Source organism: Cajanus cajan, chromosome 7, assembly GCF_000230855.2.
Source record: "Cajanus cajan strain Asha chromosome 7, NIPB_CcT2T_4, whole genome shotgun sequence".
NCBI classification, from domain to species: domain Eukaryota; kingdom Viridiplantae; phylum Streptophyta; class Magnoliopsida; order Fabales; family Fabaceae; genus Cajanus; species Cajanus cajan.
This window is the reverse complement of record NC_138523.1, coordinates 37569193-37641281: the sequence shown is the minus strand read 5'-3', so window position 1 is coordinate 37641281 and position 72089 is coordinate 37569193. Positions and strand designations below refer to the sequence as shown.

Genomic DNA, 72089 nt, shown 5'->3' with positions numbered 1-72089 from the left:
TAATGCCAAGAATGCACCATATTTATTATGACTTCATTCTCAATTCGTTAATTCTTTCTACATATTGGTTTAACTTGATCTAAATAAAATCAAGTAGCATGCGTTGCTTACCAGTACTCACCACTAATCATATAAACCAAGAATTTGAACATGATGTCGTTTTCTAAGTGACACGTGCAGGTTAATTTGGTTTCATTATTAGTGGCGAACCCTGCATGATGAATCTATGTTTTAATCAATTAAGAAAGAAAAAGATGGTTTCAATGACTTGATTAGAAAGCAGAGTGGAAGGCTTATTTTTTAAAACTCAACATGGATCTTCATGATGGGAAAAATCATGGAAGGCGTTTCGACATGACTAATTCATCATATATATAATGTAAGATGCTTAACAAATCAAAACCCTGGGTATCATTATTACCAGTCATATTGATTTCAAAGTTTTAAATATGCCCCAATCATATACCACGAACGTACCAAGGTTTTAAAGCATGATGAGTTGAAGACGGAAACTTTTTTAACTAAAGCAATTTTGGAATTTCCTTGCAATAATATGGGTCTTGGCTTCTCGGTTGGACCAGATATAATGATAAGCCAAACAATTATTTCAATTATGCGAATCACCATCGAGGCCATCAAATAGTAACCTGCTTTATATATATATGCAAGCACTTGCACGAAAGTTGGGTGATAATAATCCTTTTCTTTGCTTAAAAAAATCCCAATGTGCATGCTTACTTAGGAATCATAAACCTCACTACATAAGGGCATAAGGCCAGTTTGAGAATTATAAAGTTGTTCTTCTTCCATTATATAATAGTAGCTTATTTATAAACTATAAAGTACTCGTGGATATTATTGTTGAAGGATCAATTTCTCGTGATAGATTTCGTTACAAGAAGCACCCAATTATTTTGTGCATGCGCAATTAAGGATTGAAAGTAAAAGAGCAACATTATAAATGCTTGTTAATAATTAGCCATTGCAAAGGTCATCCATGGCGTAAGTTCGAAAGCAAGTGTTTTCGTCTTTTATTTTATTTCCATGCAGCAGTGACATATAGGCTGCGTAGTCAGTAACTATATATATATATATATTATTTTTTTTTCAACAAAAAAAATTCATATATTAATGATTTGACATACAGGTCGATCTCAATTGGCATAACTTTTGGAATTAACGAAATTGTTAGGATAAACAATATTGCATCATATTAACATGCTCAGGTGGAAAAGTTTATAAATACAATTGATTTTGTTTTTATCAATATTACAGTGAACACTTTTAAAATTGATTATTTATAACCAATTTTATGTATGACATGGCTCTGGCCAATCAAGCATGTCTAGATTATGCCTGTGTTGCTCGACCAAAGAATAAGGCCAGTTCAAGCCACGAGTAAGTAAAGAAAGAACTGAATCATTTATAATATACATCTGCACACATCAAATAATTGAATGCTAACCCACACGAACATCTTCGAAACCCATTTATATATATTCCATATCTCATACAAATTGCAAAAACGGCAAACAAGAAACAACACATCATGTTGATCCATAAGTGTTAATATAATGTATCATATTATGTTTTTGCGCACTAGTGATACAATTTTATTGGTTTTGCAAATTTATGTTTATATACTATTAAAATATTAAATATTAATATAATGTATCATATTATTATTAGTCTATACTCAATATTTATTAATTGTTTATACTAATAATTTATTTGTTGTTAGTTAAAGGTTGCATTACCTGATATAAGATAATTTTAACACTTAAGACTTATACTTGTTAATAAATAATATTTTTTCCTTTTAATTAAATTATCTAGAATTTAAATTATGATATTAGATATAAAATAAACTATGTTAAAAGAAGAATATTCGCTTTGCACATAATTATAATTTTTACCAAAGATTAGTCACTTTCTCCAATGGTGAATATTCCGTACCTATATATCATAATAACAAAAAAAACCCTTTTAAAGTAAAAATAATTGATATTTATATGCTTTTCTTTACATTTCACATCATTTGCTTTTTTTGGCTTGATCACAATGAGACACTGTTCTCTCCTCTTCTAAGAACCACTAAAACAAAAAGATTTAATTATCTTTTAAACTGAAATCTAAGAAAAAAGAAATATATTAAACTTTTTAATATTGTAAATGCATAATCTATTTACTATTTTAATATAATCTTTGAAGTCATGTAGTTTCTAAATTGTAACATTATTGATAGAGACAAATTGAGTCAATTGTGTAACATCAATTAGATTTAACTTGATATTTATGCTAACAAAAATACTAGTAAGTTTTGTATGACAATATACAAATGTTATTTGGCAAATTCACCAGACATTTAAACAAAGATTGAAATAAGTTTTTTTTTTTTTTTCAGATTATAATGACTATAAAAAAAATTTAAATTTGAAAAAAAAATTCACCTCAAATCAGATAGACTAATTTAAAGTTGAAGTGTGTTTAATTACATAATTAAGTATGCTTGGAAAGGTAGCTTCCATGCAGATATAGTTGCTAAAGAGTAAAGATGAATATAAATGGGCTTCTATGTTAACATATGATGAATAAGTGGCCCAATTTTTCTTTTCAAACAGTATAATCCAATGAATCAATACGTTGTAGTGTTCTAGTAAAATTCATTGTGCAAATTGTCTCTTACTACTATCAATACGTACACGTTCTTGTTGAAACTGACTTCGTTAATTAAATTAACTTTTATTCACAATGCATAAATTAACTTTTAATAGTATATAAATTTTCACATTCTTTGGGCTTGTTTGTAGCGCGTTTGCTGAACAAAAAAATTTCTGCAGTCATCCATAGGTAAAATGGTTGGAATTCGCTGAGTTATTAAACAAATACAATTGATTCTTTTTTTCTTTCTTTTCTTTAGAAATGTGTGAATTTTAAACACCCACACATAAATACAAATAAATGTAAAACTAAAATTGAACCAAATAATCTAAATTGTTTTATGAACCTCATATTATAAGTCTAATTGTTTATTTTGATATAAAATATTCTTATTATATTTTTCTAGTGATATCTAACTTTATTTTTTATTTAAAATATATTTTAAAGTTAAAATTATTTATTTTGAATTTTTATATTAAAACATTTTTTTTCATTTTAAATCTCAATTAGTTAAACTTTTAATCATTTCTTTTCCACTTTTTTTAATGTTACTATTGTTCCTTTTAAGTTAGTTATGTTTTTCTACTTACTTAATTAACAAGTATTTTAACATATGTATTTTATAGACTAAATATTTATTAAAAATAACTAAAATTTATGATAAACTAGTATATTAACTTGTGCATTTTATAGGTCAAATATTATTATATATAATTAAAATTTATAATAAGTAAAAAATAAAAATATTATATTTGAATAAATAAATTATATTTAAAATTAGTATAAATAGATTTTTTAAAAATATATAAATTATATTTTAGATTTAAGATAAATAAATATTTTATCTTTAGTAATCTTTTCTATATTTATATATAAAAAATTTAATTATTGACAACTTATTTTTAAAATACTAAAATTTATTTATAAATAAACATGATAAATAAAAAATTGAATTAGTTAAGAAGTTGAAATAATCTTTCAAAACACTTTAGTTGAATAATAATTTTTAAAAATATTCTTATATAAGATAATTATTTGTATTTTATATATAAATATAATTAAGTTAAATATGTATACTTATCTTATAATTTACTTTATTTTTAAATTTCACTTAAATTAAAACACCCCATGTGACTAGAGATACTCAGTATTTATTATGGAAAAAAATGCAACTATAGAGAACAGCTTTTTAAGAAAACTATATATATATATATATATATATATATATTATTGATTTTATTTAATTTTTCCCATATATCCAGTGTTGTAAACCAAATATAAAATGAAAGTATTTCTAACATATGCGTTGCAGAGGTAGAAAAAATCGTACAATAAAATAATTAATTTTCGTTCGAGTATGGTGAAAGTTTATATAATGCGATAGTTTACAAAAGATAGTGTCTATGTATGATGTGATAATAAATAATGAAAAAGAGTTAAGTATGATTTTAATTCTGATAAATTTATTTTTAAATTTTTAAAATTTAAAAATATTATTTTTATTTTTTTATAATTTTAAAAAATATTTTAATTTATTAAGTTATTAATAATATATTTAAAAATAACAGATTGAGATAATTACACAATATTAGTTAGGTTTAATATAATATTTCTATTAACAGAGACATCTATAGATAGATTTTACGTGACAGTCTTTGACAGATTTTCTAACAAAATTTAAATATAAGGATTATATCAAGATTTTTGAAATTATAGAGATTAGAAAATAATAATTTTACATTTGAGTGACCAAAAATAAATTTACTTTCGTTCCGGTTTAGAGGACGTCTAAGGATTATTCTAAACAAACCACTAAAGTTAGAGTATTTAAGAGTGTAATTTGTCCGTCTTTATCTTAAAATTATTGCTTTTATACTTGGTTACCATGGATTTATGGGTGATTTATGGGTTACGAGAATCTTGGGATATGATGAGGTAGTTATTTAGTAGTGTTCGATCTTGTCTAATAAATATGAAATTTTGTTTCAGATATAAGATATAAGACGGATTTTTGCCAACATATCTTAAGGGGTTGGATTACTCGACTTATTAGAGATAGGATCGACAGTGTACTCGATCAACCCTCTCAGACACGACATCTCAGAAGTAGGGGTGGGCAAAAAAAACTAAACTGAGCTAAACTGAACTGAACTGGTGGTGAACTGTACTATAAAAAACTGAACTGTTTATAAAAAAACTGAACTGAACTGTTTAAAAAAAACTGAACTGAACTGTTGTAAAGTTGAACTGTACTGAACTATAAAAATTGAACTGAATTATAAAAATTGAACTATTTGTATAAAAGAATACAAATTAAATGTGTTTAACATGTTATGTCTTAATAGATTAGCTCGATAGTCTAATAACCAAAACTTTAGAAAAAAAGTGATTTGAAAAAAAATTATATCAATTTTGTTAAACTTAACGGATCAATTGAGCTATGTTGAACTACTTATTTTTAGGCTTAAAATTTACTGAGTTTATTTGACTTAATTTTATATTTTTTTTTCCTTTGAAAAATTTAAATAAAATGGAAAATAAAGTAAAGTTGACAAATGTGTCCTATTTTGATAGATCAATGAGTCAAAATTGTTCAATTCAAAATATCATAACAGTTTAGTGCAGTTTAAATTGCAGTTCAGTTCAAGTTTTTATAATATAGTTCAGTTCAGTTCAATGACACAAAAGAATAGTTCAGTTCAGTTCAGTTCGTCTGAACTAATATTTAGTTTAGTTCAGTTCATATGAACTACTTTTAAGTTCAGTATAGTTTTTATAAGTTCAGTTCAGTTCAGTTCGTTTTGCCCACCCCTACTCAGAAGAATATGGGAAAGTTACACTTGTCCACTAGTCTCGAGTGTGAAAAACATAAAGACTAAGTTCCTTCATTCGACCGACTCTCTTGGTCAACCCTCACACAACATCTCAAAAAAATATGGGGAAGATACAACGTTAAATTTGAAGAATTAAAAATTAAACCTATAAAACTGTCTTTTATGTTTCGTGATACTCAATCTAAGGATGCAGAATTCTTGATCGGGTAAAAAAACTGAAAGATACTCTTTATTTGCCGGATTTTGTAATCAAAATATTTTATTCTTCTAGCTAGTAATTCTCTGTATGTTAAACATCCAATATAACTATTGATTAATATGAAAGGTTCTTCCATCGTCAACAGTACTTCACATGGTGATTACTCTCGACTCTATTGAAACATCTTTAAACATTCACTAAACAATATCAGATAATCGTATATTAAAAAAAATAGTTACATGAAAGAATTTAAAGAATAAAAGTGTTAAAAAAAAAAAAGAGTAAAGAAAGAGCAATAATAATGAAGCAGTTGAAACAAATGGAAGTTACGATGATCATGTGAATAAATCAACAAGTATGGGTGCCTTGTCTCCAAACAACAAGTTGAGGTCATTCTGAAGAGGAGTCAAGTTCAAGTCCAAGCACAAAACTCTCGTACTATTGGACCTTTTAACAACCGGTACTTTTGCAACAACCTCAGCCTCATTGATCGAAGAAATGTCGCCTTCATTGTTGGCAACTCTGTGCCTCTTCATGTGTCCTCCCAATGCCTGGCCCAAAGAGAATCGCTGACCGCAAATGGAGCAGTCGTGCGTTTTGGGCTTGTTCCCCAACCTCAGAATCTTCCCCTCTAGTTTGGGCTTCTTGTGGCTGGCCCTGTGCCCACCGAGGGCTTGGAACGAAGAGAATTTGCGGTTGCAGGTCCTGCACTCAAATTCAACCGGGCCCAAAAGTTTCTGGGGCTTGCTTTCTCTGGGCTGAGACTGAGCCAGGAGCATTAGACAATTTCCCAAATCTATGTTCGCTACTCCTTCTCGCAGTCTCTTCATGGCCACACGTAGAATCTTTATGGAACGTAATTAACTAAGGTAGTGAAAGAGGCGAAAGAAGATTATGAAAACTTGAAACTCAGATGTGAATGTGAATATTTTATGTGTGATGGTAACCTTTGGGTGTGAGATTGGTATTTATAGGCTGTTTGAGACAAAGTCAATGACTTTGACTGATTTAAACAAATAAACCAATTGTTGGAGGCTTTTTGTTGTTTGATAATTAATTAATCATTATCGAATGCTTCAAATCAGTGCAAACTTTGAAAGTAAGAGGATTCGCGGTTGTTGAACTGCCTCCTTGACTTGGTATAATTTGGACAAAAGCATCTTAACATTTTGTTATTCTGATAAACAAAACCTAGTTACATATATATCTTTCGATCAAGAATTTTACAAATTCAAGGAATTTTACAGATTTAATAAATTTTAAATTTTTGATATTTGAATTACTTTGTTTTTAATTTCTATCATTCTTAAAATATTTTGTTTAGATAAGTCAATTCAAATTTCTTGAATTTTAAATTGTTGGGTTGAATATAAAAATTTGATTCCACCATGATAAAATTAATTTTAGAAATATATTTATATGTTGACATTTTAAAATTAAATTTTATAAAAATAAATATTAGCTAATTTTTTTTAAATATTTAATAATTTTAAAAATTAATATTAGATAATATTTAATAATTTTAAAAATATTTTTGAATATTCAATAATTAAAAACATGAAGAGATAATAAATAAGATAAAATATATTAGTGAAATAAGAAAAAAAATGAGGAATTCCAAATTTTTACTTTTTTGGGAGAATTTGAAATTTTACTATTTCAAGAAATTTTACAAATGCTTGAATTTCAAATTCTTTATAAATTTTTCATCCAAACAAGATATTTTATCTGAAAGAATTTAAAATTATTCTAATAAATAAATTACTCCATTTAAATTCTTCATCCAAACACACTATTAGAAGGGATTTCTTTTTAATATTAACTAGTGTATTGAATATGATAAATTTTTATTTTATCTAATAAAAATTATAATTTATAAATTTTTTATATAAAAATTATATCATAATAAAAAATAGTGTTGCTATAGGAATTATATTTTGTTTTTTTGGTAACTAATTTATCTTATGATACAGAATAATTTTTAACTACCGATAATTCTTTTAAAAAAATATTAAAATTTAATTTAAAAATAACAACAACGATGGTAAACTAAAAGATATCAGGAGTTAAGAATAATTTTTCAAAAACGTTATCATCGTCGGGAGAAGAGTTAGGGTAAATATACGATGATTCAGGTTTAATCTTTATTTTTTATTAGTATTTTAGTTTCTAAAATATATTTAATATATATATATAACTAAAATTTATAATAAATTATATATAAGTAAATATTATATTTGAATATATAAATTATATTTAAAATTTGTATAAATATAAGTTTCAAAAATATAAATTATATTCTAGATTTTTTATAAATAATTTATGTTACAACATGATATTTTTTTTTATGATACTTTATTTTAGTTAAAATTTAATTTTAAATAATTATGATAAGTAAAAAATTAAATTAAATAGATAAAAAATTAAAATCCTATCATCAAAGAAAAGCTTTTAAAAATACTTTCATATAAGTTAATGATTCATATTTAATATATAAGAATTGATAAGTATTTTGGCACGTGTGATGTATAAGTTAAATATTTATTATATATAACTAAAATTTATACAAATAAATACTATGTTTAAATATATAAATTATATTTAAAAATTGTAAAAAAAAATATTTTAAATATTTAAATTTATGATAAATAATTTATGTTATAGCACAAGATCATCTTTATTTATTGATAATTTATTTTTTAAATATTAAATTTTAATTTATAAATAATTATAATAAATAATAATCTAATTAAATAAGAATTTAAAAGAATTTTTACAAACTTTCTCATTGAAGAAAAATCTCTTTAAAAACATTCTCACAAATTCGTTCAATATACAAGGATTGGTTATTGTTGTTATAATTTTTTATATCAATAAAAAAAATGTTATCATCAAAAAGTATTTCTAAAAATACTCTAATTCAATATAATCATTTTCATATATATATATATACAGTGAGATATGGAAAAAATATATTATTGATAATTTCTTTTAAAATAATATTAAATTTGATTTTTAAAAATGAAAATGATAATATTTTTTTTCATCGGCAGATGAAAATGATACACTGTTAAGTATAGGAGATTATGAAGAAAAAAAATTCTCGAAAAATACTCCATTTAAGAAACAAAAGATAAAAATGCTTTAATTGAATAATAAGTTGTAAAAACACTTATTGAAAGACAGCTATTGTGATTTAATATTTAGGGTGGATAACGTTTTGTTAAGAATATGTTATCGAATTAAGAGAAAAAATAATTATCTACAACTTTAGGAAAAAAAAATATTTATCTACACCTTATCAGCTATAATGCTCTTGCTGCTTTCGAAATATGTGGTTACATGTTGGCACAATGTTTTTCCCTCACGTGGCTAACGTGCACTTGTTTAATTAAGAATTATAACTGTATATGGAAATTATATGTTGTTTGCATGCTACGCATTGAACAAGTCGTGTGCGGCGAACTAGCCAACCGAAGTAGCAAGTGGTTCTTCTTTCAAACTTGGAATGAAGTCATTGATAAAAATATCTTCTGTACTATACATGCATATGTACAAGGAAAATAATTAATTTCACGAAAATAAACCATACAAAATCAGAAGAATGTTTATAATTGGTTTATTTTATATATTAATCGATAGTTATTTTCTGTTAAAACATATACGACAATTTGTTGTTCTTAAGTTATACTTTGACCAAACCCAAAGATGTTCTCATGGTTGTTCTATCTTCATATGCTACCAAGATTAATGGTTGTATTGGATCACCTACATATACTTTTTGACTCTTACTTAAAAATTTAAATAAAATGATAATTATGTACGTTACATAAGTTGAGAATAAATCAGCAAGGTCAAGATGTAATTTAGAATGTAAGTCATATTTCAATCTTATTTAACTAATACAAATCATAATATAATCTAGAGCAAGTAAAGGACGTACACATTAGTTGATTATTATAAGGTTAAACAATTTAAATTTTTCAACATCACAAACTGATAGTAATAACCAACCATCTTTTATAAGAAATATAGAATGTGACAAATATCTTGTTAATTTAGAATTTTTTTATAAAAGACACATGTATAATTTTTAACATTCACTTATGAGATCACTTCTCACTTAAGTGTTGAAGTTGTAGGTGCTCTCATCATGAGAATGAATGAGAGAAAATTAACATTCATGATCAAACACTTATAGATTCTAGTAACAATAATGAAAATCGTAATTGATACTTGATAACATTGATGGTGCAACACAAGGCCTCTCTTTAGGAGATATGCATGTGTTTTGGAGTATTTTGAAATATGATCTATCTAGATATGGTTTCTTTGGTTGGACTTCATTATAATTACCTATCATGAGGTGCTTTTGGTCTAATTGCATCTTGTGTTGAGATGAGCTAGTTTAATGGATTGGGTTGTGGTCTTTAACCTAAATCAAACAATTCTCTTGAAAAAAAAAAAAATAAATAAAATATATATATATATATATATATATATATTTTTTTTTTTTTTTTTTATGTGTAAGAACTAATTTTGATATCACACACTCTATTCAATCAATTGAGGTATATCACTTTAATAAAGATAAAAAATAACACGTATAACTTGTGTTAATCAACTTTATATTAATTTTCTGTTTTATAACATACGCATGTTGTTTTGATGAACAATTTAGCACAAGTCAAAATAAAAATTTATTATGAATATAACTATTTAAGTAAGCATCGGACGAGTCTATCTTTATCTTTAAAGAATTTGAAAATATATTAGGATCATTTGCTATAACATGAATCTAATTCATCAAAATTTGATAAATTAGGGACAAAACTATATCAACTCGATTTATTGTCAAATTATATTAATAATATTGTGTACCATTAAATAATATATATATATATATATATATATATATATATATATATAAACATTAAATAAAAGACCATATCAACTTAACATTTTTGTTGAATTCTTATTTTGTAGGTAGTATTCCTAATTTATTGAGTTACGTAATGTGATTGTTGTTGAGTCGAATGATTTTTACTCATGAGGGGGTCAACATGAAATTTTCTACTATATAAATCATTTCTATAACGTATGAGTAATTATGTTAACTTATAAACTAATTATGACCTTTAATTAATTATTATAAAAATAAATAAATTTATCATGCATGATAGTTTATAATTAAATAACAATATAAAAGTAATTTATGGTAAAAAAAATTGTGATAACCTATTTTTTAAATATGAAAAGATTAATAAAAAGGCGTTAGGTATCCAAACTTTTTGAAGTTTGTTTTTTTTTTCTTAAAAAAGACAAGGAGGAGGGGCACCATTTGGCACACGAATCAATTCACATTCTCGCATCTCTTCATGAATATATAGAACGGAACAGACGAGGTTTAGCACGCATTAGTCCTCACTCCCCCGTCATCACCACTCCACTCTCATGTCATGATCACTCTTCACAGTTGACCACTTGACCCCCCCTATGCCACAGATCAAGTCACTAACGAACTAGGTTTTGAAATTCCCACTTTTTTTTCATCAAATTTATACAAGTGGAATTGTTTACATTCTTATACATGATTTTTTTTTTATCGCTATAATTTTATTTTTCTTTCGCATATGCTTCGGTTGGAGTTATAGGTCGCACAACCGCCTAAAGTAAGGAAAAATATCCATAGATACTAAATCTTATAAAATGAGAAAAATAAAATTATGTATCATGATGGTCTCTCATGAGACGATCCAAAGGAGGTTGTCAAAATGTCGATCTAACATACTCTTCGCACCTTAGTGCTCGAGCATGGAGGGCCATGTACCGTGATGGTCTCCCACGAGACAACCCAAAGTAGGTTGGCAAAATGCTGATCCAACATGCTCTTCGCACCTTAGTGCTCGAGTATGGAAGGTTATGTACCGTGATGGTCTCCCATGAGACGACTCAAAGTAGGTTGGCAAAATGTCGATTCAACATGCTCTTCACACCTTAGTGCTCGAGCATGGGCTATGTACCGTGATGGTCTCCTATTGACCGACCAAATTTACATCGACAATATGCCGACCCGATACACCGATCCATCACGCTCAAGCTGAGAGGGCTTTGTACCGAGGCGGTCTCCCATCGACTGACCCGAGGCACATCGGTAAAATGCCAAGCCCACCGACCAAGCTGTCTCTTGGATAAATGAGAAATGTTGTCCATCGACAAGTCCTGAAATTATACGTATAGGGACCCATATATGGGGAGATTCGCTCGCTCGCTCAGACAATCAATAAGATCTCACAATCCGTGCGATGAGAAAGATAACGGTCATAAACACCGAGAGTTACGAGCTCATAATAAGGCGTGATTTATAGGATCATAAAGACAAGCGTGCGATTCGTGTCCGTAACGCTACACCATTATATATAGTAACGATTAAGTCTAAGAAAGGGGGTTACACTCATCATATGATCTAGGTCAAGACTGCTGTTAAGTTCTTTTAGCACAGTGTCGCTAAGGGTTCTTCGACGGCGGTTTCCAACACCGAAACCCTACGACATGAGAATGAGGAAGCATGGCGAAGAGCAGATGAAGCAAAGTGCCTACGTCGAGAAGACTTGGAGACACCAAATAATGATCCAACATTATAGGACATCACAACTACATTAGAAACGTTAAGACAGGAAAATGAAGAAGCATGAAGGAGAGTAGAGGAATATGGGCGGTTGCAGCGAGAGGATCAAGAGCTTTGACAAAGATTACAAGGGGGTCATCCCCCATAGAACGACTCAATGATAATCTATGTCACGGTGACAAGCAAAAATGTCAAAAGGGTGTTGGTAGATTAAGGCAGCTTGACAAACGTCCTATTATGAGATGCATTTGTTGGTTTGGGAATTCCATCAGACCGCCTCCAACCTTTTAATGGTGTGCTGATAGGCTTTACAAGGGATGAAGTGGAAATAAGAGGTTACACTCATCAAATGTTCTAGGTCAAGACTGTTGTCAAGTTCTTTTACTTTTTTGAGTACCGACCGAATAAGAGGACAAGTTGGGTCGCTGTTAATGGGGTGCCAAAACGAGGGTTGTTGAGTTTGTATCAGTTCTCTTACAGAGATTTGAAGGGAAGTTACTTTCGTATAAGGTGTACAAAGGAGAACCTGACATTACTTGATGGTTTTCCTAAGTATTGGTCTCCGACGCCCATATCGTATGGGAGATTAAAGATTGAGCAGTTATCAAAAATTGATAAGATTGATGTGGAAAAGTTGGAGAAGTTAGATACAATATTTAGTGTCAGAAAACTACTAGATCTAGAAAATAGGCCATTAGAGTTAAAAATTTATATAGATATATCATGAAATATTTTCGTGAATGTTCCAAAAATTGACTGAGACCAACTAACTTTGGTGTTTTGTGGTTGTAGGTAATATGACAAGCTTGTCTCCTCGAGAATTTGCGAAAATCAATAAGCAACAAAAGGCATCAAAAGCCTCTGGTGCTGGGAATTCCTCAACTAATGTTATCGAAGGGAACCATGCGAAGGTTGGAACTAGGGGTGGGCAAAAAAAAACTAAATTGAACTGAACTGAACTGAACTAGTAGTGAACTGTACTATAAAAAACTGAACTATTTGTAAAAAAACTGAACTGAACTGTTTAAAAGAAACTGAACTGAACTGAACTGTTGTAAAGTTGAACTGTACTGAACTATAAAAACTGAACTGAATTATAAAAATTGAACTATTTTATAAAAGAATAAAAATTAAATGTGTTTAACATGTTATGTCTTAATGGATTAGCTCGATAGTCTAATAACCAAAACTTTAGAAAAAAAAGTGATTTGAAAAAAAATTGTATCAATTTTGTCGAACTTAACGGATCAATTGAGCTATGTTGAACTATTTATTTTTAGGCTTAAAATTCACTGAGTTTGTTTGACTTAATTTTATATATTTTTTCCTTTGAAAAATTTAAATAAAATAGAAAATAAAGTAAAGTTGGTAAATGTGTCCTATTTTGATAGATTAATGAGTCAAAATTGTTCAATTCAAAATATCGTAATAGTTTAGTGCAGTTTAAATTGCAGTTCAGTTCAAGTTTTTATAGTATAGTTCAGTTCAGTTCAATGACACAAAAAAATAGTTCAGTTCAGTTCGTCTGAACTAATATTTAGTATAGTTCAGTTCATATGAACTACTTTTAAGTTCAGTATAGTTTTTATAAGTTCAGTTCAGTTCAGTTCGTTTTGCCCACCCCTAGTTGAAACGAGGCACGTTGAATTGGAGCCACCAAGAAAATTCCAAAGGGAGGAAGGAAACGGAGCACCCGTAGTAGATCTTGACCATATTGAGACTCAAGACGAGGAGAAGGAGGAGGTGCCCGAGCATGAGGTGCAATCAACTAAGCATTCTGTAACAGTATGCATGGGGTATGATTGGGATCCTATAGACCATGGGACCGTGAAAGGGCTTGCTAAATCCTTTTGGGATGCGAAGTTTAATCATTCAGGTCATATCCGAGAAACAGACATGTTAGAGGAAGATAAAACTAGTCTGGAGAAATTAAGTGTGTTTAGTGTGGTTAAAGGAATCGAATCATTGACAAATCGATTATCCGTGCTAGCTGTCCGTGGTAACAGAGGACAAAGTCAGGGGGATGGCCAAAGAAATAAAGCAATACTCTATAAAGATAAGTTCCCTTAAAGAGGCCCAAAAGAAGAGTAAATCTGACATGAAATGGACGACAACCAAGAGGGACAACACTCTAGAAAAGCGTAGGGAGCTAGAACAAGAAAAGAAAGTATGGGTCGAAACTGAAGCGAAAATGAAAAAAGAGATTGAAGAACTGAAGTTATCTCGAGACAAATCCATGGAGGCTGCACAAATCTTCTACAAGTAAGGTGGAATTAGAAAAAATTGATAGTCTTTTCAAAGCTGCAAAAGTTGATGTAGTGGAAAAATTCATCACGGGTTTTGAGGCAGCTATTGCTCAAGTAAAAGTGTTGCATGTGGGAATTAATCTTGAGGAAGTTGGATACTTTAAATAGATCATGGATGGAAAATTGGTCGACCCACCTGAAGAAGATTAAGTAATGCGTAATTGATATTTTGAGATCATTAGCTTCACAATGAGAAATTTCGATGTTGATTAGAGGAATTTGGTGCGGGTACTTTCCTTTTGAACATTTATGTTTCCAATGTTAAACTTTATTATTCATTAAGTTATACTTGGATACTTTTTCTCTCAGTGTCTGCGTATTCTTCTTTGTGTGCATATATGTAGTGGGAACGTTCATCTATGTGAGCTTGGACCTATGTATTACAGTCTGATAGAGTTTTCGAGAGCATTCCAATGATCACAGCGTGGATAGTTCATTAGAGTTTTATATGCGTTGGTCGGGTTTTAGAGGACCGAAGGTAGAAATATGAATTTTGGAATTAGCAATTTTAAATTGGCTAAATATCGCTCAGATTGTGCTTGCCAATGCCATCACGAATGTTCAATATGATGATTGGGTTTAGGTGGCACAACGTGGTTACGAGCAAATACAATTGAAGTGACATTGTCGGATTTGGTGTACTACGTGTCTTTGACGATTAAACCATTTTGGGATGTGTGATTGGTTGCATAGTAGCTCATTGCTGGTTTTTGTTTGTATTTTCTTCATATTCTTAGATTGCCATTGTATTGGTATATTATTTTTGACAAGATCACGGCATTAAGTCCAAGATATTTTTCCACTCACGACGAGATTTAAATGGCGTTATATTGGTATTGAGTCAATTTTTATGTAGATGTTTGGCTTGATTTATGTTGATCACTATGCCCGAGTTAATTCGATAAAATACCTTGAGAGATTCTTCATAACAATGGTTTGTGGTTATTCGAATTCCGACCTGAAGTGGGATCGCGATCATGTAAATTATAAGCGTAAGACGTTCTTCATATTAAAATTTTTGGTCACGTAAATTCTAGCCTCAAAGACGTTCGTTATGCAAAGATTAGTAGTTGTATGATTTTTGACCTTAAAACGCTCGTTACGCCAAGGTTAGAGTCCTCAAAACTCTTATAATTTGTGAGTTTTAGATGCTCTTTATGCTGAGGGTCGGGTCATTAAAATTTTGACCTTAGAGTGCTCTTCGCACCAAGGTCTATGTCACCAAAACTCCACTCTTAAAGTGTTTTGCGCACTAAAACCTTCTAAATTCTAACCTTATAAGGTTAAGGCCTTATGAAATTTGGCCTCAAAATGCTCTTTGCACCAAGGTCTGGTTCATCGAAATTCTGACCTTAAAGTGCTCTTTGCACCAAGGTCATTATCATCAAAATTATGACCTTAAAGTGCTATTCACACCTAAGTTTATATCGTCAAAATTTCGACCTAAGAGTGATCTTCACACCAAGGTCTTGATTGTCAAAATTTTGACCTTAAAGTGCTCTTCACACTAAGGTTATGATCGTCTAAATTTTGACCTTAAAGTGGTCTTCGCACCAAGGTCTAAATCGTCAAAATTTTTTGACCTTAAAGTGCTCTTCACACCAAGGTCGTTATCATAAAAATTATGACCTTAAAGTGTTCTTCACACCAAGGTCTAGATCGTCAAAATTATGACCTTAAAGTGCTCTTCATACCAAGGTCTAGATCGTCAAAATTCTGACCTTAAAGTGCTCTTCGCACTAAGATCTTGATCGTCGAAATTTTGACCTTAAAGTGCTCTTCACACCAAGGTCTAAATCATCAACATTCCGGCCTAAAAGTGCTCTTCACACTAAGGTTTGGATCGTCTAAATTTTGACCTTAAAGTGCTCTTCACACCAAGGTCTAGATCGTCAAATTTTTGACCTTAAAGTGCTCTTCACACCAAGGTCGTTATCATTAAAATTATGACCTTAAAGTGCTCTTCACACTAAGGTCTAGATCATCAACATTCCGACCTAAAAGTACTCTTCACACTAAGTTCTGGATCGTCTAAATTTTGACCTTAAAGTGATCTTCACACCAAGGTCTAGATTGTCAAAATTTTGACCTTAAAGTGCTCTTCACACCAAGGTCTAGATTGTCAAAATTTTGACCTTAAAGTGCTCTTCACACCAAGGTCGTTATCATCAAAATTATGACCTTAAAGTGCTCTTCACACCAAGGTCTAGATCATCAACATTCCAACCTAAAAGTACTCTTCACACTAAGATTCGGGTCTTCTAAATTTCAACCTCAAAGTGTTCTTTACACCAAGGTCTTGTGCCACACATTTTTGGATTTAATTGAGTGTGCCCATTATGAAACATACATAAAAAATAGCGTAAAATAAAGAGTGCAACAAATACATGAGAAATTAACTATGGTAAAATTTCAAGTTTATCTCATTCCTAATTCGGGGAATTGTTCTGTCATCTAAAGTCTAAAGCTTATAAGATCTGTTACCGATGACTTGTGTGACTCTATAAGGGCTAATCCATTTTAGAGAGAGTTTAATTGAGGTTTGATGTGGTTGTGCTTTCTTGTGGGTGTCCTCCATCATATCAAGGTTTAGAAACTATACCTGGTATCCTCATGGCATCTCCTTGACGCCTTTTGGCTGACCTCGATCATACCTATGCCTCTTCTTTCTAACGGGTATTTCATATTAAGATGTGTGGTTGATACTACTGCTTTTAACCTGTTCAAGGAAGGTCGACCAAGCAATATGTTGTAAGAAGACAAAGAATTAAGTACCTTACCTTGATAGTTTTCATTGACTCTCTAATGTCAAAGGTTGTTTTTTAACTCCACGTAACCCCTTATTTCCACTTTATCCCTTGTAAAGCCTATCAGCACACCATTAAAAGGTTTGGAGGTGGTCTGATGGAATTCCCAAACCAACAAATGCATCCCATAGGACGTTTATCAAGCTGCCTTAATCCACCAACACCCTTTTGACATTTCTGCTTGTCACCGTGACATAGATTATCATTGAGTCGTCCTATGGGGGATGACCCCCTTGTAATCTTTGTCAAAGCTCTTGACCCTCTCGCTACAACCGCTCATATTCCTCTACTCTCCTTCGTGCTTCTTCATTTTCCTGTCTTAACGTTTCTAATGTAGTTGTGATCTCCTATAATGTTGGATCATTATCTGGTGTCTCCAAGTCTTCTCGACGTAGGCACTTTGCTTCATCTGCTCTTCGTCGTGCTTCCTCATTCCCACTAGTACCTTCATCATTGGCACCATCGGAGATGTCATTATCGACTTCTCCCGCATTTCTCCTTAGTAACCTAGGCATCGTGACCATCCGATCACGTAAGGCAACCAAGGTGTGGGATGCAGTTTTACCTGCCCCACGGTGTGCGCCAAAATGTTTCGGTGTTGGAGACCGCCACCAAAGAACCCTTAGCGACACTATTCTAAAAGAACTTGACAACAGTCTTGACCTAGAATATTTGATGAGTGTAACCCCCTTTCTTAGACCTAGGGGTGGGTAGATGGACCCGGGTCCGCGGACCGGTCCGTAAGCCCGCGGATTTCGCGGATAACGGACTCGTTTTTCTCAAATCCGTATGATTATGTCTAATTTTTGAGCCCGGCCCGTTAAGTCCGCGGACTTGGCGGATTTAATCCGTGGGCTCGCGGGCTAGTCCGCGGACTTCACATTTAATATTTTTAAATATTATGATTTTAATATTAAGTTGTGTATTTAATTTTTTGAACCATTATTTAGGCCCGCGGACCGGTCCATTATCCGCGGATTTTGGCAGGCCGGATACGGACTTAAAAAATAAGTCCATTTATTTTACGGACCGGACTTATCCGGCTCGTATAAAACGCGGGTTTTACGGACCGGGCCTTAAACGGGTCGGACCGGTCCGTATACCCACCCCTACTTAGACCTAATCATTGCTGTATATAATGGTGTAGCGTTACAGACACGAATCGCACGCCCCTCTTTATAATCCCATAAATCACGCCCTATTATGAGCTCGTAACTCTCGGTGTTTATGATCGTTATCTTGCTTATCCCACGGATCATGGGATCTTACTGATTGTCTGAGTTAGCGAGCAAATCTCCCCATATCTAGGTTGCTATACGTATAATTTCAGGCCTTGTCGATGTACAACATTTATCATTTATCCAAGAGACAGCTTGATCGGTGGGCTTGGCATTTTGCCGATGTGCCTCGGGTCGGCCAATGGGAGACTACCTCGGTACAAAGCCCTCTCAGCTTGAGCGTGATGGATCAGTGTATCGGGTCGGCGTATTGTCGATGTGCATTGGATCGGTCAATAGGAGACCATCACAGTACAAATTAAGATATGTAACAAAAGATCAACATTAACACTAGTTAACACAATCTTTAACCAAATTATCTAAAGTTCAAATCATAAAAAATTAATCATTACTTTCTACGGATAATTTCTAACCGATATGCATGCAAGTGTTTACGTACTATTTCTCCAATAGTAAAATGACTGAGATTTACTTTTCTTGGTTTGTTGGTGTACCAACCTGGCTAAGGCCGACCTTAACCGAGTTCACTAGATAATTCTGACCGAGATAACCATTCGTGTAAATTAGAATAAACATATGAAATGCCGAGGTGTAACATCGGAGAAAGAAGACTGGTAATACACCTCGGCACACAGAGATGACGTGGCTTAACCGCCAATAACCTTCAGACAATAACCAAACAACAGTTACACGGTTACACGAGGACAACAACAGGTAATAATATAAGCAATACATCACATGGGACAAAAAAAAACTAACTTGATCGTCGGAGTCCTTTTTGCAGGTACATCCGAGGACCTCAAGAAAAAGATCGGAGCTCGCGAAGAGAATTGAACCTGGGGAAGAAGGCATCCCATACCAAAAGACGAGTTGATATCGGTGATATCGGTAAGAACATTTGGCGCTAGAAGGAGGGCCTGGTAAAATTTCCCCTCCGACCACCTTATGGTGTCAACTCGGAGCCAAACCAATAACATGGACGAAAACGCCACTTTGAGGCGATTACTTGAGCAAATCGAGTTGATGCAACAACAACATGCAACAGCGATGGAAACCATGCGCAAACAAGATGAAGATGTCTTGCAACAATTACGTGCATAAAATGCAGCCTTTCGCGCCCATGCACAACATCATCGTTCCCATTCTCCTCCTCCTCGGTCTAGCCATGTTCCAACGGCAACCGAAGAGCATCATTCCACTTCAAATCCTACTTATATTTCAGAATCTTCCCGAACTCACCGTTCTACGCATACTCATACTAGTCGGGCAACGTATGACCATCATTCTTCTCGGCGCCACCCCTTCGTGGATGGCATCATGGAAGTTCCCCTACCACCGGCATGGAAATCACTGAACATCGAACGGTATGATGGAACAACTGATCCTGACAAGCATATTGATGCATACGTCACTCAAGTTAATCTTTACACGAATGAAGACGCCATCATGTGTCGTGTCTTCCCAACCTCACTTAAAGAAGCAGCACTTAGTTGGTATACCCAACTTCCACCCCGTTCTGTGAACAACTTTGACACCCTGGTACGACTTTTCTCAGCACAATATGCTACAAGTTGGCCTCATCAGATAACATCAGCGGCATTGTCCAACCTGAGGCAACGAGATGACGAATCCTTAAGATGTTTTATGGAACGCTTTGCCAATGTCTCCATCAAGATCCGTCATCTTAACTCGGAAGTCGCCCTCCATTCCATGTTGATGGCTCTAAAACCTGGACCTTTTGTGGATAGTCTGTGCAGACATCAGCCAACAAATATGGACGAACTTAGAGCCCGTGCAGCAGGGTATATTCAGATGGAGGAACACGCTGAATTCCGCAACACCATCCGAGAAAGTCTCTCCAACAAAGGTGAAGCCAGCGGTAGCGGTAAAGAGAAATCTAAAAGTTATTTTACGGACCAAAAATAAAAAAAACCACGCCACACGCGTGGTCCCAGGTTTGACTTTTATACACCTCTTAATGCCCCTCGTGTTAATATTTTGGAAGAGGCTAACCATGCAGATTTGATATCTCTACCTCCCCCGACACACAATCCGCCCAACGCTGATAAAAGCAAACATTGCCGTTTTCACCGGAATCACGGGCACACCACGGAAGAATATTGGACTCTTAAAGACCGAATTGAAGAGCTTATTCAAGCAGGACAACTCGGACAATATATTCACCGGGGTCAAACTTCCCACGGAGGCTTTCGCGGTCGGGGACGAGGTCGTGGACGAGGTCGTGGACGATATCAAGGAGGACGATACCAGGATTACCAAAGTCGTTTCGAGAACAATCGTTACAACAATACAAATCCACGACAAGAGGGTAAACCGAGTTCCAACAGCACTGATCAACAACGTACTGAAAAACCCCCTGAGGAACACACCATACGTGGTGTGATCAACACCATAGCTGGAGGTTTTGCTGGAGGTGGAAGTTCCAATTCGGCTCGAAAACGCCATCTTCGTACTATCCACAACATCAATAATTGTGACAATGCTGAGTCGAAGCCGACAACTCCAACTCTTCCTATCACTTTCACTGATGAAGATTATGAAGGCATAAGCTTAAACCAAGATGATCCCATGGTCATCTCGGTCGAAGTTGCAAACTGGGAAGTTCATAAAACCTTGATTGATCAAGAAAGCTCTGCTGATGTGCTATACTGGCCAACCTTTCTGAAACTTGATCTCCCACATAGTTTAATTCAACCATACTCGGAACCCCTTGTTGGTTTCGCAGGTGAGCGCGTCCATACTCGTGGTTTTATTGAACTATTAACCTCTTTTGGCACAACAACAAATTCCAGACGTATCTTAGTCAAATACTTGCTAGTGGATGCTGTCACTTCATATAATATACTCATTGGGAGACCCACCTTAAATCAACTTGGAGCGGTTGTGTCTACCCCTCATCTCTCCATGAAGTTTCCGGGGATGAATGGCCATATAGTGACTGTTAAAGCCAATCAACAAGTGACACGAAAGTTTTATGCTGAGAGCTTGAAGATTCACCCTGTCACAGCCCCACCCGAAGTATCCAATTCCACCATGGTAGCTCATGTTAACCTGACAGCAACTACCGAATTAGATCCTCAAGTTGACATGCTTGATCATCGTCCAAATCCTACTGACGAGTTGATCAAATTCTAGATCGGCAACACAGCCACCCAATGTACTCGAATTGGCCAATGCATGGATCCAGACATTCAAGGTAAAATCATGGCACTTCTCACTCACAATGCTGACCTTTTCGCCTGGACTAGTGCAGATATGCCTGGGATTGATCCCAACTTCATTTGTCATAAATTGGCAATTTATAAGGAAGCAAAACCTGTATCACAAAGACAAAGGAAGCTCGGTGGTGAGAGGCGTGAAGCAGTGAAGCTTGAAACTCAAAAGCTTTTGGATGCAAGATTCATCAGGGAAATTAAATATACTACTTGGTTAGCCAATGTAGTTATGGTCAAGAAATCCAATGGAAACTGGCGTATGTGCGTTGACTACACAGATTTTAAATAAAGCTTGTCCCAAAGATTCATATCCACTTCCCAGAATTGACAGGTTGGTTGATGGAGCCTCAGGTTACGATATGCTTAGTTTTCTTGATGCATATTCAGGTTACAATCAAATCCTTATGTATCCTCCAGATGAGGACCATACTGCCTTTATTACTGAGCGTGCCAATTACTGTTACCGTGTTATGCCTTTTGGACTCAAAAATGCAGGAGCAACTTACCAACGCCTAATGGATAAGGTGTTTGCTAAGCAAATCAGACGTAACCTTGAAGTCTACGTGGATGATATGGTAATCAAAACCAAATCACCTGCTGAGCATGTTCAAGACATAGCTGAGATTTTCCAGCAAGTCCGACAACATAACATGAGATTAAATCCCGAGAAATGTGTTTTCGGGGTCCAAGGTGGAAAGTTCTTGGGATTTATGATAACATGCAGGGGAATTTAGGTGAATCCTGACAAATGCCACGCTCTGATTAACATGTGCAGTCCACAAAATCACAAGGAGGTGCAGAAGTTAGCAGGTCGACTGGCTTCACTATCTCGGTTCATTCCCAAGATGGCAGACTCCTTAAAAAGCCAAAAGATTTCCAATGGGACGACCGATGTGAACGAGCTTTCGCCGATTTCAAGGAATTCTTATCTGCTCCTCCCATCTTGTCTAAGCCGCGCAGCCAAGCTCAACTTTTGCTATACCTTGCTGTAGCTGATAATGCCCTTAGCGCAACCCTTGTACAAGAGGATGGTAAAACACAGATTCTCATTTATTTCATCAGTCGTGTTTTGCAGGACACCGAGAAACAATATCAAACAATCGAGAAGTTGGTGTTGGCATTGGTAACCTCGGCTCGCCGACTTCGTCCTTATTTCCAGAGTCACCAAATTGTGGTTAAGACCGATTACCCCATCAAGTAGATACTCAGAAAGCTCGATCTAGCAGGGCGAATGATAGCTTGGTCAATTGAATTGTCCGAGTATGATATCAGATATGAAAGTCGGGGACCTCTTAAGGCTCAATGTCTCGCTAACTTCATAGCCGAGCTCACACCCGCAGTCCAAACAGAAAGTCCAACTTGGATTTTGCATCTAGATGGATCGTCCAACGTTAAAGGAAGTGGTGCAGGCATAATTCTTAAAGGACCCAACAACATGATGCTGGAATTAGCCATCAAATTCGATTTTCAAGCCACCAACAACCAAGCTGAATACGAAGCACTTCTGGCAGGTTTGAGGTTAGCCAAAGATGTCGGTGTTAAAAGGTTGATATGCTGTAGTGATTCAAAGTTGATTGCAGAGCAAGTAGGAGGAAGTTACCAAACAAAGGAACCACAACTCCAAAGATACAATTTAATGGTAACTCATTTAACTTCTTCCTTTGATGATTTCCAGATCAAACATATTCCTAGAGAGAAAAATGCCCGAGCTGATCTGTTATCCAAGCTTGCGTCCACCAAACGCCCTGGGCAACACAAAACAATCATACAAGAAACCATTAGTGCCCCAAGTCAAGATTTTCTGGCGATATCCACTGATAACCAAGGACAATCAACTTGGATGTCGGATATCTGGAAATATCTCACAGATGGAATTTTACCAGACAACAAAGCTGAAGCATCCAAGATCAAAATCAAGTCCGTTCACTTCACAATTGAGGCTGGTGACTTATTCAAAAAAGGTTTCTCAACCCCTCTTCTCAAATGCCTAAACCCAGACCAAGCTCAATATGTAATGGACGAGATACATCGTGGTATTTGCGGAATGCATTCTGGTGCTCGCTCCATGGCAACTCGGGTTATCAGAGCTGGTTATTATTGGCCCACGATGAGAGCAGACTGTAAAGTGTATGTGCAGAAATGTAAAGCTTGTCAAGAATTTGGCAACTTACACCAACTACCTGCAACAGCATTGCATTCCATGCAATCAGCTTGGCCATTCGCATGGTGGGGAATGGACATACTTGGTCCTTTCCCAATTGCTAAGAATCAATTGAAATTTCTACTTGTAGGTATTGATTACTTTACAAAGTGGATTGAAGCAGAGCCTCTTGCAAAAATCACAACAGCCAATGTCCAGAAGTTTACATGGAAGAAAATCATCTGTAAATATGGCCTACCCCAAGCAATTACCACCGACAATGGCAAGCAGTTTATAGACAAAAACTTCGAACAGTTCTTGAAATAACTGGGAATCAACCACAAAGTAACTTCAGTCGAGCATCCACAAACAAATGGACAAGCTAAAGCGGCCAATAAGATTATTCTCAGGGAACTTCGGAAAAGGTTGGGCACAACAAAAGGAGAATGGGTGGAGGAATTGACCAGCATCTTATGGGCATACCATTGTACTCCACAAACCATCACTCAGGAGACCCCATACAAATTAACTTACGGATCCGATGCTATGATCCCAGTTGAAGTTGGTGAACCAAGTCACAGACGATTAACTTTTGACGAAACTTAGAATGTGGAACAGCTTAGATTAGACCTGGATTTGCTTGCTGAAACTCGGGAATGTGCCAAGATATAGGAAGAAGCTTGTAAGCTCCGCGCTGCAAGACGATACAATTCAAGATTGAAGCCGAGATCATTCCGTGAGGGCGATCTCGTATAGCGCGCCACCGAAGATGCCCGAAAAGACACATCGACAGGAAAGTTTGCAGCAAATTGGGAAGGCCCCTTTCGAATCTCGGAATGTTTACAAAATGGGGCATATCGGTTAATTGAGCTGAGTGGTAAAGTTCTTCCTAGAACTTGGAATGCCACTCACTTGAAATTTTATTACAGTTGAAGTATTTGAATCCAAGCATTGTACTCTTTTTCCTACTCTGGTCTTTTTTCCCAGTTTGAAAACATTGAAGGGTTTTGGCCAGAGAGGTTTTAACGAGGCATGCTTGTTGAACCTTAAGGGATGTAATCAAATGACAAGATATATCAAAGTTCCCTTTTCTTAATATGTGCATCTATTATTCTTTATTTAACAATATATTTTCAAGATTGGCCAAGTTTGAGCCTAGCTATGAAAGTCATTTACATTGGCCGAATTCGAAGCCAACCTCACGAAATTCTGTCTATCAAGTTGGCCGAATTCGAAGCCAACCTTATGAAATCTTATCAAATTGGCCGAATTCGAAACCAACCTTATGAAATCTTATCAAATTGGCCAACCTTATGAAATCTTATCAAATTGGCCGAATTCGAAGCCAACCTTATGAAACATTATCAAGTTGACCGAATTCGAAGCCAACCTTACGAAACTTTATTAGATTGGCCGAGTGCGAAGCCAACCTTATGCAATTTTATTGAATTAGCCAACCTTGAAGCCAAATTACGTAAATTACTCAGATTGACTAAATTTGAGCCAAACCGTGAAATCCTTGGCCGAGTCCGAGCCAATTATATCCTTTATCATTCAAGTTAGCCGAGTTCGAAATTACAGGTTAGTAAATTTGTTTAAATTTGGAATCAAGACGTCAATATTTATGATCAGGGAATTAACTCAACATTTAACATAAGTCAAATTTATGTAAGCAATGTAATTAATTCAACATTTAAAACATCATCACATAGTTCAAAATTACATATTTAGCCTATGGAGGCCAGAGAAAGCAGTAGTAAACATAAATCCTAAATGCCAAATATTTTAGTAGTAGTTACATTAGCAAAGTTACTCATTATTTTCCTCGCCGCTTACATCGTTAGGGATGTCATCTTCATTGACAAGCTTCCCTTTGAAAACATCTTTCGTGATGTGAACTTCTCCCAAATCGACATTTGGGGCAACAATTTGCACTTGTCTCAATGCCTTGGCAAAACCCCTCTTATGTTCTACTACCACCTGGTACTCGGTAGCCTCCATCTCACTTTTCATCTTTTTGTTCTCATTATCTAAGTCCCCAATCTTTTTCACATTGATTGCAATAACTTCTTGGCAGGCCTTGTTTTTCTTGTACAGCTCTACCATCTCCTCCTTCAGGTTGTGGATATTGCCCTCGTACTCCTTTGTTTTCTTTTCCAATACTTTCATGTTCTGTGTTTGAGCTTCCTTCTCCTTTTCCAACGAATTTACCTTCTTCAAAAGATCCTCAACTTTTGCTGCATAAGATTTATTTGATCTCACCGAGATTTCAAAGGCCTTGGAATTCTCCTCCAATTTTCTTTTCAAATCACCAACCTCCTTAACCAAGGGCCCGACCTGCGCATTTTCGGTTTTTAGTTTGGACATCAGTGTAACATTCTTGTCCCATTTTTTCTTCCAATGATCCACCACAGCAATGGATCTTTGAAGAAATACTTGTACCGAGTCCAAACCTTGAACAACCCCAACCTTCTCAATTAAGGCTTTATCAGCAATATAGGCTGGATCCTCCTTGTAGAATGAACTTGCAGTCAACTCGGCATTCCAAAAGGAAATCACGTCGGGTGACATGCTTACATGATCCAACCTTGATAAAGGGTTCTCTGTGTCATATCGTTGATGCAACGATCTCGGCCGGTTTTTAGACGACCTTCCATGCGAGGTCGGCGAACTCACCCCAAGCTGAGCAATTGAGGCTTCCAAATTAGTTACTTGCTATTCCGAGAACTCAGAAACTGGTATACTTGAAGGCTTCAAAAGAGCAATTTACAATCAGAGCAATTTATATAATAATATACCAGTTTCAAATTTCTAAATAACAATGAGAAACATTCCTTTTCTTTCTCCAAGTCAATAACATGAATGGTCACCTCTTTGGCTACATCTTCCTTTGGAGCACTTGAATTCACAACATGAGCAACACTTTCATGCTCCTCACTAGCAGCATTATCAACAATCCTATGCTCATCAGCTTTCGACTCAACACCTCCTATCTTTTGTTTTTTCACTTTCGGCTTAGGAGGGGCCGAATCTGGAATTTCCTCGATGTTGAATTTCCCTTTCAATTCGCGCCATTTACTTCTCCCCATGATACCTACATCAAGCAACATAATATTGCGTAAGAATCAATTCAAGACATACTCAATCGTCAAAAACATTATAATTATAACTTACTTTCTAGGTCATCTTGGGGACTCTTTGATCCAGCAAGCATTAAAATCGACTTGCTTTCTAAAGGCCGAGGTAGCTTTTGCAATTTATCTATATCTTCCACCTCGGAGGGTGTTAATTCCAAACCTTCTGAGCCAGAAAATTTCATAGGCTGAGATTGCCAGTAGAAGGGGAATCTCGGCTTTCCATTCAAGAAGAACACACAGTCTAATCTCGGATCACTACACGTAGACCGAATTTTGACGTATTCTTGTTTGAAGTTCTTATACGATTGTGTGAATATTTGGAACAATCCTCCTCCCTTTGAACTCCCGCTCAACGAAACCCAACCAAAGGGTGGTTCTCCTAGCTTTATTCGATGAAAATGCATAAACTTGGGCACACTCACTTCCATCCCTAATACTGCACACAATACTTGAAATGCACGTAAAAAGCCCTAACTATGAGGGTGTAGTTGACTGGGTGCTATGTTCACCTTTTCCAAGAACTCACACTCAAACGGTGTAAACGGCATTAGCACACCTAAATCCTTAAACACAAAACTTCAGGTGATGTTGCAAGACACTCACCCCCATTAAATCCCCAAACCTGCTACTATACTGACCAACATCACCTCTCACCCATTCATACCCAGATGTTACAATTTTGGGATGAGAGTCTCTTCGATTGTTTCCTCCTCTTTTCCGTACTTTCGTCTCCTCCATTTCAACCATTTTACCCTTTCCTTTGTCACCTTTCATTTCCCCTTTACCTCTCAACCTAAACCTATGAGATTCGTATACAACGTGATTACAACTTAAACGCGAAGCAGCAGGGCTAAGAAAATACCTGGAAATACAAATGCTTCACACTCGTGGACGCTAATCTCGCACTTCACCTTCTAGCACTTCTTCAACAGAACATACGAATGATGAGCAAATACTCAAGAGTGTGCGCACAATCCCTTTTTAATGACTATTTTTACATCCCTCCAGAACCCATGCGTTTTCTTTACAAATCACACATCCCCAGAGCATCTGTCGTTTAGTATGTGACCCTCATTTATTACATCCCATAACTCTTCAGCACGTGCACTGAAACGACGTGCCCTTTGGGGTACCAGCTGTCATTTTCCCTATCACTGTGACTCCTCATGTCACCTCAAGTGCGCACTTATTCTTTACACTTTGACCCTTCATTATCTAATCTCGGTCATCTCCACATTTGGGCCACTTCGGCCTCATTAACCTCTTTCGCTCCTATCTCGCTTAGAGCTTGGGGGGCTTATGTACCAACCTGGCTAAGGCCGACCTTAACCGAGTTCACTAGATAATTCTGACCGAGATAACCATTCGTGTAAATTAGAATAAACATATGAAATGCCGAGGTGTAACATCGGAGAAAGAAGACTGGTAATACACCTCAGCACACCGAGATGACGTGGCTTAACCGCCAATAACCTTCAGACAATAACCAAACAACAGTTACACTGTTACACGAGGACAACAACAGGTAATAATATAAGCAATACATGACATGGGACAAAACAAACTAACTTGATCGTCGGAGTCCTTTTTGCAGGTACATCCGAGGACCTCAAGAAGAAGATCGGAGCTCGCGAAGAGAATTGAACCTGGGGAAGAAGGCATCCCATACCAAAAGACGAGTTGATATCGGTGATATCGGTAAGAACAGTTGGTAATAAACATAACACGTACACGCGTTATACAGTGACATTAACCGAATAATGCAACTCGCTAAGCATGATACGCTTTGCTGATTAGCTCACGTTAATCGTGTTCAACTGATTACAATTGCTACTTCCAGAACATAAACAAAACGAATTCACCATTTGCACAAAAAGAATTGAAAGAAAGATTGTGTCAAAGGAGAAAAAACAAAAATCAGAAGGAGGAAAGATTAACTTTAGGCGACACTTTCCCGAACAACAATAACTTGAAATCATTCTCGAGAGGAGTTAAGTTGAGGTCCAAGCAGAAAACCTTGGCATTGCACGATCTCTTGAATACCGAAACTTTTGCAACAACCTCGTTTATGGAAGAAAACGCTTTGTTGGTTGCACCTCTGTCTCTGTGCCTTCTCATGTGTCCTCCGAGGGCCTGGCCCATAAGGAAACCCTGACCACAAATGGAGCACTCGTGCATTTTGGGCCCACTCAGGCCCATAGATTTAGCCCCTGCTCCGAGTTGTTCTTCCCCTCCGAGCCTCACCCTCTTGTGGCTAGCTCTGTGGCCACCCAGTGCTTGAAACGACGAGAATTTGCGGTTGCACGTTTTGCATTCAAAAACTTGAGGGTTTGTGGACACACTTGCATGAGGCGTCATGGCACAGTTTGTCACGTCCCAGCTTTCTAACGTTGTTCCTTCCTTTTCTCTTTCTCTCTTCATGGATCGGTTGAGAATAATGGATCGATGCTACTTAGGATTGTGAATTGTGTTGTGTGATACCAGGTATATATAGAAGACTCGAGGGCATTGACTTGACTAATTAATTTTATTTTTTGGCTAACCTATGATAATGATAGCGATTGGATTATGGGTGCACGTGGTGGTCCTCCACGTGAGTGGTGATGGGGCCACTAATTTGTCTTCCTTGAAACTTCGGAAAATTATTGCGGGGACTAAGGTTCCAATATGTTGGAAACCATGGATGCAATTCCGAGAAAACAACACGCAGCTTCGGAACAAACTTTGTTTATATGAACTCTTTTTTAAAATTTATTTTTTATATGGTTTACTTAATTTATTAGTTAGTACTATGAGAGAATGAACGACTTTGGTCTGTGTTCAAGATGTATGTGCTGCTTTGACATTTTGAGAATGAGTGACGCATGGATGATTCTATCTTGGTAGGCTCTAGATGATTAAATTAGAGCAATACAGTACTTAATAGGTGTACTTAAATAAACAAAATGTTATTACGTATTCATTATCAACATAAAACAGATTTTGATACGAAGTTTTTATAAAATTAATCAAAATAATAGAAAAATTAAGTCTTCATAAAAATAAAATAAAAATTCAGTAATGTTTTAGTTCTATTTATCAAAAGAAAAACACAATCTAATTATTATTATACTAAATCAATTAATAGTAAAAATTTAGTAATTTTTTGGGAAATCTAAAGTAAGGATTTGCTTGAATTTAGAATTGGACCGGCCCTAATTGTGAGGCCTTTATTTGCTATATACTATGGGAACTTATTAGTCGTTCATACACGAATTACTCAAAATCTTATGTGTTGTTTTTTATATTCCTATAAAGAAATAATTAAACAAAAAAGAAATCTTAAAAGAGACGTCTTTAGCATAATACACGTACAATGTGTAATTTCTTCATGCTTTTACGTGAGAAATAACGTTATTTCTCTTATTGTTAACTGCTTTCTTCTTCTTATATTTTTATCGGCATACTTATTGTTAACTTTCTTTTTATGATATTTCCATTTTTTTAATTTTATTTTCTTATTCTTTTCTCTATCACATTATTTAGTATATTTATTATTATTATTATTATTATTATTATTATTATTATTATTATTTCCTCTTATCTCTATTTTCTCCCCACTAAAAATTTTACCCTAAAAAGTAGGATGTACGTACATTTGTATTTTTTTTTTGTTTTAATATTTAGGTGTGATGTTGATGTTGATTCGGATTCCACTTTAGTGCTTGCATTTGAAGAAAATATATAGTTCAAATTAGAATAATCTTGTTTGGAATGAAGACATTTTCTAACAAAAAAAAAATGTAGAAAGTGTAGACTGTCGTTTGCGCTATTAATATAGTTATTAATTTTCTAAAACTTTTCTTTTATTCACGATTATATTTTTGGGAACTTGTGCACTTAAAACCTCTTACAAGAATGTTGTAGAACGATTTGAATAAATAGATGAATTAAATATTTATTGAGTAAGTTCATATAAGCACATATGTACAGGTTGTATTTTTATAATCAAACTTAATTAAATTATTTTTATGTTATGTTGAAGTAGTTATTGAAACAGTTTAGTCAAATATAATTTATTGACTGGTCATAAACTATTATCATTATCTCTCACTAACACTTATGTTACAAGATAAGTCTTAAATTTTTAAAGTACCTTTTATGGTAAATCAAGGTATATTCTCCAAAAGAAATATATTGTAAAATGTTCCAAGTTTTCGTTCTTGGCGGTGGACAGAGACCCCGACCTGATCTACCCATTTCATGTGTACTCAACTACTCATAACTGCACCATTATGTATCATATTTTATATATTTTTAAAACTTCAAATTTCCTTTTATATTAAATATCCACTTTTTAATTATGATTATTTCCCTCTCTCTCTCTCTATTTCTCTCTCTTTAAATATCAGCTTTACTTGTTTTTAAATATTTCTTTTTTACATCAATTTGTTTTGTCTTTCTTATAAAAATTCGATCTTATACTTTCAAATCTGGTATCCACATTCTTATAACTTGCATATCCTAAATATGATAATTATATTATTTATTATTTAAACTAGACATGTATAATAGTTTTTTATTTTATTTTAATACTTATGTTTGAAATTTTATTTTTTTTAAAAAATATTTTATACGGATACTTGTTAACTTTGAAATAATGAAAGTGTTAAAGATTTGACACTTCATTTGGCTCATTAATTTCCTACTCATGTTCTTATAACTGAAAAAAAAAATATGACACAAGTATTTGGTGGCCAAATGTCACTAGATAAAAATTATTCACTTTTTTTATAATTCGTTGTTCATCAAGATATAATAATGTTAGTGTTCGTACTACAAATTGTAATGAGAAACGTCTCAGACTTTTCCTTCTTTTGTTCTAATTAATATCCATCTTGATATCTTTGATCTCTCTTGTTTTTTTTTTTTTTTTTTATTTTGTTTTTTTTTTATCTCTTTTCAGTTACGCGTTAATATCTCATCATTTTTCATAATTCTCTATTTAAGATTAAGTTACCTACATGTTGATAACCGCTCTTATTATGTAAATGAAGTAAGGTTAAAAAATAACAAAATTGGTTAAACTCTCATCCCTCCATACATTACATATATTATATTATACAAAATAAAAATAAATAAATATATATATATATAGATATATATATATACACACATATAATATTAAATATTTTTGAAGGGTATAATATCAAATATTAATTTATTAAATATATAGTAACATTTATTATATAATATTAATTTATATAGTAATGTTATATTCATATATTAATTTATATTATAAATTTGCATTCAAAATTTTATATTATGTATAATTATATTAATTTTGATGTTAATTTAAAGTATGTTATTAACTTGTACAAAAAGAAAAGAGTATATTATTAACTAAAATAAGAAAAAAATAATATTTAATTTTAAAAAGTTGGATAATAATTATAATTTTAAGTAACTACATAAATAAAAAAATATATATTTTGTATTATAAAGTAAATCATATCATTTTTAATTTTAATTTTTTAAAACTATTAAATTAAAACTTATTTTTAAAAAATTTATATGCAATTTAATTGAAAAAAATAATTTTTTTTATTTAAACATAATTTATATCATATCTTATTGATTTATGTTAAATACAAGACATATAATATAATAATATTATTTGATTTTTTTATCTTAATGTCTACCAAATATTGTATAAGATTCAAATTTATCATACTCATACTCGTATCATCTGCTATTCTTATTTTATCTTATTCTCACATATTCTATTATGATCATCAAATGACCTATATACATTGTGTATTAATTTTGTTATAAGATAAAAAGTTTGTAGACAATTTTTTTTACAATATTAATTAATTATTTTAGTTTAAAATGTAAATATAATCCAATTTAAACTAACTTATATTTTTACCATTCATTAAAAGGAAGAAAATAAACTTCAAACTATAATTTAAAAATTTAATTAGAATATACTCGCATAGTAAAAATATTTTGTATTTTAATGTAATCACATATTTGCGTACATCGTAAGATTGTTAATAACAATAATTACTTAAAAATTAAGAGTAATACATGATTTTTAATTGGTCAACTATGTAGAATTCTTTATTAACTGTATAAAAATTAAACTCTTGAAATTGATCCTTCTTTAAAAAAAATTGATCCAATATAACTGAGCCAAATAATAATAATAATAATAATAAGCTAGTAAAATATTAATCATATTTATTGAAGAATCACCACATTAAATTGCAAGTCAAACTTAATTTGTTAAGGATGTGAATGTTTTATATACTATATGTTTCAAGTCAAACTTGTATTTAGTGTTTTGATTATAAAATTTAATGTGATGATACTTTAATTTTTTAGTTTACTTACTTTTTTGAATTGTGTTTCCATTTTCAATACTCTTCATATCATGGTAACAAAGATTTTTTAACCCAACCCTGCGAAAAATGAGCAATACGTTCTCACTATAGCAGCATGTGTGGTTTATATATTATACAGTATATGTTTTTAATGAACCAGTAATAACACTATTGAATTGAGCGAGAATTTTGCAAGTTATGTTTGTTTGAGGGAGTGATTGTAAAACTGATTTTTGTAAATTAATTTCATTAATTAAGAGTTATTTTTAAGTAAAGAGTTTAATCAATGAACACTTTTAAGTAAAACACGAAAACTCTATTATCTAACGTATAAAGTAAATATTAAAGCTGCTTTAACTTAGAAATTTGACGATAATTGATATATATTTTACAGTGACTTTGAATAAAAAAGATGAATCAACAAATTGATTGATTCACGCAAGGTGGTGTAACTGCTACTTACGTTATTACCCGAAATTAGCGTACGAGTTGAACAAGAAGAAAAAACAAAGACGAGAAAGTTAACGTTAAAATGCGAAACTGGATGGAGCATGGATGTTCCAAATTGAGGAAAGCGAAGTTGATTAATTGAATGATACATTTGTACAGAAAAAAGAATGTAAAGAATAGAGAAATGATGAGAAGTTAGAATAAGGAAAGATCGACCCTAGGTGCCTTGTTTCCAAACAACAACTTGAGATCATTTTCCAAAGGCGTCAAGTTGAGATCCAAGTCCAAGCAAAGCACCCTCTTGCTGTTGGACCGTTTCAGAACCGGAACTTTCTCGATGACGCCTTCGTTGTTATCAGCGACGGCACCTCTGTGCTTTCTCATGTGCCCACCCAGGGCCTGGCCCAAAGCGAACTCCATGCCGCAGATGGAGCACTCGTGCATTTTGGGCTGCCTCCTCGGGCCCTTCTCCTCTTCCGCTTCCAACCTGGGCTTCTTGTGGCTGGCCCGGTGGCCGCCGAGGGCCTGGAACGACGAGAACTTGCGCTTGCATGTCTTGCACTCGAACTCCGCCGGAGCCAAAGTGTCGAGCAGAGGTTTTTTGGTTTGAGAAAGTAGCATCAGACTCTGTGCCAACTCTATGCTCTCTCTCTCTCTCTCTCTCTTCAACGTTGCTACTGCCATCTTCTGTCTTGTCTTGTGTGTTACTGAGGAACGCTTAACCTCACATCCACTATTTATAGCCACTTGTCTTGTGGTTCAAGTCAAAGGACGACATTGCGTTCCTCTTCACCTTCTAAACCAAGTTACGAAACTCCCTTTTGTTTACTCAAACATATTGTATAATCGCTTTCACTTTTTCACTTTTTCCCAATTACGTTAATACCCTCGCTCCTTGCGTAATTGCTTACCTCTACTTCGCACTTTCTAGTTTCTACTTGTTCGGTGAAATGAAACTTTCTTTTTTCTCTTTATAAATATTTTTTTCTTTTGTAAAGTGAGTCAAATATTAATACAACAGATTAAAAATATAAATTAATTAAAATATTATTAAATATTATTTATCATGTTATTTACTTAATATCAAATGTAATCAATCATATAATTTCAACATCAATAAACAAATATTTAATAATTAAATCATAATTATAAATTTTATAAAATTGAGGGATTAGAATCGTTTTCTTTTTCTTTTCAAAAAGTGTAATTTAACATAATGAAGTAAAGTTGTTTGTAAAACATATTTTATGTTAGTTTTATTGACCACGTCAGATTTGACGCACACGCGTTGCTCAATACTAGTTTACGATGAGTTCACACAGCAGTCGCGTGGTCACAGCGTTTTGGATGGGTGAACCACCGAGTGAAATGGAAGGTCCGTGAGCACCAAGTTAAGCAGATCCATGAAGCTTCCGTTTTTTGGCGAGAATACTCCAGTAGTTTCTTGTATAAAGTTTTTTTTTTTATTTTTTTTATGATGTTTCTTGTATAAAGTTGATATAGTGTAGAAGTGCATGCATGTTACGTGGGTTAGGAACTTTCTGTCTTCGTTCAACACAGACTGCGGTATAGTGTACAAGCTTTTCGTTGTCAGGAAATAAGGCATGCTTTTCTTGGTAAGGGAGGAAATGGTTTTTTGATTATGTGGGTAGTAGCAAAAACATGTTTTTCTTTGTTTGAGACATTCAGCCGCCGGTTATATTCGATGTAACTCTGTTGAAACATTCTCCCAAGGAGAATATTAGCTAGTGGAGCTCCTTCACACGTCACACCTAGTAGATTAATATAAAGGGCAGAAAAAATTTCTAGAATTCAAGTATCAGAGTATTCAAACATGTTTTTAAATTTTGCTAGTGGTGGATGTAGCTGCAAGTAAAAGTTGTTGACAATTAAAAATATAAAGAGAAAGAGAAGCGGCCGCACGTACTTGGAGAAGTGAAATTTCTTCGCAAGTCAAATGGGAAAAAGGAAAAGCGAATTTTGAAAAAAAAAAAAAAAAGTGATGAATAATACCATACTGCAATGTAAAACCGTGATGATACCGACAGTTTTTGCGTACTTAGAAAATTCGAATAGAAGTTTCCAAAATATAAGAATATTATTATGCGTTGAGGATTATAGAAAAATGGAGAAATACAAACTACAAACAGATTTGCGTGCAGAAGCACACCTCAACTGATTAGAAAATTCAAATAGAATTTCTACACTAGTTCGATCGTTGATCATACAAGCTTACACTGCTTCAACTACCTAATTATAATTGGATGAGCCAAGTTGGTACGTATGATTGTACGTCATCATACTAGAGAGTGGTGCTCATCAAGTGATGAGCTTTGTGGAGTTTTCATACTCAAACTAATTTTCTAATTCACATCTGCAAAAGGAGTTCGATTTGGAGTTGCACGCGGGATTTTGCTTTCTTCTTGGATCAGTTTTAACGAGTTCTCGGTGAATTTGTCTCCTGGGATCAGTGTTCTCATCTCATCAAAAGATGCCGGGCTGGGAACTGATACAATTCTTTTCTGAGATGTTACACTTGCATTCTGGTCAACCTTTTCATAAAAAGAAGAACAAGCTTAATTAAAAAGCTGTCTAATTCACAAGATAATAAAACTCCAAAGTATAAAACATGTATGTTTGATATCTTTAACAAGAAAAAGCATATACCAAATAATCTTTAACGAGGCATTTTTCTGCATGAACATGGATATTTGATACATCTTCACCATGTTTATTTCGTAACGAGTTAAGCTGCTCCACCCACTTTGTAGTCATGGAATCAATTTCCTTCTTATTCTCTTGGTCCATCAACAGTGCGCCTGGAAATAACACAAGTTTGTATTGAAACAGTCCAAACAGACAAGAAACTAATAAAATGGGAATGAACTATATTATTTACCATTTACATCTGCCAGCACATTCCGTGTTACTGCATCATAATCTGAATCCATAGATAATGATGCAGACACAAATTCTTGATTCAGAGCATGATTCGTCGAGATGTTTTCCCTGTTACACATTAATAGAAGTTAAAAACATTATAACTTAACTAATTCATTAAGAACAAGTCTCTGGCATTAACTAGCAAAACTTACTTCACTGTAGATTCTATCTCTGAAAGATTGTTCTTGTGGAGATTACAGAATGACAAGTTGGCACTTTCCCACTGCTTCCTAGAATAGTCCACTGTCTTTGAACTGCATAGCATTATAAAAATACGTTAGCAAATAACTAAAACTCTTTTATTTGGAAGCCTTAAAAAGCTTTGTAATATTACATTATTACTCCCACCCATTGTCATCATCATCCCCAACAAAAGTGTTTGTCTTGTTGTATATGATATTTTGGATATTTTTAACAAATTCAAATCAATATTAAATAATTTTCTGCATAGGTTCTTATAGGTGGCATAGTTTAAACAGTTTTATACTTCAATAAGAGCAAGATGAAGAGAACACAAAACAAACAAAAACTCACCACTCTAGGAGGCAAGCCTCCATGTTAGCTTTAATATCACTGGCCGAAAATACTTGATCCACAAAATGACTTTGCACATTCTCCACATACTTGTGAACTTCCTTAGAACCATATTTTGAAACTTGCTGCATGTTGAGCATCTCTAGCTGCAATCTCTTGGACTGTTGCATGCTTGTGTCTTGTATGTGTCTTGATGCCTCGGAGACCTAATTTTCCAAAAGTCAACGATCCTATTCTTAATACACAACATGTGCAACACCAGAAAGAAAATGAAACAGAAAAATAATGCACTCGACTGAAACAGAAAAATAATGCACTCGACTGACCATAGCAGTCCTCTTAGAAGTTAAGGATGCCAAAATTGTTGCAATATGCTCTAAGGCCTGCCCCTCCTCTCTCTCAACCTCTTCCTGATTAAGGTTAAACGAAAAAAATCAATCACGAGTCTTAAATTAGAGTTCAGGGTGCAGGTAGTAGCTTAATATTCGAATACCTTGAACTTCTTCTCAAAGTTAGCTAACTGATGGAACCTCTCATTTTGAGTTTCTTCTAGAATTTCCATGACTCTAGAAGAACGTAGATGGATGTCATCGAAGAAGTTTACAGCTGCCTCTGAAACTACTCGTGCCGAAGTCAAACTTTGTTGTAATCCCTACATTGGTTCGTGAAGTTTATTATAATTGCATGATTACAACTATAGGTCTAATATTTTTATCAAAAAGAAAACAAACCAAAACAAAAAAGTAACAAATGAAACATACCTGCTCTTGTTGTTGAAGGGAGAATGCTAGCAGCTGTTTTTGCTCATCAAGAGAATTCTGGATGTTGCATATTACATCTTTGGCTTCATGAATAGCAGTGGCAAGAAACTGCAAGGGGCACAGCATAATCAACTTTAGATAGGAGCATAGAACGATTAGGCATGATTTTGACTCAATGAGACTTGAAACTAAGAAAGAAACAACTAAAATTTCTTGACGTTTTACATTTTCAACGGCCAATGTTTGCGACGAAACTTTAGATTGTATCTGTTCCATATCAGATGAAGCTTTCATGTGCAATGTATTGGCTAGCTCCTTCAGGGTCTCTACCCCTGAAGTGTAGATTCCTGTCATCTTCTTGATCCTTGATTCTAGTGTTTGTGCAGCCTGAAAAAAGATCATCATAAATCAATTATGGGTGGACACGTGGCAAACATAACTGATACCGAAACAAGATTTCTTTGTTTGTATTACATCACTTTTACTGGCAAGATAGGAGCTGACATGATCTTCCATGCTTCTAAGTTGTTTCTTTTGTTGAGAAACAGATCCCATAATGGTCGTATGCAAGTCCTTCAAGCTCTCATTTAAGAGAGATCCAAAATTCAAAATTGTTTTTTGATTTTCTGCCTCCATTCTTTCTTTGTGATCTGCAAGAATAATAATAATATAGCTCAGAAGAAAAATAAAAAATATACGATGTGCACTAACAAATCAATTTCAACCTGTTGAAATCTTGCCATTTGAATTATTCAACAAAAAAACTTATTCAACAATGTATTCGTGCTACACAGTATCTCAGCCTCTCTTTCATCTCATTTTTCTCTCTCCCTCTCTTCTTTTTTTCTTTTCTTTTTTCTCTTTCTGTTATTCCTCTCTTCCTCCCACTTCCTACACCCGAAAGTGGGGTGTACAGTTCCTTTCAGAAACATATCGTTTTCTAAAACAAATAACACGTGATGAGGTGTCCTCAAATTCATTTTTCACCTCTCATGAAGCACATTTCTTATGTAAGATTACTCTTGAACTGGAACAAAGAAACATACCCAACGTTGAGGACAGTAACTTAATATCATCCGATGCATTCTGCAGATCAGTACACATTTCTTTTGCACGCTCAATCAAGGCATTTTCTGTTTACAAAGAAAGTAAAGCAAAATCACATAGTGAATTAAAAACATCATAAATCTTCCATCTGTTTACACAAAGTAAAAGCAAATCACGGTGAATTGAATAAAAACAGCATAAACAATCTACTAATTTACCTGATTTCAGTAGCTTGGAAATGGTGCATTCCTTCTCCTTCAGGGTTGAAACGGCTAAATTGTAACTCCCTTGGAGATCATGCAAGGTATTGCTGGTTTTTTCCAAGTTCACCTAAAAGAATATTTTAAATTGAGAGGCAATATTCTGAAAGGATAAATTACGAAGGAAAAGGTTCTAGTTGGTTAGACAATGCACCTTGCAATCCTTAAGCTCGCTTTCTACATCCAGTTTCTGTTCCTGCTCTGCTAAATAGAGCTCGCGGAAGCTGTCCACTTGCTACAAAATATATGGGAAGAAATTAATTTATCGTCAAACTTCACATTACAAAAAGAGAAATGTGAACCAAAGAAATGTCAGGGAAATACTTTCTCACTAAGACTGAGGTCATTCTCTAATTGCTCTATCTTCTCATTCCGTGCCTGAATGAAGAGGTTATTAGAAAAATTAAGCCAACTAAATTGAAACAAGTATCACGAAAGATAGAACATACGTTTAAATATGTAATTTTCAGTCAGAAACAACATAAACAGGAAAGAGCATATTCAGTAATATGAAATTCCAAACTATCAGCCAGTCATCAGAACAATTTGAAACTGGGGTTTTATTCCCCAGATAATGCATGATCCTTCCGTGAACTTCCAAATAGGTTTAATGCAGATACTGAAAACAAATATATCACCTTCTTTTCAGCTTCTTCCTTGGCAAATCTTTCATTAGAAATATATACACCATTCTTTTCCCTTGCAGCTCGAATATCTGCATTCAATATTCACGTAGTCAAAGACCTGAGACATGATCTCTACATTCCAAAACTTTAAAAATGGCAGTAAATGTACCTTCTTTCATCCTCTCAATTTCCATGTACAAGTCCTTCAACAGAACAGCCTTTGAAACTTTTTGGTTTGCCTATTAAGAAAACACACACAAGCTTTATAAACTGCCTTTAAAAGAACTGTATCGTGTAAGGGGCAATAGCAGGTAACACTGACCTCAGGCTTATTCTTTATGCTTTTTGCACGACTAGCATAGTCTAGTGTACTTAGTGTTTCTTCCATACAATAAGCAGATGGGGAAATAGTAGCAATTATACATGTCTTTGTTTTCCCTCCTAAGGAATCTCGCAAAATCCTTGTAAGTTTACTGTCTCTGAAACAACGGACAACCGAGTGGCATGGATATTAAGACATGTGTCTTTCAAATTCCAAATAAATAACATAATTAGACAATATGTTAACATGAACCTGTAAGGCACATGAGGAGAATGTTCCACAAGCGCATTAATGACACGTCCCAGGGTGAGTAAGCTCTTGTTTATCTCCCCAGCTTCTCTTGCACGCCCCTGTAATTTTATTACTCAGCATGGTTATATTTGGATTGTTAATGCTTCCATAATGTAACATGGATGAAAACTGCAAACTTAATGTAAATCAACTGGTGGAAATTTTGCTTTTACCTCACGTGCTCCTGAACGCAATATATTTTCCGATCCTGCCAAATCAACAAGATTGAGCTTGCCACATTTAATTAACTCCTCATCACCAATCACTGTTTCCTTCACATACACAGTAATGGTGAAGACTGAATGCGAACGGCTGCACAAAATAACATTTATAAAGCTAAACATAGCATCCACAAACACGAATTTGTCCTATAACTTCAACAAAAGCAAAACGGACCTGCTTCTCTTGTTGAGCAATGTTTCTGCAGTGCGCCTTTTCGACGCCCCTCGTTCCAACAAAGTATAAATTTCATTCACGCTGTACACTGATTCTTCTTCAAGGCCTCTCACAAACACACAACCCTTCCCATCTTCCATAAGGGTTAGAGGTTTCTTCTGTTTCTCCTCTGTAGGCCTAGGATTGTCGTCCGGGGACAACAAATCAGTTATCTCTTCGTTGTAAAGCTCAAGGAATGTCACTTTCATACTATAGTCAGCATTTTGTGCTTCCAAAATATCAAAAATTTGACGCACTGCTCTTGGAATGACGCCAGCCTCAGCAGGTAAATCACCACCCTGAATGTTAAATTAACCAAATCAATTAATGACAAGTTTAAAACATATATTTTCTAAATAATGAGTCACAAAATCACAAAATATGCATACCTTATTTCTCATGCCACCTTCCATTGTATATGTTTTACCAGTCCCTGTCTGGCCATATGCGAAAACCGTGCAATTGAAACCATCGAGAACTTCATTGACAATTGGGGCAATGGCTTGTTCGTATATTGATCTTTGCTGTGCTTTAGGTCCAAATACCTTTATAAATGCAAATTAAAAAATGTTAACTAAATGATTATTACAAATATTATTAGTAGGTTTAAATAGGTTTTTAGTTTATCATATACAAGATAAATATCCCTCAAATTTAAAATAATTTTGTAGTCCTACAATTTGAAGAAAAAAAATCTTATTTCAGTCTTTCTATTCAAATGTTGTTAATGAATTTATCAAACAAAATTCCTATATTACTAAATCTGTCACACAAAGTCTACTTTTTAGTATAATTGTTAATGAAAACATCTCAGTAACTCAATTGATGTTGTACAATTGACTTAATCTGTCCCCACAGGTGGTTTTGAGGGAGTAAATTTTGAAATTACTGACTAAAAAAATGAATTTAAAACCTGAGGTAATAAAAACAAGTTTAATTCATGGTTGAGAGTTACTAAAAGCAAAGTATATTTAAGGCTAATTAGTAGCATTACTTGCAGTTGTAAATGTAAATACAGTAAATCACTGTAATAATACCTTGTCAAAGTTGAAAACCCTGTCTACTTGCTTGTTAGCTAGAGTCTGCGCAACAGTGACTTCCCTTTTATTATCATTGCATGAAACCACCTTGGGAACGTTGGATCTGAGCTCATCTTCGCTCAATGGCCTAACATTTACAATTAAAAAAAATCATTAAACTTTTAATCAGAAAATGGATCTATTTACGGTGAAGTGAAATTGAAAGAAGGAGAATTACCTGCACCGAAGCAAGACTTGGACGTTAGTCTCTTTATCCTTGTCCTGACGGTTGGAGTTCCAATCGGAACCTCGTGAATCGGGACGACGTCGTTCCGGGCGAGGCGTGAGAAACGGCGACGGAGAAGCTGATAAACCCGACCCGACTTTCTTGTTAGACTGATCAGGCGTCAATGGCATCATTTTGGAGCTTTAACAAGTACTAACTCTGCAAGCATCAAACGAACCCCACCACAATTAAAAAAAAAAAAAAAAAAAAAAAAAAAAAGAGAGGCTAAATCACGTATATGGGAAATTAAGGTGAGAACACACTTTGATCGGAGAATCGGAGAAAAGAGTGAACGGAAAGAAGATCCTTTTTTGTGTTTTTTTTTTTGGTTTGTTATGGGTAGCTGTTTGTGAAGGGAGTTTGAAAAATGAAGAGGGTTGGGTGAATGAAGTGTTGTGTTGCTTTGGTAACGGCTACTAGAGATTATATCTAGGCCCGGATAGCCGTTACGAGCTTTTCACTCTCCAGCGCCTCTTACCTAAAAATTCAAATTTCTTCCCAGTATTTAATATCATTACTTCATTGCCAAGGTTGGCTTTACACGTATAAAGTTTAAAAAAGAAAGAAAAAAAAGTTAATAAAAATTAACTTGCTCATTTTGAGTTTTTTTTTTTTTTTTAACGTGTTTAGTATGATTTTTGTACGAGAATATTCATTCAACTTTCACACTTTCTTTTAATCATAATATTGGTAAAGAATATTCATTATTTTTTGTGATAATTTATCTCTATTAAAAATTTTAATTAATCACTTTTAATAAAGCTTTTTTTTCTTCTAATCACAATAACTAAGATTAACGATTAATCTTGTAAGTACGAGAAAAAAAAAAAAAAAAAAAAAGAAGGAAAGAGTTGAATCGTGTTTCTGAATTATTTTTGCAAATCCTTTTGTAAATAAAAATTTCTCTTTACAAGTACTAAGATTTATGAAAAAGTTAAGATACGGATGGCTTATCATCTTTAGAAAAAGAAAAAAGAAAACTTAATATATCAATTGGTACTTTAATTTTTTTTACAAAAATTAACTAAGTCCATGAACTTTCAAAATTTGTAATTAAATCCTAATCATTTGTAATATTTTTAATCAAGTCTTTATAGTTAATTTGTAGCCGATAATTGTCATATATGTATAAAAAAAGAAAGATTCAATTATTCTAAAAGTAAGTATTAATATTATTTCATTTAATAATCCATATTTTACATTAAATTTGAATGATTAAATTATTAAATTTAAATTTTTTAATATATAAATCAAATTTATAAATTTTTTAAAAAATGTAAAAATTACTTGATATTTCATTTTCATTAATTCAAAATTGATACACAATCATAAAAATATTATACATTGATTTATATTTATATAATAGAGTATCGTCTGGTTTTCAAATTTTTTTAAAAAAATTATAGACTTAATTTATATAGTAAGAACTTTTAAATTGATAGTATAATTGTTAAAAAGTGTCGAGGGTTTCTCTTGTTAGAAAAGAATGGCTCAATCCAAGAGGGGAGATGAATTGGATTCTATGACACTTTAAAATTTTTCAGAGTTCTTAGGATCTTTATTTCAATTCAAACTTTTCTAATATGAATTTTCAAAGAAGTTCCTTAAAGACTTGTTAATGAAAAATGAGTCCTATATGCTTTATTGATTAATATTTAATAAACTTCAAAGTTAAGAGCAATCAATATGCAATACTTTGATTCAGTTTAATGCAATGTTGTGCATACAAACATGTTAATCAAGAATGATCTCTTTAACACACAACCAAGCTGTTACTCAAAGTAAAAGATAAGGGTAAGAGAAAATTACACAAGTCTTTTATCCTGGTTCAGTCACTCCACATGTGACCTACATCCAATCCTCAATCATAACCTGATTAAGATTTGTTCCACTATCTTAATGAAGAAGTTTTACAAGCATACCACACATGCATACACTCCTACATTCAAGATAATCACTTTCTTGACCCCAAGAAAGCACCCCTTGTAGAAACCCACTACAAGAATTCCTTACCACTTGAGACACCTACTCAAGATTTACAATTATTCACAAAGAATTAAAGGAAGAATTCACCTAGAAATTGAACAAATCAGATAGTGAACTCAGAAGCAAATCTTAATCTCTCTCTTTCAAGAATGTGATGATGATGATGATCTTTTCTCAAAGCATTTCGAAAACGTTTTACTTCTTGGTTTTACAAAGAAAACACTCCAAGAAGGTCACAAAGACTTTACAATAATATTTTTCTCTTTTTGGTTCTCTGTTCTATCTTTTTCTGAAGTTTCAAAATGTGAAACCTATTTATAACATTTTTAGAACCAGATAATCGATTATTTTAAAGGATAATCGATTATTTTGTTCTTCATGATTTCTAGAAATCAACCAAGAACAGATTAATCGATTATTTTGCAGGATAATCGATTATTTCAAAGAGTGATTCCTGGGATAATAATCGATTATTGCAGCAAGGCATCCTTTTTACCTGTTGCTGGAATAATCTATTATATTTAATGATAATCGATTATTTTGAGTCAGTTTTCAAAAACTCTGTTTTATGTCTCAAAATAACTTTTCAAGCTTCTAACTCATCATCATACTCACTCTTAGTCAGATTAGATAAAGATTAACTCATGCACAAAGCACACACATGCAAAATAAGCTCAACAAAACAATACAACTTATAAGCTACTCCTATTACGCATCATAACAGCCATATTTTCTTCTTGACTTTGTTTTTGACTTGTTGGTGTCCTTGGTCAACTTTGATTCTCAAAATCCTCACTTTGTTATCATCAAAACCTTCATTCTCCAAGTTTGAGTTGATCCACCACTCCATGAATCTCAACATCCCTAAGTAGAGATCCAGTTTAATTCCAAAGGAAAGAGTATATGAGGTTTTTATTTAGAATAGAGCCTCATAAACTCAAGTTATCAGAAGTTTAGAGAGGGGATTATAGATATAAGGATGTTGGTTCGTGAGCTTTTTTTTTTCCCTAAATATTCTTCTCTTCTTTCTCTAATTCTTGTTGTGTTGTCTTGTTGATGAATTCAAGTGCTTAGAGACTTGAATCTAGTTGCTCAGTTTTTTTGGGTGTGGCAGTATAGAGTTTCAAGTTCTCTTCTTCCTGGGTTAGCTTTGAATCCAAGATAAGAAAAAGTGGATTTATTACATTTAGGATGAGTTGCTAGCTAGAAAATGATTTATGAATTGCACATTGTGTGAAATTTCAAAGATTTGTGTCTATGTTAATAAATTTGAAGGGAAAGCATGTTGGAAATAAGGGTTTTGCGTAGTCAATAAAATATGATGATTTGTTGAGAGTTGATTGTTTCATGTTAGTTTTGAGTTGGATTTGAGTTGTTTGTATTGAATAAGATCATTATTTTGTGTTGCATGTGTGGTTTGGTTGTGTTTCAGGTGGAATAGGTGATTTTTGTGATATACATAAGTTTAGATTGCTCGTTGTGTTGGGCATGCCTTCTTGGCGTCGAGCATTGTCCCATCATGAGTATTTCTGTCTCAATCTTTTTGGGCGTAGGATCGATGGCACTCAACGTTGTTTCAACATAATTCTTTTTGTCTCAATCACACCGAGTGCATGATCGGTGACGTTGGACGTCAGGAGAAAGAATCGTCTTGGGTTGGGAGTTGGGATGGCACCAAGTGGGGTTTAAATGGTGTCGGCCTTGAGAACAATGGGAGGTCTCTAACTTGGTGACGTTGGGCTCAAAGGTGATTGACGCCTAGTGCGCTCAAGTTAGAGCTCTCTATTTAGATGACATCGGATGCCAATATGGTGATACCGAGCATAAGTGAAGCAGAGACTCCCTATCTAAGATGGGGTGGAGCATGGTACCTTGCCACGTTAGACACGAGGTCCTAAAGGCCTTTACCTTATCCACGTTGGATGCAGGTTGAGTAGCATTGAACATTGGTGAGACAGAGAGTTCGTTACCTTAATGGTGTCGAGCGCTGGTTGTTGAAGGATAACATGATGATTTAATTGATGAAATGTTTAATACTTGTTAATTTAGTTGTTAAATGAATAAATAATGGTGAATGAATTGCAAGGATGATGTTGTATGTGATGATTGTATTGTGAGTTGTTAGTTGAAAGTTAAGATGAGGTGTTAAGTGTTGAAATTGCTATATGCATGATGTTATTATGTTGTTGAGAATGCTTTAGACATTTAGGAATGATGTTGTTCAATTGTGATGACCAACCAAGGACTAAAGGAAATATTTTTAAAAGTTACATATCTCATTGTGTGAATATTGTATTGTGGTGCTCCAATAACCCAAATTTGTTGAAAACCTTTCATTCGAAGTTGACCCTTGAAGTGGATAATTGTGTTGAATCTTCTCTATAACTTAGTTGGTACCATGTGTGAACAAGGTCGACGCATACATGTATAAAGCCACCACGGTATAGGGGTCAGGTTAAGCTATATTAATTACAAGTGACCTATCGAGTAAAGTACGAAGTATCAAATAATTTTCAAATTATCCGTCAATTTGAATTAATTAAACGAAGTATCAAATAATTTTCAAATTTGCAGATTTGATTTGTGCATTAAGAACATTAAATTCAACGGTTAGATCGAGTAAAGTACGAAGTATCAAATAATTTTCAAATCTTATTTTCAAATTATCCGTCAATTTGAATTAATTAAACGAAGTATCAAATAATTTTCAAATTTTCACACACACACATACACACACGCACACACACACACGCACACACACACACGCACACACACACGCACACACACACGCACACACACACACACAGAGACACACACACACACACAGACACACACACACACACACAGAGACACACACACACACAAAGACACACACACACAGAGACAAAGACACACACACACAGAGACACAGACACACACACACACACAGAGACACACACACACACAGAGACACACACAGACACAGACACAGACACACAGACACAGACACAGACACACACACACAGACACACACACAGACACACACAGACACAGACACAGACACAGACACACAGACACACAGACACACAGACACACAGACACAGACACACAGACACACAGACACACAGACACAGACACACAGACACACAGACACACAGACACACAGACACACACACAGACACACACACACACACACAGAGACACACAGACACAGACACAGACACAGACACAGACACAGACACAGACACACAGACACACACAGACACAGACACACACACACAGAGACACAGACACAGACACACACACACACACACAGACACACAATAGAAACAATATGAAATTAAACTAGTCTTAAATTTAAAGGTCCTCGATGTTTAATCAAACTTTCACACACAGAGGTTGGAAAAACAAAAACCTAATCAAACTTTCGCACACAGAGTTGGAAAAACAAACACCTAATAAAAATATGCAACCATAATATAATAAATAGAAGCAATATGAAATTAAACTAGTCTTTAATTTAAAGGTCCTCGATGTTTAATCAAACTCTCACACACAGAGTTGGAAAAACAAACACCTAATCAAACTTTCGCACACAGAGTTTGAAAAACAAACACCTAATAAAAATATGCAACCATAATATAATAAATAGAAACAATATGAAATTAAACTAGTCTTAAATTTAAAGGTCCTCGATGTTTAATCAAACTTTCACACACAGAGTTGAAAAAACAAACACCTAATAAAAATATGCAACCATAATATAATAAATAGAAACAATATGAAATTAAACTAGTCTTAAATTTAAAGGTCCTCAATGTTTAATCAAACTTTCACACACAGAGTTGGAAAAACAAACACCTAATAAAAATATGCAACCATAATATAATAAATAGAAACAATATGAAATTAAACTAGTCTTAAATTTAAAGGTCCTCGATGTTTAATCAAACTTTCCTAAGTGTTTTATTAGCTACTTGAGATGACATGGAGTATAACATTGAAGTAAGTTTAAAGTTTCATGTCATATAAACTAATTTTAGTGTAATTGAGTATAAATCACTTTGTAATTAATTTAAAGTATGACATTATAGATTTATGTCTTTTGCAAAATAAAAACTTAACTATTTTTTAAATATATCTATCACAAAAATTATCAAAGGACATTTAGTTGTATTTGTGAATAAAAATATAATCCAACACCTTGTTGCCACTTGAACATTTTAAAAGGTCCCATTTAACTCAAAAAATAAGATCAAAGTGTAAAGGAAACTTGAACAATTACCGTATCCAAGTCATTCACAAATTATATGGAGAAATTAACTTGTACTCCTCAATCTTTTCAGTTTAATTCTTCAACTTGATCATCACAAAAGAGCATTTCTCATGCAAAATAATGACTCCTTTCATTGGGTGAACGATGGAATCTCCTTATGTGTCCGTGATTGGACCTCATGCATTGCATTTAGATTTTGGTTTTGAATCTATGTTTTGTCTTAGAAGTTTGTGTTTAATCCTTACATGTTGCCAAATCCTTGAATAGCATGTTTAACCTAGTTTTATTTTGATTTTTGTGTCTACATATTGGTCTCGGTCATTGCTCATTTGTGCCTAACTATATGTGCTTTTTTCTTTACCTTATTGTGTTCATAATTTGCTATTAGTCCTAGCAAGTTTCTTTAGAGTTAGGTTTCTATTATGTTCTTAAGTTTTCAAATCACATTCCATTGAAAATCTTATAAAAAATTTTGTGACTCAAAATTTCAAGTGTAAACCTACTTCTAGTGCACTCTTCTTGTGGATTCAAATTTAAAAAAAATTAGAGGCTGAAAACAGAGATAAAACAGAGCCTAAAGTGTTCAAAAGATCAAAAAGAAAAGAGTTCAAAAGGAATCCAAACCAAAAAAAACCTAAAGACTAGTGCACTAGTTACTCAAGTTACTTGAAATTTGACCTAATTTTTTGCTGTTTTGTTTTCTCATTTTTCTATAGCTTGGAATCATATAAAATTTGAAACAAAAGGCAAATATACTCTCTGGACTCTTAACTTGAAGATAGAAAAAGAAAGAATTAAAAAAAATAGAGAAAGAAAATTAAAAGAAAAAAGCCGAGAGGTATACAAGTTGAAAAACCTACTTGATTCCTTGTTATTGTTTTGGCTACTACTTTTGCTATACTTGTCCAATTGTCTTCAAATTTTTTTTGTTTTGTTCATCTATTCTAGTACCTATCTAGGAACTCTTCTCTCTGAGTGCTAGCTTTTATTTGGAGTCTTAATTTTCAGTTTTACTTGTTGAACCTCTTTGAGTCTTGTCATATACATCTATTACTCTTAATTTTGGTATAAGCTTTTCAAATTGTGCTTTTATTGCTTGTCTAGTTTTCTTTCAATAAATTCCTGTGCTGGAAGTGGCCTCAAATCCTTGCTCAAGGATCAAGCATTGCTCAACAAAGATTAGGAAAAGTTTGGACACTAAGACCTAAAAATTTGACCTAATTTAGTGGCCAAAACTTATCCTAAACTTCCTTCACTTGAGTGACCTTTTCCTTCACCTTGTGAGGCAGCCACCCTTAACCTCTTGTTGTGTATCTTTTGCAGGTCCAGTAGCATCCATTTGAAGGATTAGTGGCAGATTAAGACACTTAAACAAGTGTTAGAAAAGTTGAACACAAAACCGCCACTAATTGGTCACCAAAGCCGCCACTTTATTGCTTTTTTAGGCTAGTTTAATTTTTGTCAATTCTCTTGTATTTTTAAACCAATTTGTAAAGCTTGGAGGGAGTATTAAGAAGATGGTCAGGTATATCTACATCCTTGATAGACTCTCACGTGTAGTACTAGTGGAAGTGGCTTGGAAATTTCATATGTTTCAAGCTTCCACTTAGGATATCCGACTAGTTGCTTAACTTGCTTCTTTTTAAGTTTTCTTGTACTTAATTGCTTTACTTTGTTGCCTATAAACGTCTAGAATTGTGTAGTTTTATTTGCTCACGCTTAGTTAAGTGTCAAAAACAAACAAATTTGTGAAAAGCATACAAAATTTTTGTGAAAAGTTTTGGGGAATTGGAAATACCACAAAGGAGTTTAGTGATTTCCACTTGAAAAGGCTTGGTTATTAAGTGGCTCTTTGTAGCTCACTTCCCTTGATAGTGCAACTTGTACACTTAGACTTCCAAGTGCTATTTTCATTCCTAGAAAATACCAAAAACATTTTATAACTTTTTGCATAGCATACAAATTCTTTTTGCTTAACCATGAGTCATCATTCTCAAGGTAGTAGTGACTTTGATACTCCTAAAAGTTTTGAAAGAATTGTCAAGGAGGTTGAAGCACTAAAACTTTGGAAAAATGATGAGATACTTCAAAAACAAAAAGAGAAACTTGAAAAAGAAGTACAAATCATGGCTTTGGAACAAGAAATCCAAAAGATTAAGCAAAGGGAAGAAAAACTTTTAAAAAAATTGAATAAACCAAAAAGTCAAAGAAGTTCCTCAAGGAGCTCAACCAAGAGCTCCCATGACTCTCTTAGCCACAATGAGGATAGCCTAAATCTTGATGCATATTATCAACACCAACCTAGGAGAGTCATTAAGGAACACAAAGTGAGGGAATCAAGGGTTGATCTCCCTTACTTTCATGGAAAAGATAATGTGGACACCTACTTAGATTGGGAGATGAAAGTGGAGCAAATTTTCACTTGTCATAAAGTAGGTGAGGAAAGAAAAGTTCCTTTAGTCACCCTAGCTTTTCAAGGACAAGCCATGTATTGGTGGACATCCTTGGAAAGAGAGAGAAGACTTCATAATGATCCTCCCATCACTTATTGGAATGAGTTAAGGAGTGCTATGAGAAGAAGGCACATACCTTCTTATTATAGTAGGGAGCTTATGGATAAGCTCCAAAGGCTCCAACAAAAGGGTATGAGTGTTGAGGAGTATAGGCAAAAGATGGAGTTATATCTCATGAGGGCTGGGATAAGGGAAGAAGAAAGATTGACCATTGCTAGATTTCTAAGTGGTCTTAATTTTGACATAAGAGATAGAGTTGAGTTACTCCCTTATAGGGACCTTGATGATTTGGTCCAACTTTGTGTAAGGGTGGAACAACAAAATTTGAGAAAATCCTCTTTTAAAGGTAAAACTCAATCTAGCTCTTATGTTAAGAAAGACTACAAGAGGGAGGGTCACTTTGATTCCTCTAAGAAATTTGGCAAAGAAAAAGAAAAAGAAAAAGAAAATGAGAAAAATAAAAATATTGTCACTTCTAGTAGCAAAACTAGTGATATCAAATGCTTTAAGTGTCTTGGGAGAGGACACATAGCCTCTCAATGCCCAACTAAAAAGGTGATGATTTTGAAGGGGCAAGACATTTATAGTAGTGTTGATGAATCTAGTTCCACTACTTCAAGTGATAGTGAATCAAGTGAGGAAGACCATTCCATTGAAAGTGCATATCCTTGTGATGGTCAACTTCTCATGATTAGAAGGCTTCTAGGAAGCCAACCTCATGAGTCCCATCTTTCACAAAGGGAGAACATTTTTCACACAAGGTGTAAAGTTTTAAATAATGCTTGTTCTCTCATTGTGGATAGTGGGTCTTGTTGCAACTGTTGTAGCACAAGGTTGGTGGAGAAGCTTGGTCTTACTATTATTCCTCATCCGAAACCATATCAACTTCATTGGATTAATGAAGATGGGGATATTAATGTTAATCAACAAGTGAAAGTCAAGTTCTCTATTGGTAACTATGAAGACCAAGTGGTTTGTGACATAGTTCCAATGGAAGCTTGCCATATTTTGTTGGGAAGGCCATGGCAATTTGACAAGAAAACCATGCACAATGGCCTTACCAATGAAATTACTTTCACTCATAAAGAAAAGAAATTTGTACTTCATCATTTGTCTCCTTCACAAGTGATAGAGGATCAAGTACAAATGAAAAAGAAAAGAAAAGAAGAAAAAAAAAAGTTGAATAAAAAAAAAGAAAAGAAGGAAAAGAAGCATAAGTTTTCAAAGAAGGATGAAGAGAAATTTTTTCCAAAAGAAGGAATTCAACAAGAACCTTTAAAAGAAACTTTGATTGTTGAAAAACCTTCTTACATTCTTCTTTGTAAAGGTATGCTTCAGTGTCATAATTTAAGCATTGAACTTAGTTCTTTATCTCCTCAAGTTTCTCATTTATTAAAAGAATTTGATGATATATTCCCTAGTGAAGGTCCACAAGGCCTTCCTCCTTTTAGGGGTATAGAACATCAAATTGATTTTGTGCCTGGGGCTAGTCTACCCAATAGACCAGCCTATAGGACAAATCCTCAAGAAACTAAGGAGATCGAGAATCAAGTCCATGAATTATTGAATAAGGGTTGGGTACAAAAGAGTTTGAGTCCCTATGCTGTGCCTGTATTGTTAGTGCCCAAGAAAGATGGAAAATGGAGAATGTGTTGTGATTGTAGGGCCATTAACAATATCACAATCAAGTACAGGCACCCAATCCCTAGACTTGATGATATGCTTGATGAGTTACATGGTGCTTCCATATTTTCTAAAATTGATCTTAAAAGTGGTTATCACCAAATAAGAATTAAAAAGGGTGATGAGTGGAAAACTGCTTTTAAGACCAAATTTGGATTATATGAGTGGTTAGTTATGCCTTTTGGTTTAACTAATGCACCAAGTACATTCATGAGGCTTATGAATCATGTCTTGAGAGAATGTATAGGAAAATTTGTTGTTGTTTATTTTGATGACATATTAATCTATAGTAGGTCTCAAGATGATCATTTAGGACATCTTAGAGAAGTTATGATGATCCTTAGGGAAAACCAATTATTTGCAAATCTTGAAAAATGTACTTTTTGTGTGGATCATGTGGTTTTCCTAGGGTTCATTGTAAGCAAAAATGGGGTTCAAGTAGATCCCGAGAAAATTAAAGCCATTCAAGAGTGGCCCAAGCCTAAAAATGTTAGTGAAGTTAGGAGTTTTCATGGTTTAGCAAGTTTTTATAGAAGATTTGTACCTAACTTCTCTAGCATTGCTTCACCCTTGAATGAGCTTGTCAAAAAAGATATTTTATTTGAATGGACTTCAAAGCATGACCAAGCATTTCAATTACTTAAAGATCAACTTACTAATGCACTCATTTTAGCTCTACCTAATTTTGAAAAGACTTTTGAGCTAGAATGTGATGCATCAGGAGTTGGCATAGGAGCTGTGTTATTGCAAGGAGGACACCCCATTGCATATTTTAGTGAAAAACTAAAAGGTGCCTCCCTCAATTACCCTACCTATGATAAGGAGTTGTATGCATTGGTTAGAGCTTTACAAACTTGGGAGCACTATCTAGTGTCCAAAGAGTTTGTCATCCATAGTGACCATGAGTCACTTAAATATTTAAGAGGTCAAGGTAAATTAAATAAGAGACATGCCAAATGGTTAGAGTTTCTTGAACAATTTCCATATATTATTAAATTCAAGAAAGGAAAATCCAATGTTGTAGCTGATGCTTTATCTAGGAGACATACCTTGCTTGTGTCCCTAGGAACTCAAATTCTTGGATTTGATAATATTAGGGAATTGTATGAAGAAGATCTTGAATTCGGTGCTAATTATAAAAAATGTCAACAAAAAGCTTTTGATGGTTTCTATATGGCTGAGGGGTATTTATACAAAGAAGGAAGATTGTGTATACCCCAAGGATCCATTAGGAAACTATTAATTAAAGAGAGTCATGAAGGTGGGCTTATGGGGCACTTTGGTGTTGATAAAACCCTTAGTTTGCTAAAAGAAAAATTTCATTGGCCCCATATGCGAAAGGATGTCCAAAGGCATTGTTTTAGATGTTTAGCTTGTTTACAAGCTAAGTCTAAAGTAATGCCTCATGGAACATACACACCTTTGCCTGTTGCTTCTTCTCCTTGGGTGGATATTAGCATGGATTTTGTGCTAGGTTTACCTAGAACCCAAAGGGGAATGGATTCTATTTTTGTGGTAGTGGACCGTTTCAGTAAAATGGCTCATTTTATTCCATGCCACAAAGTAGATGATGCAAGCAATATTGCAAAACTCTTCTTTAGAGATGTGGTTAAACTTCATGGGCTTCCTAAAACTATAGTTTCAGATAGAGATACAAAGTTTCTAAGCCACTTTTGGCGTGTCTTATGGTCAAGACTAGGAACTAAACTCCTCTTTTCAACTACTTGTCATCCTCAAACAGATGGCCAAACTGAGGTAGTGAATAGATCTCTGTCTACTATGCTTAGGACAGTCCTAAAGGGTAATCACAAATCTTGGGATGAGTTTTTACCTCATATTGAATTTGCCTACAATAGGGTAGTTCATAAAACTACCAATATTTCTCCTTTTGAGGCTGTGTATGGGTTTAATCCTTTAACTCCTTTGGACTTGATACCTCTGCCTAATGTTGAACATTTCATTCATAAGGAAGGGGCTTCAAGGGCTGATTTTGTTAAGAAACTTCATGAAAGGATTAAAATTCATATTCAAAATCAAAATGAGAAATATGCAAAACAAGGAAGTAAAGGCAAGAAGTCTATGATCTTCGAGGAAGGTGATTGGGTTTGGCTTCATTTAAGAAAAGAACGTTTTCCAAATCAAAGGAAGTCTAAACTCAGTCCTAGAGGAGATGGTCCCTTTCAGGTCTTACAGCATATCAATGATAACGCTTATAGACTTGATTTACCCTCTGACTATGGAGTCAGCACCACTTTTAATGTTAGTGATCTTAAACCTTTTGTAGGTGCTAGTGATGATGAGGAAGAGTCTTCAGATTCGAGGACGAATCCTTCTCAAGAGGGAGGGAATGATGGAAGAGCATGGGCTAAAGGCCCAACCACTAGAGCTATGGCCAGGACGTTACTTGAAGATTTGACTGCTTCAGAGCTTAGTGGGCCCAATGGGCTTGGTGGGCCTAGGGTGCTTCTCACTTGGGCTTGATTGATTATACACCATGTCTAATTGTACTTTCTTAGTATAGGAATCTTTTTTCATGTTGGTCTTGTATTTTGACCATAGATTAGGGTTTAGGTGTTTTGGGCTTAATTTTGGGCTTCTTGGGCTTTGGGCTTTTGATACCCAATATTGGGCTCATTCTTCTTCTTATATTTTTTCTATTCATTGTATTCATTAGACCAATGTATTTCGGTCATTAGAATAGGATTATATGAAGAAAACATTAATAGGAGAATTAGGTTTCATTTAGACATCATTTAGAAGTAATTTGAGTTGAATTTGAGTCACATGGTTTGCATGGGATGGGTCCGGCCATGTGAGCTCCAAATTCACCTCAAATCACTTCCAAATGACACCTAAATGGAGGTAGCATCCGTGTGATTAAGTGATGTGGCCAAAGTTTGAATTTCAAATTCAAATTTGAAATTCAAACTTGGCGCCACTTTTGTTCACTCAAGGTGCCGCCAAGTAGCTCTAGTTTTCTCCTATAAATGCAACTTCCTACAACTTGTAATACACTTTTGAATATATGAGAATTTTCTGAACTTGTTTTCAGCCAAATTCCCTCAAGAGTCACCGAAATCATCCAAGAGAGAAAGCCTTAAGAGAGTGCCTTCAATTCCCTTAGGAAACCTAGCTTCCTACTCTTTGAAGTGTGCAATCCCTTGAGAATTGTGCTTGGATGCTTCCGTCAATGGATTAGAGCTTCTAATCCTCACGTATTCCTCTTCTAAAGGTGTTCAAGTTCTCGGTCCTAGCTCCTTGATTGAAGATCCGTGCATAAGGAGAGCTAAGGAGAAGCTACATCTTCCACTTCTCCTAATCTCTTCCATCACTAAGCCACGAGGAAGTTTCCTTGTTGGAAATGCTTAAAGAGACTTCTCTCCTAAGTGACTCGCAAATTTTAAAACAGAGGATTCAAAATAATGAATGCTCATATAATCCAAAAGTGGTTGAAAACACTAGCTAGAGCCTTTAAATAGATTTAGGTAGCTTATGAGATAAGTTAGGCTAATCATGGATTTAAAATGAACGATGATCTCCTAATCATGGTGGTAGGCGTGCCAATTTGGGCTTTTAGACGTCAATAAATAATTTTTTTTTAAAAATATACGAAATAAATTATAAAAAATACTATTTACCGTTCTAGGTTAAATTGGCTATGTGGCAATGTGTAAACATTACGCAGGGGGGACAGGGAGGGTGTAAAGGGACAAAACTATAAATAGAAAGTGCATGGGGGCAGGGGTTTCTTGGTGAATGAAGGTGGCGCCTAGGGGGGAAGGGTGTTTTGGTTTTTTTGTGAATGAAGGTGGCGCTTGGGGGGAGGGGTTTCCTGTGCACAAAGGTGGCGCCTAGACCCTAGGCGCCTTTTGAACAACTGGATGGGGCTCATGGGTCAAAGATGGGGCATGGGGCCTATGCATGTTCTAAACCCACTGCTCCGACGTGACAATTGCATGGTGCATGCAGGTAGTGAATAAACAGCCTTTGACCACTGTTGAGGAGGAGCTGACTGATCCTATTGAAAAAAAACGTGAGGAGCCCCTGCATTTTGTAATTCCCAGTCCCTCTATAAATTCAGCTTGAATCTCATCTGTCTCATTGTTTTGTGTGTTCTTCTGCTTATATGATCTCTTCTCCGGTAGCATGAAATTTAGTTATAAGCTCTTCTGTTTTAGTAGTGGGTGCGGTTTAGATTTGTGTAATTTATATTTGGTTGTTGTAAGTATAATTGTTGTAATAATTTATATGATTATATATTAATAATATATTTCTGTTGTTATTTTGCAGGTTATAAAACATCATCAATTTATTTGAAGTATTTACAAGTAAGTATAAGTAGAGATTGTAATATATCTTATGTGAAAATATTAGTTGATAATAAAAATGATGTTATATTTTTGAATATATTTTGCTATAAGTTAGTGGTGGAAAAGTGATCTATGTATAGGATTTACTAAAATGTAGTGTTATATTTATTATAACCCATGTTGAAACGAAAAATTTACTTAATAAATAATAAGTAATTTAAATGGTAAAAATATATTTTGATTAATAAAATGTAAGTTACTAATAACATAAAATAAATATAAGTAGCGATTACTTTTGTTTATATTGTATGAAAATTTAGTAATATTAATAAATAGTCAATTTATCTTATTTTATATTTACAAAGAATTAAAAATATATATTATTTTGTTATATATAATTAAGAATTTTGGTATAAATTTGAATAAATTGAAATAATATAAAATTGTGGATTTGTGTTCTAATTGTGTAAATATGATTTAAATATTTATTTGTTAAAAATGAGGAAATCTTAAATTTTTTTAAAAAGTTTGATATTTAGGTTAATTAATAGAAATACAAAATGAAAATGTAATTGATAAAATTTGTTATAGTTAAATTGAGATAATTGAAAAGACTAATTTGTGGAAATGTTTATAAATTCAAAAAGTTGCTAAATATTATATAAATTTCTAAATGAATTAATATTAATATAATTTAATTATAGTTTATATTATATAAGAAATGTCTCATAGATGAGTGGATTATGTGCTAGACAATGATGGGGAGGAAGTCATTGTTCGCCCGGAGGAAGAATTGGCACATGAGCGATTAATGTCTGAATGGAGAAGGATTAGGGCAGCTGAGGAAGCTACTAAAGCTAGAGAAGAAGATTCATTGTCTCCGTTGTCACCTCCAAAACCGAAACTTGGAGATAACAATAATGAGGACACATTTAGGTCATGTAACATTGGCCCTGTTATTCCTGGACCAGCTGGTTTGGTGGAAGCTACAATGAGGAATAGGTAGACTGGTAATCCTTTACCAACGCAAGAGTTTTATGTTGATATTGGTCGAGTTGCGAACATGTTGTTCAACAATAACCCATGGTGTTATGCAGTTCATTATGTGAAATCCAGAGGTTTTTATCTATAATAAGTTTTTTGTGTTTAAATTTATTCATGCGATTAATATAATGCATTGTATTTGATGGAGGAGGTAGGAGAAGTGGAAGTAGTGCTTCTCCTAGACTTCTCCTTAGCTTGGATCTTCTTCAATGGAGATGTAAACCGAAGATGAAGAACACTTGAAGGAGGAGGAACTCGGATGGAATGAGGCTAAGCTTGGATGGAAGTATCCAAGCTTAAGGAGCAATGGAATGCTCACTTCAAAGAGAAGGAAACCTAGTAGGGTTCCTAAGGTGTAGCTCTCTTTTCTCATGGTGACTTTGATGAAGAAACTCGGCTCAATGGCTCTCAAATTTCATAAATGTCAAAGTGAATACAATAGGAGAAGAATTACTTTAAGTAGGCTTCCGAAAATTGCACAAGTTGGCGCCTAAACCAAAGCCCACATGTGGCGCCTAAAATTTGAATTCAAACTTGAAATTTGAATTCAAATTTTGGCTCCCATGTGCTTTGGCCATGGATTTAGGATCTAGGTGCATATAAGTTTAATTTGAAGGTTATTTAGGGTTAATTTGAGTGGCACATGTTCAGCCACCCATGGTGCTAAACATGTGACTCAAATGTAACTTAAATGACTTCCAAATTAAACCTAATTTAGTCTAATTTGCCTAATTAAGTAATCCTTGTATAATCCTACTCTAATGACCTAAATACAATGGTCAATCAAATACAATGGAAAGGAAAAATTACAAGAATGAAAATGAGCCCAATATTGGGTACCAAAAGCCCAAAGGCCTATGAAGCCCAAAACTAGGCCCAACAAGTCTAAAACCTAAAATGCTACTCTATGTGGTCCAAAATACAAGACCAAAATACATGGAAGACTATACTAATAAAACATAATAAAAATGTTCATATCAAGATAAGCCCATGTGAAACTTGATTTGGGCCTTCCAGGCCCATAGGGCCCATTGGGCTTTGACTGGCCCAATCTTCCATGTCTAGCTCACTCCTCTTGGATCTTTGAGTGTGTCACCTCTTGCATTCCAAAGTATGATTCCATCATCCCCTCCCTCTTGAAAAGGATTTGTCCTCAAATCTAGAGGATGCATGGAAGAAAAATTAACACCTACATGTAAATCATGCAAGGAATAAGAAGTGAGATAGTAAAAGAAAAGATCATGGATCCTAAGAGGAGTCCTTCTGTCTAACCTAACAAAGAAAGATAAACTATCAAAATTAGACTCTCTAAAAATAGAACTAGGTTCCTCTTCTAAGCTTAACCTCGAAGTAAAACCTAAAAATGTAATGACACTATGACTATGACAATGAAAAGAATAATTTTTAAACACTACAATATCTTGCCTAAAGTACCCTAAATGGTAACCTAGGCTTTTTCTAAAATATAAAGAAAAGACCACTAGAAAATGCCCTAAAAATATTTGAATTTGATTGTTTACTAGATACTCACAATCATATAAGCTATATTTGTCTTGTAGAGAAGGAAATGTATTAAGTTCAAAAGAGTAAGCTCTTCCCATAAGATCAAACATAGAATATAGATTATTACAAATTGTATCTACTAAACAATGTAAACCAAAAATTGGATGCTTTATTAAGACCACTGAAATACTTCCTCCCTTGTGCACCTCCAAGGAAGTAGTATAAGGAGTAAAACTAGGAATAGTCCACTCCTTCTTCACTATATCTCGAAGTTGAGAATTCTTTGCTTGAAATTTATTTTGTTGCTCATTCTCAACTTTAAGATTAGTGGCAGCATTAGGATAAGAGTCAAAACTTTTATGAATAAAGAGAGTTCTTTTCAAGGCTTGTTTGGTAAAATAACTCTCCTTGATCACAAATGCTTTAGTGGAGTCCTCTTTATCTACACTCTTTCTTTCTTTCCTTTCTTTATTTCTTTTTCTTTTCATTTGTTTTTGATCCTCAAACACTTGGGGTGGTGTTAAAGGATTAAAAACAATTCCCTTATTTTTATGAGTGAATGATATTTTGTTAGTGAGGCCATTATGTATAGTGTGTTTATCAAATTGCCATGGCCTACCAAGCAAAATATGACAAGCTTCCATAGGAATCACATCACATAAAACTTTGTCTTTATAATCCCTTATAGAGAACTTGACCTTCACTTGTTGATTTACCTCCAAATCCTCACCTTCATTGAGCCAATGAAGTTTATAAGGTTGAGGGTGAGGAATAGTGGTAAGGGCTAACTTGTTAACCAACCTTGTACTACAACAATTAGAGGATGATCCACTATCAACAATGAGAGAACAAGTTCTTTTAGCAACTAAACATCTTGTGTGAAAGATGTTCTCTCTTTGTGATAGTGAAGTGAGACAAGGTTGGCTTCCAAGAAGCCTTTTGATCATAAGAAGATCACCATCAACAGGATATAGCTTTTCAATTGGATGGTCTTCCTCACTTGTTTCACTATCACTTGAAGTGGTAGAACTAGATTCATCAACACTACTATAAATGTCTTGCCCTCTCAAAATCATCACCTTTTTAGTTGGGCATTGAGAAGCTATGTGGCCTCTCCCAAGACATTTAAAGCATTTGATGTCACTAGTTTTACTACTAGAAGTGACAGCATTTTTATTTTTATCTTTTTCTTTTTTTGTTTCTTTTTCTTGACTCTTACTAGAGTTTTTAGAAGAGTCATATTGACCCTCCCTCTTGTCCTCTTTCTTGATATAAGAGCTAGTTTGAGTTTTACCTTTGAAAGAATTTTTTCTTAAATTTTGTTGTTCCACCCTTATACAAAGTTGGACCAAATCATCAAGGTCCCTATAAGGGAGTAACTCAACCCTATCTCTTATATCAAAATTTAGACCACTTAAAAACCTAGCAATGGTCAATCTTTCTTCTTCCCTAATCCCAACCCTCATGAGATACAACTCCATTTTCTGTCTATACTCCTCCACACTCATGTTCTTTAGTTGGAGTCTTTGGAGCTTATCCATAAGCTCCCTACTACAATAAGAAGGTATGTGCCTTCTTCTCATAGCACTCCTCAATTCATTCCAATAAGTGATAGGAGGGTCATTGTGAAGTCTTCTCTCTCTCTCCAAGGATGTCCACCAATACATAGCTTGTCCTTGGAAAGCTAAGGTGGCCAAGGGGACTTTTCTTTCCTCACCTACTTGATGACAAGTGAAGATTTGCTCCACTTTCATCTCCCAATCTAAGTAGGCATCCACATCCTCTTTTCCATGAAAGTAAGGGAGATCAACCCTTGATTCCCTCACTTTGTGTTCCTTAATGATTCTTCTAGGTGTAGGTTGGTAATATGAATCAACATTCAAACTACCTACATCCTCTTGGCTTGTAGAGGCATTGGAACTTCTAGTAGAACTCTTTTGACTTTTTCTTTTATTAATTTTTTTTAAAAGTTTTTCTTCTTGTTGCTTAATCTTGTTTATCTCTTCCTCAAGAGCAATAAGTTGTACTTCTCTTTCAATCTTTTCTCTTTCTTTTTGAAGTACCTCTTGTTGCTTCCAAAGTTTTAGTGCTTCAACCTCCTTAACAATTCTTGAAAAACTTTTAGGAGATTCAAGATCACTATCACTTTGAGAAATATGACTCATGATTAAGCAATAAGAATTTTATATGTTATGCAAAAGAGATAAGATGTTTTTGGTATTTTCTAGGAACAAAAATAGCACTTGGAAGTCTAAGTGTACAAGTTGCACTATCAAGGGAGGTGAGCTACAAAGAGCCACTTAATAACCAAGCCTTTTCAAGTGGAAATCACTAAACTCCTTTGTGGTATCTTTGATTCCCCAAAACTTTTCACAAAAATTTTTGTATGCTTTTCACAAATTGTCTTTGAAGCTAACTAAGCGTGATCAATTAAATCTACACAAGTCTAGACGAAATAAGGCAGCAATTAAACACAAATTAAAGACAAACACTTAAAGGAAGCAAAGAAAAGCAACTAGTCGGTTTGCCCTAAGTGGAAGCTTGAAACATATGAAATTTCCAAGCCACTTCCACTAGTACTACACGTGAGTAGACTACCAAGGGATTAGATATACCTGACCAGCTTCTTAATACTCCCTCCAAGCTTTACAAATTGGTTTAAAATACAAGAGAGATTGCAAAAATTTAAACTAGCCTAGAAAGCAATAAATGGCGGCTTTAGTGACCAAATTAGTGACGGATTTGTTGTCCAATGTTTCTAACACTTAAGTGTTTTAATCCGCCACTAATCCTTGAATGAAGTTGCTCCTGGACCTGCACAATGAACACAACAAAAATGGTTAATGAAGGTTGCTCACAAGGTGAAAGGAATGGTCACTCTTGTGAAGGTGGTTTAGGAAAAAGTTTGGTCACTAAATTAGGTCAAATTTGTAGTCTTAATGTCCAAAACTTTTCCTACTCTTTGTTGAGTCAATGCTTGATCCTTAAGCAAGGATTTGAGGCCACTTCCAGCACAGAATGATTAATGAAAGAAAATAAGACAAGCAACAAAAGCACAATTTAAGAAGCTTATACCAAAATTTGAAGATTAAGGTGTTTTTTGACAAGACTCAAAGATGTTCAACAAAGAAAAACTGAAAAATAAGACTCCAAGGAAAGCTAACACTCAGATAGGAAGGTTCCTAGATAGGTACTAGAGTAGATTAACAACACAAAAAATTTGAAAGCAATTGGATAAGAACAAACCAAATAGTAGTCCAAACAAGTTTGATGAATCAAGTGAATTTTCTAGTTTGTACTCTTCTCGGCTTTTTCCTTTTAAATTGCTTTATATATATTTTTTTTATTCTTTCTTTTTCTGAATTCAAATTAAGATTCCAGAGAAGGTATTTGCCTTTTGTTTTCAAATTTTTCAAAATTCCATGCTATAGAAACCGAGACTACAAGTTGGTCAAAATTCAAGTGAAAAATTGGTGAAACTAGTGCACTAGTTTTTAGGTTTTTGTAATGGATTCTTTTGTTCTCTTTTCTCTTTTTTTTTTAAACTATTTTGAAACAATAGGCTCTGTATTTTCCTTTGTTTTTCAGCCTCTATACTTTTAAATTTTGAATCCAAAGAGATAGTGCACTAGAAGTAGGATTAAACACTTGAAATTTTAAGCAACACAATTTTTTTAAGAATTTTCAATAGAAAGTGATTTGAAAACTTAAGTACACAATGGAAACCTAACTCTAAAGAAATTTTCTAGAACTAATAGCAAATTATGAACTCAATAAGGCAAAATAAAAAGCACATATAGGTAGGCAAAAGAGTAATCAAACCGAGACCAAATTATGAACAAACAACTCACAAGAAAACTAGGTTAAACATGCTATTCAAGGAATTTTCAATATATAAGGACTAAACACAAACTCTAAGACAAAACAAAGATTAAAAACCAAAAATCTAATGCAATGAATGAGGTCCAATCACGGACACATGCAAGGAATGGAGAGACTCAAATAAAAGCAAAAATAAGCACAAGCAAATAGGTCCTAAACATGTTGATTGTGGAAGAAATCAAGAACAATCAAACAATGGATCTATGGAACAAATTTACTTCAAAACAATTAGATCCGAATAGAAACTCAAAGAAGACATACAAGAGTACACAAACAACAAACAATCGGACAAAACACAAGAGAACTTATCTCCTTGAAGAACCTTGCTCTAATACCAAAATTGATGGAGGAGGTAGGAGAAGTGGAAGTAGTGCTTCTCCTAGACTTCTCCTTAGCTTGGATCTTCTTCAATGGAGATGTAAACCGAAGATGAAGAACACTTGAAGGAGGAGGAACTCGGATGGAATGAGGCTAAGCTTGGATGGAAGTATCCAAGCTTAAGGAGCAATGGAATGCTCACTTCAAAGAGAAGGAAACCTAGTAGGGTTCCTAAGGTGTAGCTCTATTTTCTCACGGTGACTTTGATGAAGAAACTCGGCTCAATGGCTCTCAAATTTCATAAATTTCAAAATGAATACAATAGGAGAAGAATTACTTTAAGTAGGCTTCCGAAAATTGCACAAGTTGGCGCCTAAACCAAAGCCCACATGTGGCGCCTAAAATTTGAATTCAAACTTGAAATTTGAATTCAAATTTTGGCTCCCATGTGCTTTGGCCGTGGATTTAGGATCTAGGTGCATATAAGTTTAATTTGAAGGTTATTTAGGGTTAATTTGAGTGGCACATGTTCAGCCACCCATGGTGCTAAACATGTGACTCAAATGTAACTTAAATGACTTCCAAATTAAACCTAATTTAGTCTAATTTGCCTAATTAAGTAATCCTTGTATAATCCTACTCTAATGACCTAAATACAATGGTCAATCAAATACAATGGAAAGAAAAAATTACAAGAATGAAAATGAGCCCAATATTGGGTACCAAAAGCCCAAAGGCCTATGAAGCCCAAAACTAGGCCCAACAAGCCTAAAACCTAAAATGCTACTCTATGTGGTCCAAAATACAAGACCAAAATACATGGAAGACTATACTAATAAAACATAATAAGAATGTTCATATCAAGATAAGCCCATGTGAAACTTGATTTGGGCCTTCCAGGCTCATAGGGCCCATTGGGCTTTGACTGGCCCAATCTTCCATGTCTAGCCCACTCCTCTTGGATCTTTGAGTGTGTCACCTCTTGCATTCCAAAGTATGATTCCATCAGTATTTTTTTATTAACAATAGGGCTTCCAGAAGTGACACCATTGATTAATATAGACCATAATTTAGAAAGAGTTCCAATTGTTATTGCTTTTGTGGACTCTATGACCCCAACTGGCAATGGGAATTATATTATTAACTTGCAGGTATGATTAATCACATTTTTATACATGATAAGGATGAATTGATTTAAAAAAGGCAAAAATAAATTTTTCGTCCCTTATATTATTTATTAGTGTCAATTTAGTCCCATTTTAATTAATTGAATCAATTTAGTCCCACATCTTTAAAATGTTTCTCAATGTTTGACCTTTTGTTTCCTCCGTTTAAATACTTAACAAATCTGACACGTGGCATGATAGCATGACACGTGGCATGACATGAGTCACTTCTGTTAAATATTTAAATAGAGGAAACGGAAGGTCAAACATTGAGATACATTTTAAAGATGTGGGACTAAATTGATTCAATTAATTACAGTGAAACTAAATTGACACTAATAAATAATATAAGGGACGAAAAGTATATTTTTGCCTTTAAAAAATTAAATATATTGATTTTAGGACCCAACTGCAATGATTGGTGTAAGCTTACTTTACAAAGCAAAGCAGCACCCACAATATGAGGAAGAGATTGTTGTTGGTTGTGTGCTAGTTTTGAAACAGGTAATATTTGTTGTATATGTTTATATAAAAAATTAATTAATTGTTGAATTGATTTAGTTTAATTTTTGTTCAGATTGTCGTGTATGCCCCAGGCCGTTTACGTGGTCCTTACTTCTTGAATATAATGTACAGCGGGTGGGTATAGACAGTCAAATTTAATTCACAAAGATATTAATATTAATTTAGTCTTGAAGAAAACAAGAAACTTGCCAATTTGTTCCATGGTAATAACGACATACACCCGTTGCAACAAGTTCTTCTTTGAGAGAGACAAGGAGGTAGATGCAATGCTTAATGCTTGACATGTCTACTCGGAGATTGCAACTAAAACTATTCAAGATGCACAATCAAAGGCGAACACTCGTAGGGTCATCACCTTTGACAGAATAAAGCACTAGATTTTTAGTGAAAGAAAGGCAACATTCGGGGGAAATTTGACTCGTTGGGAGATTTACAGTAAGGCTAGATGAGATGTAAAGTGATTGTGGCAAGTTTCAAAAAGTTCATATCTCTTGCTCGCATGTACTTGCTTCATGCTCACATGCACGCCACAACTTTGAAAGCTACATATCTCTTATCTATACCTTACAACAAGTTTCAAAGGTATACAAATGATAGTTTGGAGAGCTTAGACACAAAGATTATTAGCTAACTTACACTAGCCCAACTTTGTGGCCAAATCCAAAATTGAAGAGAATTTTCAAGGGTCGGTCCAAGTTCAGCATAATTAGAACAAAGATGGACATTAGAGAATAATATAATTGTGTAAAAAATTGTTCCTATTGTCACACTCCTAGACACACTAGAAAGACATGTCCAAATATTGGTCATGCATTTAGTTCTCACCTCCACTGAGTTTTATTGTTGTAATGGGTTTTAAGTTTGATAAATGTCATTGTTTCATTTTATAAATGTCATTACAACTTCTAAATTTTTTATTATTCCTTAATTATTTACATTCAGTATACATTTTAAATTAAAAAAAAATTAAAATTTAATAAATAAATATATTTAATATTAACTAACTTATTAAATTTTATCAATTCTATTAAAAAAATTAATTATATAAACATAAAATTATTTTCATTTTTATTTAACTTACATAAACAATATTTATCATCTTCTAACTTATTAAAATTTACATAAAAATATAAATTTTCATCTTCTAACTTATAAAAATTTACATAAAAATATAAAGTTTATAAACATAATAATATTATTTATCATTTATATTTATCCTATTAAAATATTATTTTTCATCTTCTAATATTTAATTTATACAAATAATATAAATAAAATACATAACTATTTTTTATTTAAGTTAAAATATTTATATTATTTAATTAAAATATTTATATATTTATATATATACATATATAAAATAGAAAATATTTAAACAAAAAAAAAGAGTAAAAACCTGTACAGAATTCGGCTCTCCATGGACCAAATTTCGACTATGCACAGTGAATGAGTTCAGTTCTGTAATTAAATTAGGGGCTTTATTTTTGTAATTTTTTTATAAAAATTCCATAACAAAAAAACATTATATATATAGGGAATGCTAATATACTCTCACCTATTTTTTAGTTGGAGTATGTTAGCAACTTACACTAAAATTTTAAGACAAAAAGACCACTCATTTTTTTATTTAGTTAATTTGTATAAAAGATATTATAGTAATTTAATTTAATTTTAAATAAAAATAAAATATTTTCTCTCTCTTATTAACTTTATTATTTAAATCATTTCTCTCTCCTATTAAATTCCTTCTCCAACTCATTTCTCTTTTCTATTAAATTCATTCTCTAACTTATTTATTTCTGTCTTATTAAATTGTTTCTTGAACTCATTTCTCCCTCATCTCTCATGATGTCTCCCCTCTCTCTGAACAAATAAAAAATTAATTAATAGAAAAAAAATGAATTGGAAAATGAAGTTAATAAGAGAAAAAAAATTATTTTATTTGTTTTAAATTAAATTAAAGGGGAATGCTAATATACTCCCACCTATTTTTTAGTTGGAGTATGTTAGCAACTTACACTAAAATTTTTGTACAAAAAAACCACTCATTTTTTTATTTGGTTAATCTATAACATTATATAAATGGGATACAAATCTTCATAACCACCATTTGGTCTCCATTTTATTAGGATATTTTTACCCTTAATAACCGTCATCTGAATACAAGTAATTATGTTATTTTGTTTCTATATTTTTAGAATCCTTTTTTCCTCACCAACAACATTTTAAGTAATTGCACTCATTATTTATACTCTTACAAAGTCGTCTTTTTGGCTTCCTCTTTTTTTTGTTAAACCAACTTCACATTATTCTCCATTTTACGGTATATTATCTCTTACTTCATGTTTATTTTCTCCTTCATTTTTGGTTTCCTTTGATTTTGATTGTTGCAGATTCTAAAGTAACATTTTACTATCAGACATGACTAAACCAAGAAAAAGATTCAGATGTGATATGGAATGATTTTGTTTTGTTTTATTTTTCTGCCTTTGCACTTATCATTATTACATTTTGTTGTTTTGTTCGATCCGGAAAATTGGTTGATATTGAGTTTTTCTCATAGTTTAAATTTGTTATAGGTTTATTGAAAAAAAAAAATTCCCGCAAATTACTTCGTTTTAACCATCAAACTTTGAAATGTTTGTGAATTTTATTTACTATGCCAACAGAAAATTCAAAAATTCAACAACGAAATGCCACAACAACAGAAAATTGAAAACGTCAGATGCAGTGCAATTCTTCAACCAAGCCTGAAACCTGAGAACCATAGAAGAAAAGAATTGAGAACTATCAGTGCAAGAGAATTAATCAGAGAGAACAGAGAAGGAAGAACCAAATCAGAGGGAAGCCAGATACCATTTTTCATATCCCCTTCAGCACATAATCCTTCCATTTATTGTTGTGCTTCCTTTCACGAGTGCTGCGCCGTGTCTCCACTATCTGAGAATCTTTTACCACGTGTCCTGGTGCTCCAACTAACTCTCCCGCCAACTGTTTTGTCCTTATGCACGTTACATTACCCTCTTCATCAACAGCAACCTTGTCCTCAAGGTTGAAATGAGGGTAAGAACTTTGAATATCACACAAATTCTCCCAAGTAGCATCTGAAGAATCTGTCACATCCCATTGAACTAATATTTGAGGAATTAAACCATCATTTTGCTTTATCATACGAGCATCCAGCACTGCTACAGGTTGAATTATAGGTCCAAACTCATTGGAAGTTAATGGAAGAGGCAAATATGGCTGGGAATTATTGCCACAAAATTTTTTAAGCAATGAAATATGAAACACAGGATGTATTCTGGCTGAATCAGGAAGTTGAAGTTTGTAAGCCACTGAACCGATTTTCTGTAAAACTTCAAAGGGTCCAAAGAACCTTAACCCCAGCTTAGCATGCTTTCTTAGTACGACAGAATGTTGTCTGTAGGGTTGCAATTTAACCAATGCCAAATCACCAACTTGCAACTGCACCTCACGCCTTTTTTTATCAGCCTGATGCTTCATATAATTTTGACATTTCAGCAAATGTTGTCTTAATTGAGTAAGCAATTGATCCCTTGCTTTTAACGTTTCTTGCAAGGAGATAGGATCTGCGGTTTGAGCTTCATAACGAACAACAGATGGAGGAGGTCTGCCAAATACTACTTGAAAGGGGGTCATTCCTAAACTGTGATGAAACGAAGTATTGTACCAGAATTGAGCCCACGGTAACAAAGAGACCCAACTTTTAGGATTATCAAAGACAAAACATCGTAAATACATCTCAAGGGTCTTGTTAAGGTTCTCAGGCTTTCCATCAGATTGTGGATGATAAGAAGAGCTCATTGCTAAAGTAGTCCCCTGAGCCTTGAACAAGTACTTCCAAAAGGTACCCATGAATACTCGATCTCGATCAGAAACAATAGATTTAGGAAACCCATGGATCTTGACAATGTTGGAAATAAAGGCTTCAACAACTGACTTGCTATTAAAATCTGATTTCATAGGAATGAAGTGACCAAACTTTGATAGTCTGTCAATGACTACAAAAATAGTAGTAAAGCCCTGTGATAACGGTAAATGAGTAATGAAATCCATTGCTATTTCCTCCCAAATTTGATGAGGAATGGGTAAGGGCTGCAATAGTCCAGCAGGAACCATATGATCAGTCTTGGCTTGTTGACAGATAAGACACTCATTCACAAATTTTCTAATATCATTCCTCATATTAGGCCAATAGAATTGAGCAGCTATCCTGGCTGTAGTCCTTCTAACACCAGCATGTCCACCAAGTTTAGAGCTATGAAACTCCAACATCACCAGGAGTGTACTGAATGGTGAAATCATAACCTAAGAATTTAGGTAACCATTGTTGTTGTTCAGGTGTTTGGAGGGTCTGATCTAATAACTCCTTTAAACTTTTCTGATCAGTCTTGATAATGAACTTATGGCCCAGAAGATAGTGTCTGAATTTAGCAATTGCTTCCGTAATGGCATAGAATTCTCTAGTGTATGCAGATTTTTGTTGCATCCGATGTGAGAGTTTCTTTGAAAAGTAAGCAATAGGATGTTTGGCTTGACTGAGAACAACGCCTATTCCAATTCCAGAAGCATCAGTTTCAAGGACAAATGGAATTTGGAAATTTGGAATTGCCAAGACTGGAGCAGAAGTCATGACTTGTTTCAATTGATTAAAAGCAACAGTAGCTATTGAAGTCCATTGGAAGGAATCTTTTTGAAGTAGATTTGTCAAAGGTGCTGCAATTTGAGCATAATTCTTAACAAATCTTCTATAGTAGCCCGTGAGTCCAAGAAATCCCCTTAACTGTTTGATGTTACAAGGCTGAGGCCATTGTTGAACAGCTTCTAATTTAGAAGTGTCCATGGCAACACCATCTCCCGAAATCGTGTGGCCTAAGTAGTCAATCTTTTGAACACCAAAAGAACACTTAGAGAACTTAGCATACAATTGATGCTGTTTCAGAATACTCAAAACCACCTCTAAATGATTTAAATGGTCCTTCCAATTAGAGCTATAGATCAAAATGTCATCAAAGAAGACCAATACAAATCTCCTTAATAATCCAGCAAAAATATCATTCATGAGACTTTGAAATGTAGCAGGTGCATTGGTCAACCCAAAGGGCATAACCAACCACTCATAATGACCAAAATGGGTTCTGAATGCAGTTTTAAACCTATCCTCGGGATTAAGCAAAATCTGGTGATACCCAGATCTTAAATCCAATTTTGAGAAGAAAGAAGCTCCATATAGTTCATCAATTAATTCATCTACAGTTGGAATTGGAAATGTATCTTTAATGGTAATGGCATTCAAAGCCCTATAGTCAGTACAAACCCTCCAAGAACCATCTTTCTTTTTAACCAAAATAATTGGGGAAGAAAAAGGACTCTTACTTGGACGAATAATGCCTTCACCCAACATGCCTGCCACCAATTTTTCGATTTCTTCCTTCTGACTATGAGGGTATCTATAAGGCTTCACTTTAACAGGTGATGAACCCTCCAATAAAGGAATTGAGTGATCATGAGACCTTGGAGGAGGAAGTGTGGACGGAGTGTCAAATACCACACGGTAAGTATGTAACAATAGAGCTAACTCTGGCTCCATATCAGCAGGTAATTCCAAAGGAGGACAAAAGTGAGAATTATCATCTATTAATTGCATGCTATACATCTCAGCAATAGAATCTGTATGAATCAGGCGTCTAATATGATGAATTTGAGCATGATCAAGTGCAATATTAGAATCTCCCTGCAAGGTAGTAAACTTACCATTCCACAAAAATTTCAACTGTAACGTACCATAATCAGCTATATGAGGCCCTATGGTCTTTAACCAACTAGCCCCCAAAATCAAATCGGCACCAGAGATAGGCAATAAGAATACTGGAAATGTAAATGTATTTCCCTGAGCTTGTAGTGTAAGATCCTGTATAGCACCTTCAGCAGTCATATAGTTCCCATTACCAACCATTACCTTAAATAAGGTAGCAGGTTCAACAGGTAATTTCAAAAACTTTGCAACCCGGGGCTGCAAGAAATTATCAGAACTACCCCCATCCACTAGAACAGAAACTGGCATTTTATCAATATAAGCCATAAATCGTATCGTACCAACTCCAACCCCACCTTTCAAAGCATTTAAAGATAAATGATGATCATTAGCATCACTGTCCTGAATTGCAATAACAGATTTGGAGTCATTAATAACAGCAGTGTCGTCACACTCATCCATTTCTAACTGTAAAAACATGAATTGCCTATTTGGACATTTATGATTAAAGGTAAATTTGTCATCACAAAAATAACATAACCCTTTTTCACGTCGAAGCTGCATCTCAGCAGGACTTATTTTCTTAATTGCTGAATT

General features: G+C 34.0%; 6 protein-coding genes across 6 annotated transcripts in view; 1 reads left to right on the top strand and 5 right to left on the bottom strand.

The window, feature by feature from the left end:
• Positions 1 to 6029: 6029 nt before the first annotated feature.
• LOC109791744 (zinc finger protein ZAT11) lies at positions 6030 to 6524 on the bottom strand. Its single transcript, XM_020351085.3, has one exon. It carries the CDS (start codon positions 6522 to 6524, stop codon positions 6030 to 6032), a length of 495 nt encoding a protein of 164 aa, XP_020206674.1.
• Positions 6525 to 21898: 15374 nt separating this feature from the next.
• Positions 21899 to 24655, top strand: LOC109791743 (transposon Ty3-I Gag-Pol polyprotein). The gene is made up of 5 exons (XM_020351083.2): positions 21899 to 22166; positions 22297 to 22544; positions 22685 to 23032; positions 23111 to 24293; positions 24405 to 24655. The coding sequence occupies exons 1-5, from the start codon at positions 21899 to 21901 to the stop codon at positions 24653 to 24655; spliced, it is 2298 nt and encodes a 765-aa protein (XP_020206672.2).
• Positions 24656 to 28935: 4280 nt separating this feature from the next.
• LOC109791745 (zinc finger protein ZAT11) lies at positions 28936 to 29658 on the bottom strand. The gene has a single exon (XM_020351086.2). It carries the CDS (start codon positions 29605 to 29607, stop codon positions 29104 to 29106), a length of 504 nt encoding a protein of 167 aa, XP_020206675.1. The 5' UTR covers positions 29608 to 29658; the 3' UTR covers positions 28936 to 29103.
• A 4461-nt stretch (positions 29659 to 34119) lies between these two features.
• Positions 34120 to 34781, bottom strand: LOC109791746 (zinc finger protein ZAT11). Its single transcript, XM_020351087.3, has one exon. It carries the CDS (start codon positions 34686 to 34688, stop codon positions 34200 to 34202), a length of 489 nt encoding a protein of 162 aa, XP_020206676.1. The 5' UTR covers positions 34689 to 34781; the 3' UTR covers positions 34120 to 34199.
• A 1302-nt stretch (positions 34782 to 36083) lies between these two features.
• LOC109791741 (ATP binding microtubule motor family protein) lies at positions 36084 to 42967 on the bottom strand. The gene is made up of 24 exons (XM_020351081.3): positions 42792 to 42967; positions 42481 to 42687; positions 42261 to 42390; positions 41613 to 41768; positions 41185 to 41522; positions 40962 to 41100; positions 40750 to 40847; positions 40498 to 40654; positions 40345 to 40414; positions 40188 to 40264; positions 39874 to 39927; positions 39704 to 39784; positions 39508 to 39619; positions 39289 to 39375; positions 38717 to 38892; positions 38468 to 38629; positions 38243 to 38350; positions 37975 to 38133; positions 37808 to 37891; positions 37482 to 37687; positions 37100 to 37201; positions 36904 to 37013; positions 36672 to 36823; positions 36084 to 36556 (listed from the first exon to the last, which is right to left on the bottom strand). Exons 2-24 carry the CDS (start codon positions 42660 to 42662, stop codon positions 36368 to 36370), a joined length of 3129 nt encoding a protein of 1042 aa, XP_020206670.1. The 5' UTR covers positions 42663 to 42687; positions 42792 to 42967; the 3' UTR covers positions 36084 to 36367.
• A 27028-nt stretch (positions 42968 to 69995) lies between these two features.
• The window catches only part of LOC145950001 (uncharacterized), a 2946-nt gene continuing 852 nt past the window's right edge, over positions 69996 to 72089 (bottom strand). Inside the window, exon 1 of the mRNA XM_083060913.1 lies at positions 69996 to 72089. This exon is cut by the window's right edge and continues 852 nt beyond it. Within this exon, the coding sequence (XP_082917039.1) occupies positions 69996 to 72089 (2094 nt within the window).

Excerpts from the sequence above, each read along its gene's own strand:
- LOC109791744 (XM_020351085.3), bottom strand. The coding sequence starts at position 6,524 with ATGAAGAGACTGCGAGAAGGAGTAGCGAACATAGATTTGGGAAATTGT.
- LOC109791743 (XM_020351083.2), top strand. The coding sequence starts at position 21,899 with ATGGCACTTCTCACTCACAATGCTGACCTTTTCGCCTGGACTAGTGCA. Across the intron at positions 22,167-22,296 it reads GAAATCCAATGGAAACTGGC|GTTACAATCAAATCCTTATG; the intron begins GTATGTGCGTTG and ends ATGCATATTCAG. Across the intron at positions 23,033-23,110 it reads AGAAGTTGGTGTTGGCATTG|ATACTCAGAAAGCTCGATCT; the intron begins GTAACCTCGGCT and ends CCCATCAAGTAG.
- LOC109791745 (XM_020351086.2), bottom strand. The coding sequence starts at position 29,607 with ATGAAGAGAGAAAGAGAAAAGGAAGGAACAACGTTAGAAAGCTGGGAC.
- LOC109791746 (XM_020351087.3), bottom strand. The coding sequence starts at position 34,688 with ATGGCAGTAGCAACGTTGAAGAGAGAGAGAGAGAGAGAGAGCATAGAG.
- LOC109791741 (XM_020351081.3), bottom strand. The coding sequence starts at position 42,662 with ATGATGCCATTGACGCCTGATCAGTCTAACAAGAAAGTCGGGTCGGGT. Across the intron at positions 42,391-42,480 it reads CAAGTCTTGCTTCGGTGCAG|GCCATTGAGCGAAGATGAGC; the intron begins GTAATTCTCCTT and ends TGTAAATGTTAG. Across the intron at positions 36,557-36,671 it reads GCCTCGTTAAAGATTATTTG|GTTGACCAGAATGCAAGTGT; the intron begins GTATATGCTTTT and ends TTTTATGAAAAG.